Source organism: Jaculus jaculus, chromosome X (assembly GCF_020740685.1).
Source record: "Jaculus jaculus isolate mJacJac1 chromosome X, mJacJac1.mat.Y.cur, whole genome shotgun sequence".
Lineage (NCBI taxonomy): Eukaryota > Metazoa > Chordata > Mammalia > Rodentia > Dipodidae > Jaculus > Jaculus jaculus.
This window is the reverse complement of record NC_059125.1, coordinates 33,912,719-33,984,807: the sequence shown is the minus strand read 5'-3', so window position 1 is coordinate 33,984,807 and position 72,089 is coordinate 33,912,719. Positions and strand designations below refer to the sequence as shown.

Sequence of the window (72,089 nt, the reverse complement as noted above, 5' to 3'; positions counted from 1 at the left end):
AAATTATGTCAATTTTCCTAAATATATGGAGGTAGGTTTTATGGCCCAGTATGTGACCTACTTTAGGCAAGGTTCCATGCGCTGCTGAGAAGAATGTGTATTCTGTAGATTTTGGGTAGAATGTTCTGTATATATCAGTTAGGTCTAATTGATGAATGGTCTTGTTGAGCTCTCTTACTTCCCTGGTGATTTTCTGTTTTAATGATATTGCAGATAGTCAAGTATTGAAATCCAAGTTGGGATGGTGTTGGTGTTTATTTCTGTTATATTGTCAAGTAGATTTTGTTTTATGAATTGTTGTGCACCTGTGTTTGGTACATAAAGATTGATGGTTGTGATGTCCTCTTTTTGGATCATTCCCTTTAAAAGTAAGAAGTGGCCTTCTTTGTCTTTTTTGATTACTTTTGGTTTGAAGTCTGTTTTACCCAATATTAGTACAGCAACACCTGCTTATTTCCGTTTGCTTAGAATATCATTTTTCCACCCTTTCACCCTGAGGAGGTGTCTGCATTGAGTGGTGAGGTGGGTTTCTTCAAGACAGAAGATTGAGGGGTCTAATTTTCTGATCCACCCTGTTAGCTTATGTTTCCTGATGGGTGAGTTAAGGCCATTAATGTTTAGGGTAGTAACTGTGAGGTTTGATTTAATACCTGCCATATTATGGTGGTTTTTGTGGTTTGTTGTTTTCTTGGACTTTGTAGGCTTTTGCACCTTTTCTGAGTTTGGTTATTGTGATGTGCTTTTTATAGGCAATTGAGGTTGGTTATTTGACTCTTCTGTTCTTAGAATTCTCTAAAGTACTCTGTGTAGGTTTGACTTTGTGTTCATATACTTGTAGAACTGACTTTTATTATGAAAAGTTTACCTTTCACCATCTATTATGAGGGAACTTTTGCTGGGTAGAATATTTTGGGTTGGAAGCCACAGGTTTTGAGACATAGCAGTATTTCACTCTAGGCCCTTCTGGCTTCAGGGTTTCCATTGAGAAGTCTAAAGTAATTCTGATGGGGTTACCTTTATATTTCATGTGTTGTTTCTCCCCAGCTGCTTTTAGGGCTTTCTCTTTGTTACTGATGTTTAGAGTTTTTTTTTTTTTTGAAATTAATTAATTTATTTTTATCAGTTAGTTTTTTACTCAGTGAATATAGTCAAGTTGGTACCATTGTTAGGCTTATCTGTGTCCTACCCCCTTCGCTGGCCCCTCCTTGCTGAGAGATATGGGTTATGCATTGTGGAGTTAGCCCACAGTTATGGGTAGGAAAGCATCTCTGCATATCATGACTCAACATGTGGTTCTGACATTCTTTCCACCCTCTCTTCTGCAAAATTTCCCTGAGCCATGTTGGGTTCATTTTCGGCCTGCATCAGTGATAAGGTGATGGGGGCCTCAGGGCCTCTGAATATCTGATCTGGTAGGTGTTGACTGTTTTCTGTGTCAATTTCCTTCATACAATTTCCTTCATCCAGCTTACCAAGAAAGCAACACCCTTTCTTGTTTCACCAATTATTCTTAGTTTCAGCTGGGACCCTTTTGAGGTATGATGGGATGGTTCTCTCCTTAGGATCTGTGTCTATCTGAAAAAGAGAAGCAGATTCTCTAATGGAGAGTAAAGTTAGCACCAGACAAATGGGATAACCCTTATTTATTATAGAGAAGTTAATAGGTGTAGGCCCTCTTATAGCCCAAGATTGTTGGTAGTTTGATAATGGAAAGCGGGTTCATGTTTGGATATGGTGCTGACTTGTTTCCCAGCTCCAGGTATGGGTCCCGTTCCACTGAGGGATCAGTTAGCCAAATCAAGAACAGTTTGTTTCCCACCATGGCTGTGTACCACTATTGCACTTGTGTGAGCATCACAACAGGTTATTTGCTGCTAAGTAGGTTAGACCATGAGTGGCTTGGACAGATATTGGTCATTTTCTACCAGTCACCCATGTAGCACCTTCTGGTACTAGATGTGCTGACTGTCTGGGGACTGACTCTCTTCCAGCTTCCAGCCATGCCATGTCATTCCATTTTACATGTCAACCTCATATGGTGTGGTGGTTTGATTCAGGTGTCCCCCATAAACTTAGGTGTTCTGAATGCTAGGTTCCCAGCTGATGGAGATTTGGGAATTAACACCTCCTGGAGGGAGTGTATCGTTGGGGGCAGGCTTATGGGCTTTATGGGCTTTATAGCCAGTTTCCCCATGCCAGTGTTTGGCACACCCTCCTGTTGCTGTGGTCCACCTTCTGTGGGCCAGGGGGTGATGTCCACCCTCTGCTCATGCCATCATTTTCCCCTGCCATCATGGAGCTTCCCCTCGAGCCTGTAAGCCAAAATAAATCTCTTTTTCCCAGAAGCTGCTCTTGGTTGGGTGATTTCTACCAGCAATGCAAACCGGACTGCAACATATGGTGTCTTCAGAAATAGGGTCTTACCACTAACCTTTGGTGGGTCATCAAGTACTCTGACATAAATCTGTCTTTCTTTTAGGAAACCTTGTAGGTCTCTCTTATCAAAAGTTCATTGTGGATGATAGCCACATGCTGGTACTGGGAGTTACAGGTCAGTACCCACTAAGAAAAGGAAGAAAAAGATAACTAATATAAAAGAGTTAGAGGAAGAGAGAGAGAGAGAAAGAGAGACAGAGAGAGAGTAGAAGATTAAGGTCAGTCTTCATCATACCCTCTCCAGTGTCTTGTGGCTCAGGTGTTCCTTCTAAGGGCCTGGTGAAGTTTCAATTATTTGGCCTGCCTTTTAGGATGTAGAATTTTATGATACCATTGCCACTTGAGTCTACATTTGTGTCTCCCATCTGCTCCTTTTCCCACCCCTCCCTCCCCACCCACCCTATTGCCTAGTCCTTGAGATGCTTGCTGGGTATGTAAGGCATCTTGGGCAGATTCAGGTTAGGTGATGTAGATGAGTGAGACTATGTGGTGATTTTCTTTCTGTGATTTGGTGAGTTCACTGAGAATGATCTGTTCCAGGTTCAACCATTTTTCCTCAAATTTCATGGTGTCATTTTTTCTTACTGCTGTGTAGAATTCTATTGTATAGATATACCACATCTTAGTTATCCACTCTTCTAGTGATGGATATCTGGGTTGATTCCAGCTCTTAGCTATTACTAATTAAGCTGCTATAAACATGGTTGATCAAATCTCTCTTGACTGAGGTTTAAAGGTTTTAGGGTACATGCTCAGTAAGGGAGTAACTGGGTCTGTTGGTAACTCTATAGTCAGCTTTTCCAGGAGTCTCCATATTGCTTTCCAAAGTGGTTGTACCATCTTACATTCCCACCAATAGTGGATGAGAGTTCCTAATTCTCCACATCCTTGCCAGAATTTATTTTCATTTGATTTTTTGATGTTTGCTATCCGGGGTAAGGTGGATTCTCATAGTTGTTTTAATTTCCACTTTTCCTGATGACTAGGGATGATGAACATTTTCTTAAGTGTGTGTTTGCCATTTGTATTTCTTCCTTGGTAAACTGCCTGTCCAGCTCTTTGCCCTATTTTGTGAATGGGTTGTTCAACTTTTTATTGTTTAGGATTTTGAGTTCTTTGTAGATTCTAGAGATTAGGCCTTTATCAGTTGGATAATCAGCAAATATTTCCCCCCATTCTGTGGGTAATCTATTGGCTTTGCTTATTGTATGCTTGTCTTTAAAGAAACTCTTCAGCTTCATGTGGTCCCATTGGTTGAGTGACTGCTTAAGATCATGAGCTACTGGGGTTTTGTTCAGGAAGTCTTTTCTGTTCCTATATCATGGAAAGTTCTTCCTATATTTTCTTCCAGTAGTAGCCAAGTTTCTGGTCTTATATTGAGGTCTTTGATCCATTTGGACTTGAGTGTAGTGCATGGTGAAATGTGTGGATCAAGTTTCAATTTCCTGATGTTTAGAGTCTTAATTATAATATGTCTTGGAGAATTTCTCCTTTGGTCCAGTCTTTTTGGAGTTACGTTAGCTCTTGTAACTTGATGAGCCTTTCTTTTGAGAGGGTGGAAATGTTTTCTTTCACAATTTTGTTGAATAAGTTCCCCATGACTTTGGTCTGCATTTCTTCCCCTTCTGGTTGTCTCATGATCCAAATGTTGGGCTGTTTAAGGGTATCCCACAGTTCCCTCATGTACTGTTCACAATGATTTTTGAACTTATTCATGTTTTTGGTCTCACAAACTGTTTCTTCTGTTTTGTCTTCCAGGTCTGAGTTTCTATCCTCCACATGATTGACTCTCTTTCTTTAGAGCTTCTATTGAGTTTTGGGCTTGTTCAATTTGGTTTGTATTTTCTATTGCCTTTTTATGTATAGTATCAATCCATCTGTTGATTCTTAGAATTTATCATTGCATTTATTTATTTCTTCATTGAACTTAGCCAGCTGGGTATTGAGGTCTTTTTTCTTTAGTCTCTCCTTCTGATCATTGAACTGTCTTTGGAACCACTCCTGATTCTTTTCTATTAGGTCTAATATAGAGAGGACTCAATTCATACAATTATTGCACCTTTGTTGATTTTCTGCAAGTTCTTCTAATTGCTTGGCCATGGCTTGTGTCTTCATTTTGGGGTTCTGATTGTGTTGTTTCTTCTATGTTTTGGTGAGAGAATTCCATTGTGGGACTGAGAAACTTTGTAGGATTTACTTCCATTTGATTTTTCATGTTATTCCTTTTGCACTGTGGTCTTCCAATCACAGTGTAGGAATCTTATTTAATTTAGGAGGAAGCAGTAGTTTATCCTTGAAGTGTCTTCAGTAATTATTCCCTTTTATGTTTGACTTGATTAGGCTTATGGTGCCAATGGTTCCTGTCTGCTCAGACAGGAGTCTGTGAGGCTCTGCTGGGGGCCTGAAGATCTGGTGTATGGACTTGATTGTTGGTGGTTTGGGGTATGGTACTGCATGATCAGGTGGCCCAACCAGATGGGGATGTAGGGGGAATGGAACAAAGCAGTCTGGTGTTGCAGTGGGGCAGTGGAGGATGGGATTGGTATTCCTGTGATGCAAGGGGTTAGGGGATGGGACAGTGGGGTTTGTGGCTGGGAAGGCAACTGAGATGGTGGCTTGAGGGGTTTGGGCTACCTGAGAGCTGGGGGTCAGCAGATTCCCTACTTTGCTTCTCTGCACCCTCCCACTGAATGTCTTCTAGGATCTCTAGACCCTAAATACCCCACTGATTTTGCCTTTCCTACCCAGTGAAGTGAAGCATGGCTAGGTATATGCCATCTTGGCCAGAAGTCAGGATTAGCAGAATTTAAAAAGCAAGAGAAAATCCACAGAGACTAGACCCCAAGTTATGATGGGGTCCACTGGGGACATGCATCCTCATCTAAGAGATTATAAGGGCATCACTGAACCTCAGTTGTGTGAAGAAGCATCAGTAGGCAAGAGGAAGAGATGACCATCAAATGGCATCTGTAGCAGAAATTTATAAGCCATGCCACAACCCTTTTTACCTATCATCTGAATAGAGTGATTTTTTTTTAAGCTTCTGCTTCTGTTAGGTGATGTTATGTGACTGAGTCTTTGTTACTGAAGTGTATAGGGATGGGAGAAGGCATAAGTGCCACTTCCTGGCTAGTTCCTTCAAAAACCCCCATGAAACTGAAACTCTTTCACTCTTTTCCTCTATTTCATTCTTTCTTGCCATCCATTGACCAAATTTGGGATCAGGGTTATCTTGAAAGCTGCATGTTGAAGATTTCAGTGCTTCCTTCAGCCTGGAGTTCTGAATGACTATGAGAACAGAATTCCCTGTACCAACTTCACTTCATATAAATGAGAAATAAGCCACTTTGTTATACCAGCAATATTATGGCAAAGACCAGGGTAAATGGAGGAGGGCTCTTTAAGTGGTAACTAGATCATGGAGGCAGAGCTTAGTACCCTTGTAAAAGAGACTCCAGAGAGCTGTCCTGATTCTTCTTTTACATGAGGATGCAAGAAGAAAATGTGGGGCTGGAGAGATGGCTTAGCGGTTAAGTGCTTGCCTGTGAAGCCTAAGGACCCCCGTTTGAGGCTCTGTTCCCCAGGTCCCACGTTAGCCAGATGCACAAGGGGGCGCATGCATCTGGAGTTCGTTTGCAGAGGCTGGAGGCCCTGGCGCGCCCATTCTCTCTCTCCCTCTATCTATCTTTCTCTCTGTGTCTGTCGCTCTCAAATAAATTAAAAAAAATACAAAAAAAGAGAAGAAAATGTGACCTATGGAGCAGAAATTGGGTACTCATCAGACACTGAATTGATCATTGTCTTGATTGTTGACTTCCCAGTCTCCATAACCATGAGAAGCAAATTTATATATTGCTTAATAAGCTATGACATTTTGTGATAGTAGTACAAATGACAACCAGAAACATTTTTGCATTGCTGTTAAAATTATTATTCACATCTACTTGAAGATCTATTTAGATGGTTCTTTACAGTTTCACTATGGTGATACAGTTCTAAAGACTCATGATTCCCCAGAAGAAAGGATTTAATATGTAAGGCTAGGCTCAAAGCTTTAAAATTTATGGCATGGGAAGATTTCCTGTGAATACAGAATTGTGCCAGAAAGAAACTTCTGTGAAAATACTGAATTTCTCTTGATTGCAAAGATATAGAATGGCAACCACCTAATTTTATTTTAAATGGTTATCCCCAACAGAATGTTTAGAAAGTTTATATTTTAAAAGAAGGGTAAAAACTCAACATAATTGGAACCATATGATCCTGTCTTGTTCCCTCTGAAATGCTTCTGATATTCAGCACTGATGTTTTGTATAGAATTACCAGAGACTTTTTGATATACAGTATGTTTCTCCATTTCATGACATCAACTGGACACTGGGTTCTGCTGCTCTGACTTACCAAATTCATACTCATTTGTGTATCCTACTTCAGAGTGCCAGTATATCAAAGGCAGCACATATAAATAAGAAGCTCTCTGAAACATCTGAAGCCCATTTGGGACTTCTTCAGTCCACCTATATTGATCTTTACCTCCTCATCACTTTTGTTGGTTTCTTGGCCACATTTATATATGATTTTCTGATCTCACTTTCTTCCTAGTTCTCTTGGGTCAGCCACTTGAAATTGTACTTGCCTGGCTTTGGACATGATACAAAAGCAAAGTTTGATTGCCAAAGTGTCTGCTTGTCAAAAACTAGAACATGAGGTGGTATGGGTGGTGCAATGGGATTTTTATATGCAATCATAGCAAGACATGTTGCAGCAATGCTGGCTAAAATGCATATGGTCACTTGGTGTCACCTCAGGTACATTTCAGTGTAAAAGGGCACTAGTAATTTACAGAGATGTGAAAGCCTTGATTTCAGCCACTAGCTTGATTCAATAGCTTTCACTAGCCTTTTACCAATGGTATTAAAGAGGAGCAAAGCCACTACTAAAAGAAGTTTGCTGTTTTATGGTTTTGATTAAGCACATTACTATGCCAGATGGTATTGGTCCCCTTCCCACATCTCTTTAGCATTACTGCTACTTTATAACTTCAAGGAATATTCAGTTTAAAGGGGTAAAGAGTTACTGCCTCCATAAGGAGCCTTCAAAAACAGTAATTGGGGAGTTAGTGCATATGCAGCTTCCTCTAATACTCAGGCAGACAACTCAGTTTCCCTACACTTTCTTTGTAGAACTGAGCTCCATGTACCCCTGGAGGTAACTTTCTTGCTGTGATGGTTAATCTTCATTTACCAACTTGATTGGATTTATAATCACCATGGAAACACACATCTGAATATATCTATGAGGGAGTTTCCAGAGAGGGAAGACTCACCATGAATCAGCACCACCCCAAGTTTTGGTGTTCCAGAGACAATAAGAAGGGAAAAATGAGAAATCATTCTTTCTACCAGCATTCATCTGCCTCTGCTTCCTGACTGTTGATGCAATATGGTCATGTGGCTCACATTACTGCATCCAAAAATTCCTGCTATGACATGATGTATCTTCTCAAACTGTGAGCCAAAGTAAATTTCTCCTTAAGTTGCTATTGACAAGTGTTTTGTCACAGCAATAAGAAAAATTTAGCATGGATCAACACACAATTAATTGGCTTTCTTACCATCTCCGTCTGATTTCCCCCCAGCCCAAGTACTTCTGTTTCCTGGGATCAATTTTCAAATAAACCACTTGCATCCAAATCCTTGTCTCAGAGTCTGCTTACAAAAGTGCATTGGCTAAATCCTGGCATGATGATGCATGCTTAGAATCTGAGCACTTGGGAGGCAGAAACAAGAGGACCAGGAATTTGAAGCCAGCTTCTACTTCATAGTGAGTTTAAGGTCAGCTTAGGCTACAGTAGACTCTATTTCAAATGCCAGCAATACATGCTATATAGACTAAAATGAAGTAAAATACACTCTGTTGATAGTAAAATGAAGTGTGCAAATGATGCATAAAAAGTTAGCAAAAGAAGGAGCAAGCAATGACAGAAGTCTTTATATTCCTCAGAACAAGCAATAGTTTTCTCACAGTGATTATTATTCTAGTCTTGTGTTTTCTAATGTTGCAGAGAGTAATCACATGTGGCCGTAAAGCATTTAAATTATGGTGAGAGCAACAGGGAAATTTTTAATTAAATTTAAATTTAAATAGCAATATAGGCAGTGGCTACTGGATCACACAGTAAAGATTATAAAAAAAATGCTTCTATCATTGGGGAAAGTTCTATTGAATATCACTGGTATAGAGCAGAGGTGGAAATTTTTTCTATAAAGAGCCAAATAGTAAATATTTGAGACTTTATGAGTTATATAATCTTAGTTTTCAAATACTCAGTGTTCTGTGAAAACAGCCATAAACAAAATGTAAGTGAATAAGCCTGATGGTGTCTCTAAAATTCATTTTTGGACAATGAGCTTGAATGTCATGTAATTTTCACTTGTCACAAATATATTATTGTTATTTTATTTTTTCCAGTTATTTGAAAACATGCAACCATTGGACTGTACAAATCAGATGACAGGCAATTGTTTGCTGAGCCCTGTTCTATTCAAACATCATTGGTAAATGTTACTAAGAGGTCTGTCATTGAGGTATCTCATTAATCCTGTACAGATCGTGACACTATGAACAAAGCAGCAACTGAACTGTTTATTATAAGCCAACTTTCATTTAGAGTGAATTACTCTCAACTTAAGCTGACAAGGTTAATTTTTTCTATTTGTTTATAAGATTTCTTTCATGGTGGTGGTAGAAAAATCATTGGAACTGTTTTTGAAAAGAAATTATTATAGTCTAAGATATTCTTTTTTATTCTCTCTCCCTCTCTCTGTATACATATTTGACAACTTCTATACTTATAGACAAAAATCCATGGTATTTCCCTCCTCTCCTCTCCCCCACTTTTCCTTTATAACTCTGCTCTCCATCATATCCCCTCTCTCTCTCCATTAATCTCTCTTTTAATTTGATGTCATCATCTTTTTATCCTATTATGAGGGTCTTGTGTGGGTATTTCTAGGCACTGCGAGGCCTTGGGTATCGAGGCCAAATTCTGTCTGGACAGTTGCATGTAAGGAATGATACCCTTCTTTTGGCTCTTACATTCTTTCAGCCACCTCTTCTTCCACAATGGACCCTGAGCTTTGGAGGGGTTCTTATATCCATATTCTGGTCCATTTAGCACCTCACAACAGGATTCTCACCCAGAGATACTGAGGATATGCACTAACTTTTTGAACCCTGCTTGTTTGACTTGCCTGGTACATTTCTTTTCTCTTCCCTTGCCACGAAGATCAATACATAGGCCTGGCAGAAATGCACACAGCACTTTCAAATGGATCCCAGCATGATAAAGGATTGGCTTTCAATAGCAGTGTTCTCAGAACACAAGACCATCAAAATAGCTAATTTAATCTTGAGCCACCAATCCATGTGACACAGACAAGACTTCCTTTTTATGATGTTTCAGAGACAGCACAAAGCAAAATGGGGAGGCAATGGGAATGAGACCAGGAGATCTTCCAGCTGGAAAATCCAGCAAAATGGATCAGTAGAGAGAATCAGCCATAGAAAGCAAAAAGATGAAAACCGAGGTACCTGGAAAGGATCAATAAAGTAGTAGGGGACAGTCATTTATGGAAAAGACTGGGCTATTCACTCAGTCAGTTCTCAAGAATTCCCAAATGAAATGACAGGCACTGACATTTTGTGAGCTCTGCTAACAAAGCCCAGAGACCCAGCTAGTGCTCCTTAGGCTAGCTGTTGCAGCAGTCAAAGGTCTTGAGGTAGTGGAGATGCAGAGGTATTCTTTTCTCTTCTTTTCTTTTCTTTTCTTTTTTTTGCATTATTAAAACAAACGATGCATGGAGTTTCAGGGAAAAAAAAAATTCAAGGCAATATCCTCTTCAGCTGGGATTTAAAATAGCCATGAAAACTCTTTGTAATCAATAATATAGATCTTATTATGAAGTCTGCTTTAAAGGGGTAGGAGCTATGTTAACTTTACAACTTCCTTGGAGGAAGAACAGAAATAGAGAGAAAGAGAGAGAGAGGGAGAGAGAGAGAGATTGATTGATTGATTGATTCACCATGTTTATGCCTTTGTGGTGCTCAAATTTTAAGCATATGAAGTAGAAGAAGCAGCACATAACCCCTGTCCTTTACCATTTATTGTGTGCTTGTTATATTCTGGAAACATTATACTTTTTTCATTTAGAGATGGGGAAAACAAGGCTTAATGGGATGGACTTGGTGAAATATGTTCATGATAGGATGGTGAATTTGAGTTGTGATCCAAATCTTATAGCTGATTCCAAAGCAAATGGCTTATTAGTTCTTCCACATAGGACAAGAGACTGTTGAGGGCTATAGTGCACAAAAGGCTTAACTTGAGAGTGGTTCTCTTCTAATTTACCCCAAATGTCTCAAGAATCCACAAACAATTAAAATTGCTTTCTTTTAAACACTTAACAAAGTCAGATTCCCAGAATGAATACTGCTTCTACCTATTTTACCCCACCAATGTACAACATTCCCTATGGCCAGACTGTATGCATTTTACCCACCCTTCTTTTTAAAATTTTATTTCATTTATTTATATTCAAGCAGAGCTATACAGACACAGAGAGAAAGGGCCTGCCAGGGCCTCTAGCCATTGCAAACAAAATCCAGATGCACTACCCTGTGCATCTTGCTTTATTTGGGTACTGAGGAATCAAACCCAGGTTGGTAGGTTTTCCAGGCAAGAGCCTAAACTGCTGAGCCATCTCTCCAGCCCCACACCCTTCTTATAAATCCTATATTTTACTAAGTAGATGTGTGTGGTGGTGCACACCTTTAATCCCAGCACTTGGGAGGCAGTGTTAGGAGGATCACTTTGAGTTCAAGCCCACTCTGAGGCTACATAATGAATTGCAGGTCAGCTTGGGCTAGAGTGAGACCCTACCTCAAAGAAAAACAACAAACAAAAAAGAAATTTACGTGGGTACATCATATGTTAGTACCATCATTTTCCTCCTCCCTGCACCCATTCCACCGAGGGTCCTCCTCAGTGGGATCCTTGGTATTCCCCTTAGGTTTGTGGGTTATGAGATGTGAGAGTCAGTCATTGTAAGGGGGGGGGATATCTCTTGACATTCCCTTCCACTCTGTAGCTCTTACATTATTTCTACCTCCTCTTCCATAAAATTCCTCTAGTCATGATTGGTGTGTTTAAGTCTACTTTAGTGTGCTCTCAGCAGGTTCTGGATTTCTGCTATGGTGCATTTTGAGTATTCTCAGTGTCTGTCTCTGTGACCCTGGTGCTGGTTGACTATTGAAGCAGCACTCTTGCTCATCTTTTCAATTCCCCTGTGGTTTCACCTGGGAGTGGTTTATCTCCTCATTTTAGCTGACTTCTGAAAAAGAAAAACAGATTCTCCAAAGGAGACTGAGGTCAGCATAGGTACAATAGGATAAGCATTATTAGTTAAGAGAGATTTAGATGGGTGTAGCCTCTCTTTTGGCTAAAGAGTAAAGGGAGCTTCTTTTTGGAGTCCATGATTTTGGTCTCCATCAGATTCTGACTCAGTTCCAAGTTCCAGCTAAGTGTTCCTTTCCACTGAGCAGAACTCTTAGCCAATCAGAGAGCCATTACTTACCCACCTAGGCTGAGCGGCACTATTCACAGGGAGGTCCACTTTGTCATGTTGGTTGCTTTTGTGTCCCCTGGTTGTTGGCCATTTTCCCTCAGCAGCTCATGTAGTGCTTTCCAGCACTATACAGGCAGACCACCTGGGGACTGGCTTCCTTTCAGATTTGATCCAGATCTCTTGATTGGCATCATATGATTCTCAACAGTAGGGTCATACCTTTTACCTCAGGTGGTTAATAAAGTGCTTTAATAGCAGCCTGTCTTGTTTTGGGGACCGTGTAGGTCTCTCTGATCAACAGCTCAGTGAGGATTGTAATTGATTTCTCCTTAAAAGCCTGAGTCAAATGTTTTAGGGTCAGGCTTCATAAAACTCTCTCCAGGCCCCTTCTTACCCAGCAATCCATGCATGCTGCTCTTGAGGGTTTTCATAATTTAGTCTGCTATCCAGGAAAAAGATTTCTATGGAATAAATTCATTTTGGTGTGTGTTTTCCCCACCCTACCATCCCCCTTCACCAAAAAACTTCCATCCCTATTATCTGACCCTGGGGGTTGTCTGTCAGGTTTACTTGAGCTGTTCCAGGTTAAGAACCACAGATGCGCCGGGCGTGGTGGCGCAAGCCTTTAATCCCAGCACTTGGGAGGCAGAGGTAGGAGGATCGCCGTGAGTTCGAGGCCACCCTGAGACTCCATAGTGAATTCCAGGTCAGCCTGGGCTAGAGTGAGAGCCTACCTCGAAAAACCGAAAAAAAAAAAAAAAAGAACCACAGATAAGGGAGAACATGTGGAATTTACCTTTCTTTGTTTGTTCACTTAGTATGATCTGTTCAAAGTCCATTGGTTTCCTACAAATTTCATTTTATCATGTTTCCTTACTGCTGAGAAGAATTCTCTTGTGTATATGTACAACTTCTTCATTATCCAATCATCAAACGATGGTTATCTAGGTTGATTCCAGTTTTTATCTATTGTGAATTGAACATGATTGAACAAATATCTCTGTAGTGAACAGTGGAGCCTTTAGGGTTGATGTACAATAGAGAAAGAGCTGGATCAGTTGGTAGCTCTATTTTCATCTTTTTTAGGAGTCACCATATTCATTTCCATAGTGGTTGTACACATTTGTACTCCTACAAAGAGTAAATTAGGGTTCCTCTTTCCCTGCATCTTTGCCAATATTTACTGTTGGTTGATTTTTATAACTCTTTTTTTTTTTTTTTTTGGTTTTTAGAGGTGGGGTCTCACTCTAACCAAAGCTGATCTAGAATTCATTCTGTATTCTCAGAGTGGCCTTGAACTCATGGTGATCCTCCTACCTCTGCCTCCCAAGTGCTGGGATTAAAGGCATGCACCACCATGCCTGGCTAAGGAATTTTATAACTTTTAAAAAATATTTTTATTTTTATTTATTTATTTGAAAGAGGGAAAGAGAGAGAGAGAGAGAGCGAGCAAGAGAGCATACCAGGGCTTCCAGCCACTGCAAACAAACTCTAGATGTATGTGCCACCTTGTGCATCTGGCTTATGTGGGTCCTGGGGAATCAAATTGAGGCCCTTTAGCTTTTCAGGCAAGCACCTTAAGTGCTAAGCCATCTCTCCAGCCCTGTGGGTTGATTTTTAATGATTGCCATCCTGACTGGAGTAAAGTGGAATCTCATAGTTGTTTTCATTTGCATTTCCTTGATGATTAGGGTTGTTGAACACTTTCTTAAGTGACTATTAGCCATTTTTATTTCTTCCATTAAGAATTCCCAATTCAGTTCTCTGCCCCATTTTGTGTGGATTGCTTGATTTTATTTTTATGTTTAGTTGTTTGAGTTGTTTGTAGATTTTAGATATTAGGCCTCTGTCAGTGGTATAGCTGGTGAAGATTTTTCCATTCTGTGGGTAGTTGGTTGATTGCTTACAGTATGTTTGTACAAAAGCTTTTAAACTTCATGACACCTCAATGGTTGAGTGATTGTTTAATTTCCTGGACTACTGGAGTATTATTCAGGAGTCTTTACCCACTCCTATATCATGGAGAGTTTCCCCTATTTTTTCTTCCAGGCAATTGGGGTTTCAGGTCTTTAATCCACTTGGGGTTGATTTCTGTGTATGGTGAAAGGAGTGGGTCTAGTTTCATTTTTTCTACATGTGATTATTCAATTTGACCAGCACCATTTATTGAAGATGATGTCCTTTTTCCAGTAAAAGTTGTTGGCTCCTTTGTGAAAGATCAAGTAGCTGTGGTTACTTGAATTAAGAGCTGGGTCTTCTGTTCTGTTCCATTGGTCTATATGTTTGTTTGGGGGCCAGTGCCATGCTGGTTTTGTTACTATGGCTTTGTAGTATAGCTTTACATTGGGTATGGTGATACCTCCAGAGGTGTTTTTGTTTTTGCTAAGGTTTTTCTTGGACATATGAGGACTTCTGTCATTCCATATAAATTTTGAGATAATTTTTTCTGTCTCCATAAGAATAATTCTGGGATTTTTATTGGTACTGTGCTGAATCTGTATATTTCTTTTGTTAGGATTGCCATTTTTACAGTAATAATTCTACCTAACCTGGAACATGGAAGGTCTTTCCATCTTCTCATGTCATCCTCAATTTCTTTCTTTAATGGTTTTATGTTTTCAGTATGTAGGTCTTTAATTCTTTGGTTAGTGGTATTCCATAGTATTTGACTTTTTTGTGTGGATATTGAAAATGGGACAGCCTAACTGATTTCTCTCTGTGTATATTTGTATTTTGCATATAAGATGACTAATGAATTTTGTATGTTGATTTTGTATAGTGCCACTTTGCCTAAGGAGTATATTACCTTTAGGAGTTTTGTGTTAGAGTCTTTCATGTCACTGATGTATAGGATTATGCAGTCTCCAAATATTGCCAATTTGACTTCTTCCTTTCCATTTGTATACTGTTTATATCTTTCTCTCACCTTATTGCTTGGGCTAGGATTTCCAGTACTATGCTGAAGCACAGTGGTGAGAGTGGGCACTCCTGTCTTGTTCCTAATCTTAGTGGGATACCTTGAATATTGCCCCATTAAGTATGATTTGGGCTTAGATGATTTGTGTATAGCCTTTATAATGTTGAAATATAAACCTTCCATGCCTATAATCTCCAGTGTTCTGATCAAGAAGTGATGTACTTTTTTGAAGGCCTCTCTGCATCTATTGAGATGATTATGTGGTTCTTGTGTTTATGTTTACTTATGAGGTGCATTACATTAATCAATTTGCATATGGTGAACCATCCCTCCCTCCCTTGGATGAATCCTGTTTGGTCAGTTTAGATAATGCTTTGTTTTGTAATTTTTATGAGAGAGAGAGCAAGAGTGAAAGGCAAAGATAGAGAGAGAATTGGTATGTCAGGGCCTCCAGCCATTGCAGTCAAATACTAGACATTGTGTAACATGGGGGTCTGGCTTATGTGGGACCTTGAGAGTCAAACATGGGTTCTCAAGCCTCATAGGCAAGTGCCTTAACTGTTAAGCCATCTCTTCAGCCCAGATAATGCTTTTAATGCATTATTAAATTCAGTTTATGAGGATTTTGTTCAGGATATTTGCATCCAACCTCATCGCAGATATAGGTCTAAAGATTTCATTTCTTGTATCACAGTCTAGTTTTGGTATTAGGGTGATTCTAATATCATAGAAGGAGCTGAGGAGGGTTCTCTGTGCTCTGATTATGAGAAATAGCTTGAGATAAAAAGGTTTCAGTTCTTCAATGAAGGTTTGGGAGAGAGAGAGAGAGAAAGAGAGAAAATGGCCATGCACAGGCCTCTAACCACTGCATGTGAACTACAAATGCATGCACCACCTTGTGCATCTGACTTACATGGGTCCTGGGGAATTGAACTGGATTCTTTGGCTTTGTAGGCAAGCATCTTAACCACTATGTTATCTCCTCAGTCCTGACATTTCCAATGTTGATGGATGTAATGGGGTTGTTTGGGAGATCTATCTGCTCTGGACTGAGTTTTGCTAGGTAGTGTATATATAAATTGGTCCATTTCCTCCAGGTTATCCAATTTTGTGGAGTAGAGGTTTTAGAAACATGTCCTGATTATTCTTCCAATTTCATTGATGTTTGTTGTGACATCCCCCTTTTCATTTCTAATTTTGTTATCTTGAGACTTTTCCTTTTTGTTTAATCAAGTTGGACAGGGGTTTATGAATTTTGTTTATTTTTTCCAAAGAACCAGCTCTTCATTTCATCATGTTTCTTAGCTTCCAATTCATGAATTTATTCTCTGATCTTAATTATTTCATTCCATCTATACATATTAGGGTTGGATTGTTGTTGTTTTTCTAACAACTTTAGGTGCATGGTTAGGTTATTAATTTGAAACCTCTCTGTCTTTGTTGTGAGGGCATTTACTGCTGTAAATTTTCCCCTTCATTGTGTCCCATAAATTCTGGTAGGTTGTATTTTCATTAAGTTCAAGAAAATTTCCAATTTCCTTTTCGATTTCTTCTATGATCCATTCATTGATTAGTAGCATGCTGTTCAGTCTCCCAGAGATTGTGCAGTTTATGTTGTTAATTTCTAGCTTTAAAGCACTGTGGGCTGCTGAGAAGAATGCATATTCCATAGAATTGGGGTGGAATGTTCTGTCGATGTCTGTTAGGTCTAATTTCTATGGTGGTGTTAAGCTCTATTATTTCCTTGTTGATTTTCTGCTTGGATGATCTGTCTAATGATGATAGTTGGGAATTGAGGTGCCCTACTATGATGGTGTTGATATTTATTTCTGATTTGTCAAGTAGGTTTTGTTTTAGAAAATGTGGTGCACCTATGTTTGGTGCATTAGATTTATGATTGTGATGTCTTCTTGTTCAATCATTCCCTTGTGGCCTAAGTTGTCCTTTTTAATTGCTTTCAATTTATTGATAATTTCTATTTTCTTCATTTGAAAGCTATCATTAGCTCATTTTTTCATTTTTCATTATTGACAGCTTCCATAATTATAAACCATAAACCATGATAATTACCTCCCCCTTAATTTCCCCTTTACAACGCCACTCTCCATCATATACCTTCCCCCTCTCAGTCTCTTTTATCATAAACATTTCTGGTCTTGTATAGATAGTGCCAGGCACTGAAAGGTCATGTATATCTAAGATTTGTGTGTCTGGAAGAGTGTATTGTAAGGAGCCCTACACTTCCTTTGGCTCTTACATTGTCTTCCATACCTCTTCTACAATGGATCCTGAGCTTTAAAAGATGTGATAAAGATATTTCAGTGCTGAGCACTCCTTTGTCACTTCTTCTCAGCATTACAGTGCCTTTGGATCAGCCCGGAGGTCGCTGCCATCTGAAAAGAGAAGCTTCTCTAACCAAAAGTGAGAGTAGCATTAATATATGGGCATGAACATTAAGAAAAGTACTTACCAGACAGTTTGGTGAGCATGATATATACTTTTAGCCAGACATCAGCAGGTATTATATCCTTAGGGCTCATGACTTCCCCCCTCATAGGTTTTCAGTATCAGGCATGTATTTTCTCCTATGGAGTGGGTGTCCAGTCCAATTAGATAGTGGTTGATTTCCTCCATAACAGACATGCACTTATTGCATGCAACTATTGCACCTGTTGGCTCATTTGGCCTGGCTGACCCAACTTAAGGCTTTCAGTGTCCAGTGCTGTGTATCTCCACTGTATCTCTCCTATGGAGATGCATGCAGCATAATTATTTTCCAGGTTTCTGTCAGATTGTCTACAGGGAGTATGTTTTCAGCTCAACTCCAGAAAGATTTCTCAGTGAAATCCAAGCATGTGGACTCTTCAGAAATAGGGTTTTTCCATCGATTTCTGGTGGGAAACTAAGAACCTTGGCAATGACCTGTAATGTTTTGGTGCATTAAGGACTTCTCTGGCCAACAACTTACTGGAAGGTATCCTATCCCTGGCACTGAAATTTTTTCTAGTAACAATCTATGGCTTCTGGATGAGCCATTGTCCAAAAAAGCAGGTTCCCATATGATTTATTCATAGCCTCTTCAAGTTTAATTAAATGTCCCCCCATATTTACTTTACTCAGTCACTTCCCCTGACCTCACTTAGGCCTTCCCACCCTGAGTAATCTGTTCTTCTACACACACACACACACACACACACACACACACACACACACAAACACACACGCAATACCATTCCCTTAATTCCTCCCATTTCTTCCCTCCATATCGCCCCCTTCTAGTTTACTAGCCCCTGCTACCAAATTTTATTCCAACTTAAATACTAGTCCAAATATTTGTAGCTAGACTCCACATACCAGAGTGAACATGCAGCACTTGGCTTTCTGGGCCTGGGTTACCTCACTAAGTATAATCCTTTCCAAGTCCATCCATTTCCCTGGAAATTTCATTTTTCTTTACTGTTGAATAGAATTCCATTGTATAAATGTGCCACATATTCATTATCCACTTATCAGTTGAAGGACATCTTGACTGATTCCATTTCCTAGCTATTGTGAATAGAGCAGCAATGAACATGGATGTGCAAGTATCTCTAAGGTAGTGTGATGAGTCCTTAGGACATATACTATTGGAGTCAGGTTCACATGATGGCAGAAAATACCCAAATATGAGAAGCTTGTGGGAAGAAAAGGTTTATTTTGGCTTACAGACTTGAGGGGAAGCCCCATGATGGAAAGGGAAAATGATGACATGAGCAGAGGATGGACATCCTCTCCTGGCCAACATCAGATAAACAAGAACAATAGTAGTGTGTGCCAAACACTGGCAAGAGGAAGCTGGCTATGATACCCATAAGCCTGCCACCAACAATACACTGCCTCCAAGAGGCTTTAGTTACCAAATTTCCATCAGCTGGGGTCCTAGCATTCAGGACACCTAAGTTTATTGGGTGAAACCTGAATCAAACCACCATATTCCATCCCTGGCCTCCATACACTGATAAGCATATGTGATATAAAATGCAATGTATTCATTCAACTTTAAAAGTTCCCATAGTTTATAATCAATCCCAATGATGTTCAAGGATCCCATAGTTCAAGATCTTATAAATCAAGAAAAAAACACAAATACAAAAAAACACCCCCCAAACCATATGACACAAAAGAAAAATTCACACTGCAAAAGATGGCATAGGGTATAGCAAAGAAATGTTCAACTAATACAAGAGTTAAACAGGGCAACATCAAACTCTGTAGCTCTAAGTCCAACAACTCTAATCTATGGCATGTGTCTAAGTCTGATAATTCTAACAAGTCACAAGTCTTTGGAGTTCCAATTCCTCCCCTCCAGTTAGGCTACTAACATTCCCAGAAATCTTTATCTGGTGCCAGCAGCCTCTCCTTGGCAGCCATCTCATAGTCCCGGCATCTTCACTGGGTCTTCAATACAATCCATGGTTTATCCTCATGTCTCCACTGGGTCTCCATGGAGGCAATCAACAAACCTACATCATGGCCATTTCCAAAATACAAATCCATGTTGCAAATTCAAAGTCCTTCTCTTTCCTGTATTTGTTATACTCCATAGTATGAGGTAGGCTCCCAATTCATTAATCCAGAACAGGACATTCCTTCAGCATTTAGGCCCCTTCAAAAGACTCCGAATTCTTCTTATTGTCCCAGTGCAGATCAGATAGCCCAATCCTAATGGCTGTAATCCCTCAAACAATTGCAGTCAAATGGGCAGAAGTTTCAGCCCACAGATTCGATATTTTTCCCTCTGCTCACACCAGTCCATTTCTACACAATCAACCCTGCACAAGTTCTCAGGACACAGGCATAATATCAGGTCTCTTACACAAACTGCTTCTAACCCAGTCCAGGCAAAGCTCTTTCTCACCCTCATAATCTAAACCTCATAGTCCATAGTTCTTACTGCATTCAGGTTATTCAACTCTGACCAGAATCATTCAAGCTGTACTTACAACACTGCAAGACATCTCATAGGCCAAGGTTTCAAATCCTTCCATATTCCTTTCAAAAAATCAGTTACAAGGGGGCTGGAGTGATTGCTTAGCAGTTAAGGCATTTGCCTGCCAAGCCAAAGGACCCATTTTTCAATTCCCCAGGACCCACATAAGCCAGATGCATAAGGGGGCACACATGTCTGGAGTTCATTTGCAGTGGCTGGAGGCCCTGACATACCCATTCTCTCTCTCTCTCTCTCTCTCTCTCTCTTTCTCCCTCTCTCTGTCAAATAAATGCATAAATAAGGGCTGGAGAGATGGCTTAGCGGTTAAGCGCTTGCCTGTGAAGCCTAAGGACCCTGGTTCGAGGCTCGGTTCCCCAGGTCCCACGTTAGCCAGATGCACAAGAGGGTGCACGTGTCTGGAGTTCGTTTGCAGAGGCTGGAAGCCCTGGTGCGCCCATTCTCTCTCTCTCCCTCTATCTGTCTTTCTGTGGCTGTTGCTCTCAAATAAATAAATAAATAAATGCATAAATAAAATCAGCTACAAAAAGCCAAAAGCCACACAGTCAGGTTTCTAGCAGCAATAATCCCACTTCTCAGTACCAAGCATTACTGTTGCAGTCAGGTTCTAATTGCAGGCAGAAAACACCTGACCAAGAACAGCTTGTAGGAAGAACAGGTTTATTTTGGCTTACAGAATTGAGGGAAGGCCCATGAAGGCAGGGGAAAGTGATGACATTAGTATAGGGTGGACATCACCTCCTCACCAAAATCAGATGGACAACAGCAATAGGAGAGTGTCCTGCCTAAAAGCCCATAAGCCCACCCCCACAATACACTGCCTCTAGGAGGCTTCAATTACAAAAATGCCATCAGCTGAGGACCTAGCATTTAGAACACCTAAGTTTATGCAGGACACCTCAATCATATCACCATATGCACTTAGGAGTTGTATAGCTGGGTCATGTGGTAAATCAATTATTAGCTCTCTCAGGAATCACCACACTGATTGTCACAATGACTGTACCAGATTTCATTCCCACCAACAGTGTAGAAAGTTCCTCTTTTCTGAATCCTTGCCAGCATTTGTTGTCATTTAGTTACATGATAATAGCCATTCTGACAGGAGTGAGATGGTATCTCAATGTGGTTTTTATTTGTATTTTCCTGATGGCAAAGGATATATAGATCATTTTTTAAATTTATTTTTATTAGATATGGAAATATTTAGCATGTAAACAATATATATTGGTACCATATTTCCCTCATCCTTGCCCTTTTTCTGAAGAGGCCTTCCTCATTGGGGATGCAGGTAAACCACATGGAGATTGTGGGTCATGCATTGTGGGGGCATCAGTCAGTTATGGGAGAGAGGCAATGTCTCCGTGCATAATGTCCCAACTTGTGGCTCTAACAATTTTTCTGGCCCCTCTTCTGCAAAATTCCCTGACCCACTGGGTGCATTTTAAGTCTACTTCAGTGATGGGCTCTTAGGAGCCTCTGGAACTCTGCTTTGATAGGTGTTGAGTGTCCTCTGTGTCTATCTCCTTGTCCTTTGTGCTTATATCAAATTCACTAAGAAAGCAGTATTCTTGCTCATTTCCCCAATTCCTCTGTGATTCCAGCTGGAGCCAGGGTGAAGTGCAATGAGTCAAGTCCTGCTCCCATCTGAAAAAGAGAAGCTGATTTTCCAACAGAGAGTGAAGTCAGCTCAAGTTAAATGGGATAACCATTATTAATTTAGAGAGAATTTAAAAGTTCTAGACCCTCTTACAGCCCAAGATTAATGGGAGCTTGACATTGGAAAGCAGAATCATTATCTGTATATGATTCTGACTTGTTTCCTACTTGCAGATATGGTTTCCTTTTCACTGAGTGGATCTGTTAGCCAATCCAAGTAGGTTACCCACCATGGCTGGGTGAGCCTCTATTGCACCTGTGTGACTATCACATCAGGTTGTTTTTTCTTCTGAGTGGCTTAGATTTTGTGTATCACCTTCCAGCACTAGATGGGCTAAGTGTCTGGGGACTGGCTCTCTTCAAGAATCTGACAGTGTATGGTGACTTCAGCATTAGGGTCTTACATTAACCTCTGGTGAGTGAGTAATCAAGCGCTCTGACAGAAGTCTATCTTGTTGTTTTCAAAGACCTTGTAGGTCTGTCTGATCAACAGCTCATTGGGGATGTTAACTACATCCTGGCACAGGGAATTACAGACCAGTGCCAAAGGAAAAGAAAAAGAAAAAATAAAAAGGCATAAAAAAGGAGAAACAGGAGAAATTCAAAGTTAGGCTTCATCTCACCCTCTCCAAGGCCCTTTGATTCAGGTACTCCCCCTAAGGTCCTGTTGAGGGTTCAACCTTTCAGTCTAACTTCTAGGATATAGGTTTCTATGGTACCAGCTCAATTTGGGTTCTATAGGATGAGACATCCTTGGTGGAGATCTCTCAGGTTTCTGACATGTGTTGGCTTTTTTGCCTTGTGGTCTACCCATTTTAGGGAGACTCTTTATTTTATTGAGGAAGAAACAAGTTTTTGTCCTTTGGCCCATGCACCCTTTGACTCAGGTGAACAGGGACATACCCAGTGGCCAGTCAGAATGCCAGAGCAAAAGGCCTGATTCCATAGGCCATACAGGGACCAGGCCTCCCCAACCAAGGCACACTTGGACCAGACCTACCAGGACCACGGAACTGTGAGGAGTCAGGGAACAAGAATCTTTCATACTCACTCCACTCTGCACCTGCCCACAAACTGTCTATGCAAGGAACTGGGTTATAAAACATTTTTAAGATATTTATAGGCCATATGTATTTATTCTTTTGCGAACTTTCTATTTAGTTACATAGCCCATTTTTAATTGGGTTTTTTGATTTCTTATCATTTAGTTTAGGATTTGAGCTCTTTGTATATCCTAGATAGTAATCCTCTGTCAGATGTATAGCTGGCAAGGCTTTCCTCCCATTTTGTAGGTTGTCTCTTTGTTCTATTCACAGTGTCATTTGCTGTACAAAAGCATTGTAATTTCATGAGGTCCCAGTGGTTGACTAGTGTTATTTCTTGAGCAACTGGGGTTATATTCAGAAAGTTGTTGCCTATGCCAATATGTTGAAGAATTTCCCCTGCTTTGTCCTGTAGCAGTTTCAGAGTTTCAGGTGTGATATTAAGGTCTTTGTTCCATTTTGACTTAATTCTTGTGAATGGAGAGAGATAAGGATCTATTTTTATCATTCTACAGATACAAAACAATTTTCCCAAGACCATTTGTTGAAGAGGCTGTCTTTTCTCCAATGAGTATTTTTGTTGAAGATCAGGTGGCTGTAGCTGCCTTGACGTTCATCTGGGTCCTGTATTATATTCCAATGATCTTTATGTCTGTTTTTGTGCCCATACCATGCTACTTTTTGTTACTATGGCTCTGTAGTATAGGTTAAAATCAGGTATGGTAATACTACCAGCCCTATTTTTCTTGTGCAAAATTCTTTTGCATATTTATGTAATTTTTTCTTTCAGATGAATTTTAGGATAGTTTTTTTTTTTCTATTTCTGTGAAGAGTGCCAGTGGACTTTTGATGGGGATTGCATTAAATGTGTAGATTGCTTTTGCTAAGATTGCCATTTTCAAAATATTGGATCTTCCAATCCAAGAACATGGGATGTCTTTCCATTTCCTAATGTCTTCTGCAATTCCTCGCTTGAGTGTTTTAAAATTTTCATTGTAGAGATCCTTCATATCTTTGGTTAGTCTTATTCTAAGGTACCTTATTTTATTTTATTTTTGAGGCAATTGTGAATGCAAGTTATTCCCTGATTTCATGCTGAGCATGTTGCATGTTGTTGTTAGCATATAGTAAGGCTACTGATTTTTGTGTTTATTTTGTATCAGGCTATATTGCTGAAAGAATTGTGCAGCTCTAACAGTTTGCTGGTAGAGTCTTTACGGTCCTTTATGGATAGAATTATCTTCGGCAAGTAATGATCATTTGTTCTCTTCCTTTCCAATTTGTATTTTTTAAATGTCTGTCTTTTGTCTCATTGTGATAGCCAGGACTTCCAGTACTATTTTAAATAAAAGTGGGGACAATGGACCCTATTGTTTTGTTCCCGATTTTAGTGGAAACATTACAAGTTTTTCCCCATTTAGTATTGTGTTGGCTGTAGGTTTGTCATAAATAGCCTTTATTATGTTGATATATGTTCCTTCTATTCCGTTTCTGTAGAACTTTTATCATGAAGGGATGTTGGATTTTGTCAAATGCCTTTTCGGCATCCATTGAGATGATTATGTCATTTTTGTCATTTCATTTATATAGTGTATTACATTCCTTATTTGTGTGCTTTTCTTTCTTTCATACATGGAGGATCCTTTCAAGTATTTTCTATAGAGCTGGTTTAGTGTTCATATATTCCTTTGGCCTTATTTTTTAATGGAACATCCTTATTTCTTCATCAATTTGGATGGATAGCTTCATAGGATAAAGTAATCTTGGCAGACAGTTGTTACCTCTCAGAACTCGCAATACATCATTCCAAGCCCTTCTGGCTTTTAAAGTTTGTGTTGAGTAATCTGCTGTGATCCTGATGGGCTCGCCTTTGTATGTGATTTTATTTTTCTCTTTAACTGCTTTCAATATATTTTCTTTGGATTGTGTGTTCTGTAGTTTAATTATAATATAATGATAAGAGGTTCTTTTTTGATTTTGTCTGTTTGGTATTCTTAAGGCTTCCTGTATCTGTATTGACATCTCTTTCCCTATTTGAGGGAAGTTTCCTTCTATGATTTTGTTGAAGATACTTGCTATGTATTTGGAATGAAATTCTTCTATGTCCTGAATATTTATGTTTGATCTCTTTATACTATCCCAAACGTCTGGAACTTCCCACCCATGCCTTCCTATTAGTTTCTCTTTCCCTTTGTTGGACTGTATTAGATCTGCCACCTGGACTTCTAATTTGGTTATTCTGTCCCCTCCTTGATCCATGCTTCTGGTGAGACTTTCTACAGAGTTTTGTATTTGACTTACTCTATTCTTCATTTCTAATATTTCATATTGGTATTTTTTTCATTATTTCTATTTAGTTTCTCATTTCTTTTATTAATGCCCTTATTTCAATAAGTTGTTTCCTGTGTTCACCTTCAGGAGTTTGTTTTATTCATTGATTCCTTTGATTATAGATATTATCCATTTTTTTGGAAATCATTGCCAGGCATTTTATCTGAAACAGTCTCATTTCCAATGGATTTATAATTTTTGGTGGGTTTGTATTGTCCTCATTTTTTATGTTTCTTGTATTATAATGTAGAGATTTTTACATCTTGAGTTAATTTTCATTTTATTGTTTATTTTTACTTATTTATTTGAGAACGACAGACAGAGAGGAAGAAGGAGAGAAAGAGAGAGAGAGGGAGAATGGGCATGCCAGGGCTTCCAGCCACTGCAAACAAACTCCAGATGCATGCACCCCCTTGTGCATCTGGCTAACGTGGGTCCTGGGGAATCAAGCCTCCAACCAGGGTGCTTAGGCTTCACAGGCTTGAAAGCTAAGCCATCTCTCCAGCCCCCATCTTGAGTTAATTTGATGCTTGGGTTTTCTATTTATCTGAAGTGTTTTTAACTGTGTAAATCTGACTTTATATATCTTAAGGGTATGGGTTTAAGGTACCAAGTGTAGCTCTTATACTCCAAGAAAACAGCAGAAGTGGCCTGAAATGTTGAGATTGCCTGCTATTCAAGTATTCTCATAGACTAAGTGTAACAATACACTGGCAAATTCTAAAATTCAGCTGAGCAATATACACACTCAATCCAAACAAACACAGAATATTTATGTAAGAGTGGGGATTAAAAGCAGGTAATTTATTAAAGTCAAAGTCTTTAAGGGTGTGTGTTGTCCCACACCATTAATTGTGTCAACTGGGAGGTTGAGTTTTCTGGTCTGAGATGGTTTCTAGATCAGCCTAGGGCCAAGTCTGACCCTGCCTCCAATAATGACAGAAGAAAAAGAACAAGGCCCTATGAATACAGAAACATCAAAGGCACCAACAGTCAACACCAAAGTAAATCTTATTTGAGAATGATAAAGCCACCCAAGAATATGTATCATATAACCTTCCCTGACATGGAAATAGAGAATAGCACTTCCAGTGCAGGGTTATATGCCTACTTTTGTATAAGTAAGGCCCTGTTACCTTTTGGGGTGGCTTCCTATCTCACCAATGCTGAGTGCCTATCTCAATCCCTCTCTGCCGCACTGTCAACCTAGTGTTCTATTCAGTTGTGCTGGATGTTTTGTGGCTGGGGGTGAATGAGTTCTCTGGAGGTTCATGAAACTGATGATTGGGAGATATTAGGCTGTGCAAGATGCCCAGAGTTATACTGGAGCTGCTCAGCTGGTCCTTTTTGTGTTCTCCTTTAGCAGCTGCTCATCTGTTCCCTGACATCCTCTCCTGCATGTCTATTGACTTTGTGAGGAGGCTGATGTGAGTAGAAAATCCCTCCGCATGGTTTCTGCTCCTGAAGCTCTGTGCTGGTCAGGTGTGTGGGTGTGCAGACCAGAACTGCTGGAAATTTGGTGTTTTCCTTCTTTCTGGAAGATCTTAGTCTCTCCTTCTTCTCTGCTGTGGTTGATAATAACTTGGTAGAACAGTGTATTTTGTTGTTTTTCTGCTTATTTCCCTCCCTAGGCTGTTTTGGCATGGCTACTATGGCGCCATCTTACCTGTAAACCATTTCCTCCATTAGCACATTTATTGGTTAAATGATTTGGGGTTTTTTTGTGTTTATTTTTTGTAGTTCTTTATAATTCTATATATTGATTCCCTGATTGATATTTATTTAGCAAAGATATTTTGTCATATTCTGTATGCTGTGTGTTCACACTGGTCATTGTTTCCTTTATTGTATGGAAGCTTTTTAATTTCATGCATTTTTCTTTATTGATTTCCTGAGCTACTAGAGTCCTTTTCAGAAAATCTTTGTCCATTCCTTGATCCTGAAGTGTTTTCCTCTAGCAGTTGCAAAGTTTAAGATCTTACTTTAAGGTCTTTGATCTATTTTGATTGTTTTTCCAGGGTGAGAGATAGAGATCTAGCTTTATTCTTCTACATGTAGGAATCTAGTTTTCCCATCATCATTTGTTAAGGAGGTTATCTTCAAATGTATGTTTTTTACACTTTTTGTCAAAAAATTAGGTGACTGTATCTATGTGAGTTTACTAATGGGCCCTTTATTCCATGTCATTGCTCTACACATCTGTTCATGTGACATTACTATTCTAGTTTTTTTACTATGACTTGGTAATATAATTTAAGATCAGGTATTATAATTCCTCCAGCATTGTTTTTGTCTGCTAATAATTATTTGGATATTTGGTCCCTTTGTATTTAATATGAATTTCAGTATTTTTTTTCTAGTTCTGTGAAAAATGTCATTGTGATTTTGGTGAGGATTAAACTGAATCTGTATATTATTTTTGTTAACATGGCCATTTCACAGTATTACTTTTGCCAATCTGTATGGGAGTACTATACATTTTCTAGTGCCTTTTTCAGCTTCTTTCTTTAGTACTTTAAAGTTTTCGTTGTAAGTGTCTTTAACCTGATTGGTTAGGTTGATTTTTACCTATTCAATTAATTTATTTTTTGAAGCTATTATTAGTAAGATTGTTTCCTTAATTCTTGGAAATTTTATTACTGTAGATAAATACCACTGTTCTTTCAAGATTGCTTTTTTCAAGTATTTTTAAATATTTTTATTTATTCATTTATATTTTAATACTTTATTTTTAAAGAGTAACTCTTTCTTTTTACTTAAATGTATTTTTTTCTTTTTATTTATTTGCAAGTAATATTAGAGACAGCATGTGTGAGAGAGACACAGAGAGAGAGAGAGATAGAGAGAGAATTAGTGCACCAGGGCCTCTTTTTGCTGTACACAAACTCCATGAACCCCACCATTATTTTACATTTTGTGCATCTGGCTTTACATTGGTAGTGGGGCATCAAATACAGTCCAGCACTGTTTATAAGCAAGCACTTTAACCACTGAGAAATCTCTCCTGCCCAATATTTTATTTTATGAATGTTTATTTTTATTTATTTGCACTTGTGCATGTGTGTGTGGTAGTGCTAGTGTCTCTTGTCACTGCAAATGAATGCCTATTTGATTTTATGTGGGATGCTAGGGAACTGAACTCAAGCCAGCAGGCTTTACAAAGTCCTTTAACAATTAAGCCATCACCCTAGCCCTGCTACAGAGTTTTGTATGCTGATTTAGGTTATCACCAATAACTATAAAACTAGAAGTGGAAAAGCTACAATAAAATAAACTATAAGGTTAAAAATAATTTATGTTAAGTATGGAAATAGTGAAGAATGAGATAAAGGAAGGAGGAAGGGGGCTGGAGAGATGGCTTAGTGGTTAAGAGCTTGCCTGTGAAGCCAAAGGACTCTGGGTCGAGGATTAATTCCCCAGGACCACTTTAGCCAGATGCACAAGGGGACGCACACGTCTGGAGTGGCTGAAGGCCCTGGAGGTCCCATTCTCTCTCTCTCTGTATCTGCCTCTTTCTCTCTCTGTGTCTGTTGCTCTCAAATAAATAAATAAAAATGAACAAAAAATAAAAAAGGAAGGAGGGAGGGATAGGGGATTAGTAGAGCAGAAGCAATATGAAATATACAAAAAGATAATGTAAAAAGGGACTGGAGAAGAATTTTATGGAAGAGAAAAGAGCAAGTTATTAGAAAAAATAAAAAAGAAAAAGTTTGGACTTCCGGCCAAGATGGCGACCGCCTAGCTGTGCTGCAAATACCGGGGAAAGAAAGGCAATAAATTAAAGGTTATCAGGGTCTTCTTGCCAGTGGGAGGGCACAAAGTGGGGAAAAACAGGGAATCGCAGATCCCCTCTCAGGTGGGTAGTCTAACCCCCATACAGCTGCTGCACCCTGCACCCCAAGCAGCTGTTCTCTAATTGCATACCCGCCAGCCCACTGCGCTGTGCTCTGATTGCACAACCACGGGGCTCTCCACTGCTGTGCTCTGTTTGCATACCCGTGTGGATCTCCACACCCGTGGGGACCTATGCCTTTGTGCTCTGATCACGTGCCCCAGCCCACCAAGCTGTGCTCAGTTCACACACCCACAGTGACCACTGGGGCTGGGATCAGGTGGCTGCCAGACCCCCAGCTGCTGTGCACTGATCGTGTGCCCTCTGGCCAGCCTCCGCTGTGCCCCGATCCCGTGCACGCATCAGCTGCCACTGAACTACAATTGCACGTGCAGCAGGCCCAGTCCCACATCAAGGGCCACACAAGCCCACACTGAGTCACTAGCACCACCTCAGGTGCCATCCCCTACCAGTCTGTCTCTGCCCATCACCCACACCCCTGTGGTGGGAGAGCACTGACTGTTTGCAGATCCCAGTGTTCCCAGCCAGAGTTTGGGCAGCTTCAGGGCTTTCTACCTCAGTCCCCTTCCAAGCTCGAAGGCAGGCAGCTTTGGTGCATTACTGGGTGAGAATTCAGGCAACTTTGTCGCCCCTGTCAGGCAGTAGATAGGCAGCTTTGGCAAGTGAGAGCAAAAACCCAGGCTGCTTGGCAACTGTCCCAGGCTGCCTTGGATTCTCACTGAGCTAGACCCCAGGCTGGTCCACCCACCTACCTGCCCATACACTGTCATGGGTAGACTACAGCACAAACGAAATAACATGAAAAATAAAATGCAAGAAAATCCAGATAGTTCACCCAGTCCAACAAGGATTACATATAACCAAAACATAGAAGAGTTTTTAGGATCAGAACATCAAGTGGAAGCTATGAGCAATGCAACCCTGACCAACCTACTGGTAGAACTTTCAGGAAAGCAACAAAGGACTGATAATCGTGTGGATGCTAACATCACTAAGCTAGACCAATATGATAAGACATTGGAAGGAATTCAAAGAGAGCTAAGAGAGTTGAGGGAGAGAGAAAAAAAGAGGACCTTAAAAATCAGCTGGCCACACTAAATGAAAACATAAAGAAATGCAAGGATGAATTCCAAGAATCATCAAGAAAATCAGAAAATGAGGTGAAAAGGGAGCTGGGCAGAGTGATGGAAGTGATACATAGGAAAGTAGTAGAAAATGCAAACTTAATTGAACAAGTCCAAAACTCTCTAGAGGGTTTCAAGAATAGAGTCAGCGAAGTGGAGGATAGAAACTCTGATCTGGAAGACAGGATGGAAGAAACAGTTCGAGAGTTCAAAAATGTCAGTAAGTTCAAAAGTTCCTGTGAACAGAACATAAGGGAATTGTAGGATACACTTAAACGTCCTAATATTAGAATCATTGGAATACCGGAAGGAGAATAATTTCAGACCAAAGGCATGGAGAATTCATTTAACAAAATAATTGAAGAAAACTTCCCCAGTCTCTTGAAAGAAAAGCCCATCAAGATACATGAAGCTAACAGAACTCCAAACAGAATGGACCAAAGAAGAAACTCCCCAAGACATATTATCATTAAGACTCTAAACATTGACACCAAAGAGAAAATCCTAAAAGCAGCTAGGGAAAAACAGCACACCACTTTCAAAGGAAACCCCATAAGAATTATTTCAGACTTCTCAATGGAAACCCTGAAATCTAGAAGGGCATGGAATGAAACTCTCCAAACTCTAAGAAACTATGGCTTCCAACACAAACTACTCTACCCGGCAAAAGTCTCACTCATAATAGATGGTGAAAGGAAAACTTTCCATGACAAAACTCAGCTTTACAATTATATGAACACAAAACCAAATCTACAGAAAGTATTCCAGGAAATTCTCCACAGAGAGGAAACAAATAACCAAACACAAATGCCTACAAGAAGCAGATCACAACAACCAATCCCAGAGTAGACACAAAACATTTTAAATTCCATTAAAACACCAACACACCTCTACCACCACAACATGGCAGGGATCAAATCAAATCTCACAGTCATTCCCCTAAATATTAATGGCCTTATTCACCCATCCAGAGACACAAGCGAACAAGGTGGATCAAAAAATAGACCTCTCAATCTGCTGCCTTCAAGAAACCCACCTTACCACTAAAGACAGAAACCTCCTTAGGGTGAAAGGGTGGAAAACAATATTCTAAGCAAATGGGAATAAGAAACAAGAAGGTGTAGCTATATAAATATTGGATAAAATATACTTCAAACCAAAAATATTCAAAAAAGACAAAGAAGGCTACTTCCTACTTATCAAGGGAAAAATCCATCAAGAGGATACTACAATCATAAATCTGTATGCACCAAACACAGGGGCACCACAGTTAATAAAACAAAACCTACTTGACAATAAAACAGAAATAACCACCAACACCATCATAGCTGGGGACTTCAACACACCATTATCAGTAATAGACAGATCATCCAAACAGAAGCTCAACAGGGAAGTAAGAGAGCTCAACAAAACCATAGAACACTTAGACCTAACGGACATCTACAGAACTTTCCATGCCAAATACACAGACTACACATTCTTCTCAGCAGCCCATGGAACATTCTCTAAAATAGACCATATACTGGGTCACAAAGATTGCCTCCACATATTTAGGAAAATTGACATTCCCTGTATGATATCAGATCACAATGCTATATTGCTAGAAATCAACAACAAAAGACCCACCAAGAATCCCAGTGGCACCTGGAAACTGAACAGCACACTCTTAAACAATAAATGGATAGTGGATGAATAAAAATTGAAATTGCAAAATTCCTGGAATTGAATGACAATGAGAACACATCATACAAAAACTTATGGGACACAATGAAGGCAGTCCTCAGGGCAAAATTCATAGCACTCAATGCCTTCATAAAAAAGACAGAAAGATCCCAAATTAATAGCCTAACCATCCACCTAAAGGAACTGGTAATACAAGAAAAGTCCAACCCAAAGAGCTCCAGAAGGAAAGAAATAATTAAAATCAGAGCAGAAATTAATGAATTGGAAACCAAGGAAACAATTAAGACAATTGACAAAACAAAGAGCTGGTTCTTTGAAAAAAGAAACAAGATTGACAAACCTCTGGCCAATTTGACCAAGCAAAACCAGGAGAGGCTCCAAATTAACAAAATTCAAAATGAAAAAGGAGAGATCACAACAGACATAAGTGAAATTGGGAGAATCATCAGGACTTATTTCAAAAACCTCTACTCCACAAAACTGGAAAATGTGGAGGAGATGGATAAATTCCTGGACGCACACATATCATCTAACAAAGCTAAATGCAGAGCAGATTAATCACCTCAATGAACCCATCACACTCATGGAGATTGAAAAAGTAATAAAAAACCTCCCTAAAAAGAAAAGTCCAGGGCCAGAAGGATTCCCAGCCGAATTTTATCAAACATTCATGGAAGAACTCAAACCAATCTTCCTAAAACTGCCACACAATTGAAGAACAGGGGAAGCTACCCCACTCCTTCTATGAAGCTAGTATCACCCTAATCCCAAAACGAGGCAGAGATGCCACAAGAAAAGAAAACTACCGGCCTATTTCCCTAATTAACATAGATGCAAAGATCCTGAACAAAATACTTGCAAACCGAATCCAACAACACATTAAAAGCATTATTCACCTTGACCAAGTGGGATTTATCCCAGGAACACAAGGGTGTCAATGTAATACACCACATAAACAAGCTTAAACATAAAAACCACATGATCATTTCGATAGATGCAGAAAAGGCCTTTGACAAGATGCAAAATCAGTTCATGATCAAATCATTGGAGAGAATAGGCATGGCCAGTTCATATCTTAACATAATAAAGGCAATATACAAAGCTCCAAAGGCCCAAATAATACTTAATGGAGAGAGACTGGAGGAATTCCCATTAAGATCAGGAACAAGACAAGGATGTCCTCTCTCACCTCTGCTTTTCAATATAGTTCTGGAAGTCCTAGCTCAAGCAATAAGATAGGAGAAGGAAATAAAAGGGATACGATTTGTAAAAGAAGAAGTTAAGTTAGCTCTATTCACTGATGACATGATTGTATATGTAAGAGACCCGAGAGACTCCATCCCAAAACTCCTTAAGGTGATTAACTCCTATAGCAAAGTAGCAGGATACAAAAATAAATGCACAAAAATTGGTAGCATTTCTGTATGCAAATGACAAAGATACAGTAAAAGAAATAAGGGACATAGTCCCATTTTCAATAGCAAAAAAAAAAAAAAAAAAAACAACCTTGGAATAACATTAACCAAGGAAGAAAAGATCTATACAACGAAAATTTAATAACTCTCCAAAAAGAAATTGAGGAGGACTTGAGAAGATGGAAAGACCTCCCATGCTCCTGGATAGGCAGAATTAACATTGTGAAGATGACAATCCTACCAAAGGCAATATACAGATTTAATGCAATTCCAATTAAAATCCCTACAGTGTTCTTCACAGAGATAGAAAAAATGATCTCAAATTTCATATGGAAAGGCAGAAGGCCTCGTATATACAAACATACCCTCAGCAAAAGAAATACCTCTGGAGGCATCACCATACCTGATCTAACGCTATCCTACAAAGCCATAGTAATAGAAACAGCATGGTACTGGCATAAAAACAGGAGTATAGACCAATCGAATAGACTTGAGCCCCCAGATTTTGGGACAAGCAACTATAGCTACTTGATATTTGACAAAGGCCCAACAATATAGGCTGGAAAAAAGATAGCATCTTCAACAAATGGTGCTGGACAAACTGGATAACCACAGGCAGGAAACTAAAACTTGAACCACACATTTCACCCTGCACTACACTCAAATCCAAATGGATCAAAGACCTCAACATAAGACCAGAAACTCGAGTACTACTGGAAGAAAATTTAGGAAGTACTTTCCATGATATAGGAATGGAAAAGACTTCCTGAACAAAACCCCAGTGGCTCAAGTTCTTAAACAGTTACTCAACCAATGGGATCATATGAAACTGAAGAGTTTCTTTACAGACAAGCATATAATTAGCAAAGCCAATAGAATACCCATAGAATGGGAGAAAATATTTGTGGGTTATCCAACTGATAGAGGCTGTTGCAGTCCGGTTCGCATTGCTGGTAGAAATCACCCAACCAAGAGTAGCTTCTGGGAAAAAGAGGTTTATTTTGGCTTGCAGGCTCGAGGGGAAGCTTCACGATGGCAGGGGAAAACGATGGCATGAGCAGAAGGTGGACATCACCCCCTGGCCAACATAAGCTGGACCACAGCAACAGGAGGGTGTGCCAAACACTGGCATGGGGAAACTGGCTATAAAGCCCTTAAGCCCGCCCCCAACAATATACTCCCTCCAGGAGGCATTAATTCCCAAATATCCATCAGCTGGGGAGCTAGCATTCACAACACCTAGGTTTATGGGGGACACCTGAATCAAACCACCACAGAGGCCTAATCTCTAGAATCTATAAAGAACTAAAATTTCTAAGCAATAAGAAGACAAACATTCCACTCACAAAATGGGGCACAGTGTTGAACACGCAGTTCACAAAGGAAAATATACAAATGGCAAACACACACTTAAGAAAATGTTCATCATCCCTAATCATCAGAGAAATGATAATTAAAACAACTATGAGATTCCACCTTACCCCAATAAAGACAGCCAACATAAAAAAAATCAAATGAAAAAAAATGCTGGTGAGGATGTACAGAAGCAGGAACACTCATTCACTGTTGGTGGGAATGTACAACCACTTTGGAAAGCAATATGGAGACTCCTGAAAAAGCTGACTATAGAAATACCAACAGACCCATCTACCCTAAAACCTTCAAACCAAAGGCCAGAGAGATTTGCTCAACCATGTTTGTAGTGGCTCAATTCGTAATAGCTAAAAGCTGGAATCAACCCAGATGTCCATCATTAGAAGAATGGATAACTAAGATGTGGTATATCTACACAATGGAATTCTATACAGCAGTAAGAAAAAATGACACAAAGAAATTTGAGGAAAAATGGTTGAACCTGGAACAGATCATTCTCAGTGAACTTACCCAATCACAGAAAAAAAAAAAAAAATCGACACATAGTCTCACTCATCTACAACACCTAACCTGAATCTACCCAAGATACCTTACATACCCAGCAAGCACCTCATGGACTAGACAATAGGATGGATGGTGAGGGAAGGGAGGGCATGGAAGGGGTGGAAAACAGTAATCTGGACCCAAAGGGCAATGGTACCATAAAATTCTACTTCCTAAAAGACAGACCAAATGGCTGAACCTTCACTAGACCCTTACAGGAAACACCTGAACCACAAGACACTGGAGAGGGTAGGATCAGACTAACCTAAATCTTCTACATCTTCCCTCCCTCCCTCTCCCACTCTCCCCTCTATCTCTGTCCTCTCTAACTCTTGTATATTAGTTATGTTTTCCCTCAATTTCTTAGTGGACACTGACCTGTAACCCCCACTACCAGTTTGGGGCTACCATCCACAATGAGCTTTTGATCAGAGAAACCTACAAGGTTTCCCAAAACAATGACAGACTTTTGTCAGAGTACTTGATGACCCACCAAAGGTCAGTGGTACGACCCTATTGCTGAAGACTCCATACGCAGCTGACACCTAAAATGGAATGGCATGGATGGAATCCAGGAGAGAGTCAGTCCCCAGACAGTCAGCGTGTCTAGTGCCAGAAGGTGCTACATGGGCGACTGGAGGAAATGACCAATATCTGTCCAAGCAACTCATGGTCTAACCTAATTAGCAACAAATAACCTGATGTGATGTCCACACAAGTGCAATAGTGGCACACAGGCATAGTGGGGAACCAACTGCTCTTCATTTGGCTAGCTGATCCCCTTAGTGGTAGGAGACCCATAGCTGGAGCTGGGAAACAAGTCAGAACCATACACAAACATAAGCCCACTCTCCAATATCAAGCTACCATCAATCATGGGGTATAAGAGGGCCTACACCTATTAAACTCTCTATCAAAAAAGTAAGTGTTATCTCAATTTTACGGTTGCTAACTTACTCTCCGTTGGAGAATCTGCTTCTCTTTTTCAGATAGATGCAGATCCCAAGGAGAGAGCTGCCCCAACATACCTCAAAAGGGGCCTGACTGAAACTAAAGAAAATTGGCGAAACAAGCAAGGCTGCTATTTTCCTGATGAACCGGATACCAGCACAAAGGGGAAGGAGACCAACACAGAGAGAAATCAACTCCTACCACAGAGCCAGAGCCTCAGAGGCCCCCAACACCTCAGCACTGAAGCAGACCAAAAATGAACCCAACATGGCTCAGGGAAATTTTGAGGAGGAGGGGGCAGAAAGAATGTCAGAGTCACATGTTGGGTCATGATTTGCAGAGACATTTATCGTACCAGTAACTGTGGACTAACTCCACAATGCGCGACCCATTTACATCAACAAGGAGGGTCCATTGGGAGGGGGTAGATCATGGATGAACCTAAACAATGGTACCAAACTGCCTGTATTTGCTGAAAATAAAACTAATAAATTAAATTTTAAAAAAAGAAAAAGTTTTCTCAATAATAAAAAATTTTCCAAACAAAATTATATAAATGCAAGAGTGAGAAGAAAAATAAAGGTATGAGTGGCTTAAAAATTAGTTAAAGTCAAAGCATTACTAAGTGTAGCAAGGGGAAAAGATTGGGGAGTATTGGGAAAAAGAAAAAAATAAACAAAAAGAAAACAATGCCCGATAATGGAAGGATGTGTAAGTAAAATTAGAAGAATGCATTAAGTGGAGTAACATAGAAATCAAATAGTTGTAAAATTTCAATAAAGTAAAAATCATGTTAAAGGTGGAGTAAAGGAAAAAGAAACTACAAAGGTTAGGAAAAAGGAGAAAAAATATTGAGGTGTTGGAAAAGTTTCTTTCTTGGCCCTCAAATATTGAGTGTGCCAGCTGAACTTGTGGACTCGTATCTTTCCTATCATGTATATGATTGCTGAGTCTGTATTGGACAAGTGTTTGATGTAAGCCATATCTTTCTTCTTCATGGTAGTTTTACTTCTTCGCAAGAGGCCTGTGCTGGCCATACTTAGTTTTTTGCAGTCTGTAGGCTAGGGAACTCCTCTTCCCCTCCTGAGACTCCTCAGATCATATAACCCCTGGGGCAACTATTGCTTTAGCTGGGGACTGTCTCCCTATTGTGTTGGGAGTGTGGAAAGCAACATTATCACTGAATTCAGAATGGTGTTTGATTTCAAAACCTCATGGGTATTAATCATCCTGCTGAAGGGCTGTCACTGTGGGTATCCTGTACACCCCTGGAACTACAGAGTTCTTAGGCTCTTCAACAGTGAATGACAGATAGTTGCTTTCAGATCTTGATCCACCTGCTGGTATCAAGCTCAAAACTATCAGACTTCATGGCAATTCTCAGTTGATGAAATCTCTTTTAGGCCTTCAAGGGCTGGACTGCTTTTCTGTGTACACTTCTCAGCCTCAGTGGATCCTCCTGCCAACGGCACTATTCAGCACAACCGTTCTGCTCTCTACAAATGCCTATGTGGACCTTCTTTCACCCAGGGCTGTGGAAGATGAAATTGAGTTTCCGGGACCTGTGGATAGATGTTCCATGATATCAGAACTCTTCCTCTCAAGATGCTTCCTGGCACCTGCATGATAAAATGTCATTTTTCCCCACTGCAGACACATTCACCAGAGAAATTAGCATCTAACAAAAAGCAGCAAGTGTGGCCTTTTCCTGAGGGTTTTTATCTTTATCTGGTTTACCTTTTGGCAGTGGCTTCTGAGTCCCCTTTCCCACACCAGGGAACTGAACATCTGGAGATGTATTTGGCTTACTTCTCTGTGCTGCTTATTTTTCCCTGCATTTTTCCAATATCCTTTCACTTCTTTTGTGGATTTCGGAAGCTCTGCCTTATCTATCCTATTTTCTTCTTTACTGGTTCACACAGAGGCAGACTCTAGATTCTGCCACCCTCCCTGGAAGTCAATATACAGAGTTTTTGTTATGGGAGGGTATAGAGAGTACTACAAGCAATCCCCCATAGACAGCATGATGAGTATTTTATTTTCTTGTCTTTTTTGGAAAAAGAGATACTTCCTGATTGGGGTCCTATAAAAACATTCCTCATTTAGAAAGAAACAGGGATGGAATAATGCATCTAGTGAGCTACCTTCAATGTCACTCTTTTCTGTTGTCTTTCCCTGAAATTTCAGTTCATGAGTGAGTTCATTTAGTCACATCATGCCACAGGTAGGTGACACACAGAGGACCAACTTTATGCCACTGGGTATTCCATGTTATATAAATTTCATATGAGACTGCTGAGGAGAAAGCTCAGTCAGTAAATAATGAGGACATGAGTTTGATCCCCAGTATTTACATAAAAATGTGGGGCATCATGGCTTGCACTAGAATCTCAGCACTGGAGAAACAGAGAGGAAGGGATCCTTGGGCTCATTCACTAGCCAGACAGTGCAGCCTAATTATATAAGCTCAGTCAAATGAGAGAACCTCAAAAAATATGGACTGCATTCTTGAGGAACAACATTGTTGTCCATTGACCTTCAGGCATATGCACAAATGCACTCCTCCACACATGTAAATAAATAAATTTAATTTTTACAAAAAACAGGTCTACTTTTGTCTGGAATTTCTTCTTTTTTGCATCTTTCCATAAAATATTTTATTAACTAATTTTGTTATTATTATATAAAAGCAGTTTTCAGAGGAGACTTGCTTGTGTGTTTATTATGCTCCTCTTTAATGGACAGCCTTTTAGTTCCAGACGATACTTCAAGGATATAAATATTCCCAGAGGGTCACACCAGAGAGTCACTCAGGAAACTATTGTGGTCTAATTTTTCAGATTTCTTCTACACATTCTTTTTTTTTTAATATTTTTTTAAATTTTTAATTTGAGAGCGACAGACACAGAGAGAGAGACAGATAGAGGGAGAGAGAGAGAATGGGCGCGCCAGGGCTTCCAGCCTCTGCAAACGAACTCCAGACGCATGTGCCCCCTTGTGCATCTGGCTAACGTGGGACCTGGGGAACCGAGCCTTGAACCGGGGTCCTTAGGCTTCACAGGCAAGCGCTTAACCGCTAAGCCATCTCTCCAGCCCCTTCTACACATTCTATACTCATTTTAATGTGACAATTCCCCTGTAGTCTAAAATAAGATATGCTATTTTTCTAGAACTGAGGGACACTAAAATAAGTTTGACTTAGATAGTTCCACCTGAAAAAAAATGCATGAAGATATCCAAGGATATAGAAAGAAACAAGAAAAATAGATTCTACTAGTTATAAGGAGGTCTATCTTTATTTTTTTAATTTGCTTATTTTGTAAATTGACAAAATATAAGCAATTAATTATAAATATATTAAAATTGTACCTATTTATCATATGTGGCATGAAGTTTTGAGATATGTGTACATTATAGAATCACATTCTTTTTAATGACTTGTTGTGGCGTGCATGCATGTTCATATGTATGTGGATGCATGTATGTGTGCAGGTGTGTCTGTTCTTGTGGAAGCAAGAAGTCAGTGTTGGAAGTTGTTGGAGTCAGGTTCACATTGCTAGCAGAAATCACCCAACAAAGAGCAGCTTGTGGGAATAAAGGTTTATTTTGATTTACAGATTCAAGGGGAAGCTCCATCATGGCAGGGGAAAGTGATGGCATGAGTAGAGGACGGACATCATCTCCTGGCCAACATCAGGTGGACAATAGTTACAGGAGAGTGTGCCAAACACTGGCAAGGGGAAAATGGCTATAATGCCCGTAAGCCCACCCCCAATAATACACTGCCTCCAAGAGGCATTAATTCCCAAATCTCCATCAGCTAGCATTCAGAACACCTAAATTTATTGGGGACACCTGAATCAAACCAACACATTCCACATCTGCCCCCCATAAACTGATAACCATTGATAATGTAAAATGTAATGCATTCACTCCAACTTTAAAAGTCCCTATAGCTATTTATCAATCCTAATGATGTTCAAACATCCCCATAATCTAAGGTCTTTTAACTTTGCCATAATACCAAAAAGTCTCCCCAAAACCCATAATGGCACAGAATAAACACTCACACTACAAAATATGGCATTGGGCATAACAAAGAAATATTAAACCAATACAAGATTTAAACACAGCAAACATCAAACTCTGTAGCTCCAAGTCAAGCAACTCTAGTCATTGACAAGTCTCCAAGTCTGATAATTCTAACCAGCAACAAGTCTCTGGAGTTCCAATTCCATCCCTCCAGCTAGGCTACTCACAGTCCTGGAAAACTTCATAATGGGGCCCTCAGCTTTCCATACCAGCTGTCTTATGGTCCTGGCATCTCCACTGGGTCTCCACTGCAACCTACAGTCCATCCTCTTGGCTCCATTTGGTCTCCTTGCAGGCATCTAGCAAACCTGCTTCACACTGCCCATGGCCATTTCCAAAACACATGACTATGTTGCAAATTCAATGACTCCCTTTCCTGCATTTTTTATACTCCATAATACCATATGGGATACCAATTTGTTAAGCCGGGGGGGGGGGGCGGAGGGATAAAGCAGACTTTGAAGAATAGGACACTCCTTCAGCATTCAGGCTCCCTCAAAAGACTGGATTCTGGGCTGGAGAGATGGCTTAGCAGTTAAGCACTTGCCTGTGAAGCCTAAGGACCCCGGTTCGAGGCTTGATTCCCCAGGACCCACGTTAGCCAGATGCACAAGGGGCGCATGTGTCAGGAGTTCGTTTGCAGTGGTTGGAAGCCCTGGCATGCTCACTCTCTCTTTATCTCTCTGCCTCTTTCTATCTCTGTCTGTTGCTCTCAAATAAATAAATAAAAATTAAAAAAATAAAATAAAAGACTGGATTCTTTCAGTTGTCCCATGCAGGTCAGATGACCCATCCTCAATGGTTGTAATCTCTCCTATAATTGCATCTTAAAAGACAGCAGTTTCAGCCCAAAGATTTCCTTTCTCTGTGACATGTCCTTCTGCTCACACCAGTCCATTTCTATTCAATGCAACCCTGCACATAGTCTCAGGACACAGGCATAACAGCAAGCTATTTACACAAACTGCTTCTAGTCCAGTCCAAGCAAAGCTCTTTCTTGCCCTCATAAGCCAAATCTCACAGTCCATAGTTCTTACTACATTTAGGTCTTTCAATCTGACCAGAATAGTCCATCAAACTGTAGTTATAGCACTGCAAGGCATCTCTTAGAGCAAGGTTTCAAGTCCTTCCACATTCCTCTTGAAAATCAGATCCAAAAGGCCAAAGCCACAATTGTCAGGTGTCTAGCAGCAAATGACATCACTCCTCAGCACCAACTTTACTGATGAAGTCAGGTTTGCACTGTTGGCAGAAATCACCCAACCAAGAGCAGCTTGTGGGAAAAAAAGTTTATTTTGGTTTATAGACTCGAGAGGAAGCGCCATGGTGACAGACGAAAACAATGGCATGAACAGAGTGGGGACATCACTCTCTGGTCAACATAAGGTGGAAAATAGCAACAGGAGAGTGTGCCAAACACTGGCAAGGGGACACTGGTTATAATACCCATAAGCCTACCCACAATAATACACTGCCTCCAGGAGGCATTAATTCTCAAATTTTCATCAACTGGCAACCTAGCATTCAGAACACCTAAGTTTATGCAGAACACCTGAATCATATCACCATAAAAGTCTTCCTCAGTTACTCTCCACCTTATTTTTTTTTTTTTTTTGAGTCAGGGTGTCTTGCTGAACTTGGAGGTCACCAATTCAGTTAGACTAGTTACTCAGTAAGCCCCTAGCATTTGAAGCGGGGTATGATAATTTAAACTCAGGCCCTCATGTTTGTATAACAAGATGCTTTACTGACTGAACTGTATTACAGTTCCACATTCTTTCTTTATATGTGATTTCATGTCTTTGATTGCAATAATTTTTTTTCTAAATTTTGTTTTTGGTTAGCATACATATAAATGGGTTTCATTTTGACATTTCCATACTTATATATCACTATGCTTTGTTCTTATTCATCATCCACTATACTACTCCATTCTCCTCCTTATGACAATCCCCTTCTTCCCCCTGCCCCAGATAGTTCCACTGTATGCTAACATTACTATTTTTTTGTGATGAGAAGATTTAATATCTACTCAGCTATTTAAAAAGCACTATATATTAACTATAGTCACCAAATGGTACATATCCTTACCCCACACACCTCAGTGTTAAGTACCATTCTACCCTTTGCTATTACAACTTTTCAAGATTGTGATTATCAGTAAGAACATGCTGTACTTGTCTCTTTGCATCTGGCTTATTTCATTTAATATAATGTCCTCTAGGTTCTTCCATGTTGTTGAAGATGACAGAATTTCTTTCTTTTAATAGTCTTAATAGTTTTTCATTTCTTTTTCCATTGATTGATGTACATATGGGGTGACATGGTAAACATGGCTATCTTGTATGGTGCTACAATGAACATGGGGGTAAGTTTCTCTCTTCAGCATATCAATTTTCTTTCCTTTGGATATATACTCTGGTGGATCATATGGTAGTTAATAATTAATTCTTGTTTTTTTTGATGTTTTGAATTTTTTTTGAGGTAGGGTCTCGCTCTAGCCCAGGCTGACCTGGAATTCACTATGGAGTCTCAGGGTGGCCTCGAACTCACGGCGATCCTCCTTACCTCTGCCTCCCAAGTGCTGGGATTAAAGGCGTGCACCACCGCGCCTGGCAATAATTAATTCTTGTTTCGTGGGTGTATGTATGATGTCTTCCTCTCCCTCCCTCCCTCCCTCCCCGCTCTCTCTTTCTGTGTGTGTGTGTGTGTGTGTGTGTGTGTGTGTGTGTGTGTATGTGTGTGTGTGTGGTATGCATGCATGCATGTGCCATAGTGTGCATGTCGAGGTCAAAGGACAACCTTGGTTGTTAGTACTTATCTTCCACCTTGTTTGAGGTATATTCTCTTGTTTATGACTATGTTTTCTGGGCTAGTTGGCCCACCCAATTCTGGGAAATCTCCTGCTCCTGCCTCCCTGCACTATACATACCCTTGCTTATGCCATTGCATCTAGCTTTGTGAGTTTTGGGGATCTGAACTTAGGTATTCATGCTTGCATAGCAAGCACTTGTATCCACTAGGCCATCAGTCTAGCCCTATTTTCAATTGTTTGAGGTTGAACTTGAACACAGTGTAATAACACACATATATACAAATACCCAAATAAAACTCATTATTTGGTATTCTAACCTACAAAAGCAACTAATTTTTAAAGAAATTATGGGGTTTTATTTTAATGAAATACATTGCAGTCCTGAACAATCATAGGTTCTTATTAGTAAGACCATATATTATTTTGAGAACAAAAATATTTCCAGCCCATACACAAGAGTTAGCTAAAGCAAAGGAATTCACCCTTTCCTTAGGTTATATTTTCATGTAGTGCGAAGTCAGTTTATTAATCAGACATTACAGAATGACAACAGCATGCAAGGTCTAGTCTCTTGATGTTCTAATGCCATGCATTAGAGATAAAGGAAACTTTTAGCTGAACAGGATAAATGTGCTGACTCATAAATGGGCTTAGCCACTCTAAAGTCTGGAAATCACCAGAAATGACATATTCTTTGATTTTATCCATTATTTATTTATTTATTTGAGAGCGACAGACACAGAGAGAAAGACAGATAGAGGGGGAGAGAGAGAATGGGCTCGCCAGGACTTCCAGCCTCTGCAAACGAACTCCAGACGTGTGCGCCCCCTTGTGCATCTGGCTAACGTGGGACCTGGGGAACCGAGCCTCGAACTGGGGTTCTTAGGCTTCACAGGCAAGCGCTTAACTGCTGAGCCATCTCTCCAGCCCAATTCTTTGATTTTAAACAAAGCTTTCTAACAAATTTCAGGACATAATATAATATGAAACCAACATTCTCCATAAGCTATGCAATTTTTGAGAATGATATTAAATGAATTGATGGAGGAAAACTTGCTAGGCAAATGAAAATAAAACATGTTGAGCTCTTGAAATACCATCAATATTGTCTAGCCTCAGTAACACAGTCTACGTTCTAATATGCATGAAAACCATACATAAGTACTTAACCTTATCTCACTATTTTGATTTGGCACTAGTTACTTTCTTATTGCTGTTTACAAATAACTGACGAGAAGCAACTTAAGAAAAGTTTTGTTTGGCTTATGTTTCAAGGGGATATAGTCCATTATGGTATGAAGTCATGGCAAGTCAGCTCATCACTTTTCAACCAGAGGAAGGAATCTAGAATGTAAAGAAAGTGGGGACAGGCTATAAAAACACAGGATATGCCTCTAGTGACCCACTTCCTCAAGCAAGGCTCTGCCTCCTAAAGTTTCTACAAACTCCCTTAACAGTGCCACCAGGTGGGGATAAAGTGTTCAAACACATGTGTCTGGGTGTGGAGTGGGGCAGACATTTCTATATTCAAACTACAACTGAACTCTTTATAATTCTGCATTTCTATTAAAGATATTCTTCTACATCACAGCATAGGTCATGTTTTGCCTCTGCATTACAAGAAATGAATGTCCTTTGATGGTATGTTTTGCTAAATTATTATGACCTATTCCTACTTTTTTATAATTAAGTAGAAATTTTATATGGACACATCATATGTTGGTACCATGTACCTTCACTTCCTTCCTCTCTGCCAGTATTCCAGTGAGGGTCCTCCTTAGTGGGATTACTGATATTTGTCATAGAGTTGGGGGTTATGAGTTGTGAGCACAGCTGTCAGCTATTGTGGGGGTGGTGGCAATGTCTCTTGACAGTCTCTTCCACCCTGTAGCTTTTACATTCTTTCTGCCCCCCTCTTCCAAAAAATTCCCTGAGCCTTGGTGGGTGTGCTTTAAGTCTACTTTAGTGTTGAGCACTCAGCAGCTTCTGGATTTCTGTTTTTGTGTGTTTTGAGTATCTTCAGTGTCTTGTCTCCATCACCCTGGCACAAGTTGTCAGACTTGCTATGAGAGCAGCACTCTTGATCTCTCACCAGTTCCTCTGTGGTTTTGAAAGGCCCAAGAATTCAGAAGCTCAGAAATACTATCACGCTCCAAGGGGAGCTTAAGCGGGCTCCCTGCATACCTCAAACTCCAGGCTTTACTCTCTGTTGGAAGCAAGTAAAGAATCCCTCTTCTCATTATATCAGAGCCCACTCCTAATATAAAACTAGGTAAAAGGGCATGAGATAGCCCTCAAGGATGGGAAATGAGTAATGAAGTGAACCACTTATTTGGTTTCTGTAAATAGCCTGCACTATAAGCCTTACACTATAAGCCTTAATAGCCCACACTGTTAGCCTTAGTAGCTCGCACCATAAGCTGTAGCAGCCTGCCTCAGACCACCAAGGTCATAGGAGGCTGATACCATACTCTGCTACCCCCACCTAAGGAATTACACAAGTGCTGACCTCCAAAGTCATAGGAGACTGGAACCACACTCTGCTACTCCCACCCAAGGACCTGCGCAAATGCTGACCACCAAGGTCATAAACTAATTGGCTTAGAAACTATGGGGTGGCACCAACTGACTGGCTAACACCCTGCGGGGCTCCTAATATTAGAAAATGATTGGTCTAAGGCACAGGCTTTGTTAAAAACCCTACAAAAACTGTCCTGTTCCTACATTCGGGGCTCTGCAGTCCTCTACCCCTGTGAGGTGTACGACTGTGGGCCCCAGCGTGCTTGGAATAAAATCCTCTTGCAGTTTGCATCAAGACCGCTTCTCGTGAGTGAGTGATTTGGGGTGTCGCCTTATCTGGGCAGAGCGTGGGGACCCCCTGCGGGGGTTTTTTCCTACAGTTTCACATGGGCCCTGATTCATGTGAGAGGGGTGGTTCTTCTCCTGCCAGGGAGTCAGTTCTTGTCATTTTCATAGATTTCAGTTGTCCTCAGTTCTCACTGCTTTCTGATTTCACTCCCAGAGCTCCAGCATGGTTATGAGTCCACCATCTTGACTGGAAGTCCCCAGATTCATACTTTTGAATAGTACTGACAAAGTTCCCCATGGCTAAAGAATTGTGTCTCTGGGCTATGAACTCCTTATCTTCTGTGGCAATGAGTCATTTGTGGTCTGCATCTATTTTACTGTATTTAATGGTTGGATCAAATTTTATGAACTTTATTGGTTGCTTTGAATTCATCTGGGTCAGACTCTGGCAATTAATCCAGCAAAGAATGATTAAAGAAATTATAATCAAGAAAATGAGTAAAACAGAAATTAAGGGGAAATAAGATCTCTCTTCAAGTATATAAAGACTCAAAAGGATATAGATTTATTCTGTATTGACTTAAGTCAGAAATAAGGCCCATATAAATACACACTACCTAGGAGAGAATTCAATTCAGAGCAAGAAAGAGCTGTTCCAACAATGGAATGAGCAGTCTCAGAAGAGTCAGTTGGCTGCATGAAAGAGCCATGTAGAGGTGTGTGGAACAGTCATCAGGGATTTTGTGTTAAATGAAAGAACATAATTAGATATCTGTGAACATCTCTATTAGCCCTGCATCAATTTTAAGACCCTGTAGTCTGCTTCATTCAGTCTTTGCTGGTCTGTTGTAGGGAAAGTTGGAGATCAAAATAGAAAAACATACATGAGTGGCAGAGAGCTATGAGGACCTGAGCTCAGTCCCTACAGACCATATAAAAATGCTGGGTTTCATGGTACACAATTGCAACCCTAGGGCTGGGGAGGTAGAGACAGATGGTTCCCTGGGCTCTCTGGCCCACCAGTCTAGTTTTCTTGGTAAGCTCCAGGCCAATGATACTTTCTTTTCTCTTTGAGGCAGGATCTCATTCTAGCTCACAATGACCTAGAACTCACTCTGTAGCTCAGGCCGGCCTTGAACTTACAGGAATCCTCCTATCTCAGCCTCTCAATTACTGGGATTAAAGGCATGAGCCACTATGCCTGGCTCCAGGCCAGTGAGAGATGCTGCCTCAAAAAAAGCCCAGGGAGGGGGACAGTGTTTATAAGAAACAACTGAGGTTGTCCTCTGAACTCCACACAGAAATGCACATACAAACACATACGTAAATACACAAAACAATCTCCCATTCTTTGCAGTACATTTTGGGTTTTGAGGTTGTTACAAGGTGTTAAGGTGTTATGTATCTAAGCAGCCAGAGTACAACCTTGAATGCTATTCACCATTTTTTAAAACAAAGTCTCTTATTGGCCTAGAACTCACCAAATAAGCTTGACTAGCTGGCCAGTGAGCTCTAGGGATTCTCTTTTCTCCACCTCCTCAGTGCACCACCTTGCTTGGAAATTTTACTTGGGTACCAGGGTTTGAACTCAGGCACTCATGCTTGTGAGGCAAGCACTTTATGGATTGATCTATATCCCCAGCCTGGGCCCTCAGTTTTACTCATATTTATTATACATACATTTGTTACATGTGAGTATATGAAATCAGCACAATACAAAAGGCAGAAGTAACCTTGTCTCCTGCCGCCAAAGAAGTGAAGGAGAGTAAAAATCCTTTAGTGGTCTGAGAAGATCAATATTAGACTCTCAAGCAGGAAATTGTGGTGCTGTCATACAGAAAGCTACTCAGACATAGTCCACATCAGACTTGGAGCCAGACATCCTGGCAAAGGCTAACATAATGGATCATAAGCAGCAAATGGCTCCTGAAATGCAGCCTAAATTCTCCCACAATATCCCCAACTCAGAAGCCCCTGTGCAAAGGAAGCTCAAGATAAAAGAGTTTGAAATACCTCCAAATATGTTTTCAATCTCCTAATTTGGATGAATTATATCCCAGGAACCAAAATATCTCACAAAGGAGATGATGACCGAATTATTGCTCATTTCTTTCAAAAGGAATTGGCAAGAGATGGCAGTGACCACTGGGATGACTCAAAAGGTAACATAGTGCTGAGAAGTGACAGAGGAGTGCTCAGCTCTGAAACATCTCTATCACACCCTCCAAGGCTCATGGTTCATTGCATAACTGTCCAGACAGAAATTGGCCTCAATATCTATGGCCTTGCAGTGCCTAGAAATATGTTCACAAAACCCTTATAATAGGAGAGAAAGAAAATGAGAGACTAATGGAGAGAGGGAGGGGATATGTTGGAAAGCAGGGTTGTGAAGGGGAAAATGGGGGAGGAGAGGGAAATATGGTTTATTGTCTGTAAGTATAGAAGTTGTCAATAATTTTTTTTAAGTCATAAAAATGAGATAGCAAAGTTGTAACCTATTTTCCAGAGGAGAAAGCATACAGCTTTCACATAGTATGGCTGGATAAACTCATTTTCCAGAAACATTCTAGAACACATTAAGAGAATAATTTATGCATACTTAAAAGATGATGTAGGGGCTAAGCATGCCCCCGCGCGGTCGGCCATTGGCTGTGTGGAGGCGGGAGACTTGACTCTCCCTGCGGTGCTGCCGGGCAGGCACCGGGCTTTCCGCAACTCCCCCTTGGTTAGTACTGCTGAAGATGAGAAGATCTGCAGCACCAAGTCAGTTGCAGTGGAATTCCTTCAAAAGATCAAAATTCATACCTCTAGGAAGAAGTAATCCAAATCTGAATGAAGAGATTTCAAGAAAAAAAATCCAGATATAAAATTATTTCAGAGTACTACAAGTAATGCCTTTCATCAGTTCCCAAATGACCCTGGTGTGTGTAATTCAAATGTTTTGCCTCCCAAGGAAAGCAGTAAGGAAGTTAACCATGGGGATGAGTCCAGTGGTCAGTTTAGTTCTCAAGCACTTGCAATGACAGCACTAAATCCCCTGCAGATAGTACAAACTTGGATGAGGTTGAACAAGCTGGTAGCAGTTCCCTGCCAGTAATGCTGGATCACCATCCCATGGCTATTGAAGTGGAGGTGAAGCAAGAAGAAGATATTAATCCACCTCTTCCACTGGTTTTAAATCCTCAACACAGTGATACTGTAGAGACACGAGAAGAGCATGAATTAGTACATGTTATGGAAAGATCCTTGTCGCCCTCACCTTCTTCTGTTGTTATGAGAATGACATCATCTCCATCTTCTGTGCCAAGGAGAGATGGTTTTTTTTGCCATGAGAGGTCACTGCTAGGGTATGACCCTCAGATCCTGCAAATGTTAAGAGATGAGCATCAGATAATTTTAGAAAATCAAAAAAAAATTTGGATTATATGTTCAAGAGAAGAGGGATGGATTGAAAAGAAGGCAGCAGCTAGAGGAAGAGCTACTAAGAGCAAAAATTGAAGTGGAGAAGCTTAAAGCAATTCATTTACGGCATGATTTACTAGAGTATAGTAGCTGCTAAGATTTTTTTCAGTTTTTCAACTTGACCTTTTTAATTTTGTCAAAATTACTTTCATCTGGGAATATCTAGAAAACGAACACTTCTTATAAAAATATTAACTCTGATTTGAAAAAAAAAACTTTTGACATGTTTTATTTTTCTTTATAATCCCATCCATTTTATACATGTTTTTCTAATTTTCTTTTCACATATTAAAACTTAAGGATTGGGGCTGGAGAGATGGCTTAGCGGTTAAGCGCTTGCCTGTGAAGCCTAAGGACCCCAGTTCGAGGCTCGGTTCTCCAGGTCCCACGTTAGCCAGATGCACAAGGAGGCTCACACGTCTGGAGTTCGTTTGCAGAGGCTGGAAGCCCTGGCACGCCCATTCTCTCTCTCTCCCTCTATCTGTCTTTCTCTCTGTGTCTGTCGCTCTCAAATAAATAAACAAAAAATTAAAAAAAAAACTTAAGGATTGGCATGGTATAAACAAAGAGATGATGTAGGCATGCCTAGGCTAAGTAGGCATTCATGAAGAGGCAATGAAGTAAGACTAAGTTAATTTTTACTTGAATTATGTTATTGGATTTTATGATAAACTATGGGATAAACTGCAGAGATGGCTCACCAGTTAGACACTGATTGGCAACCCTACCTGCCTGGTTCATTTCTCCAGTATCTACATCAAGCCAGATGCACAAAGTGGCACATATGTCTGAAGCTCATTTGCAGTGGCAAGAGGTCCTTTAATGCCCATACTCACTCATTCTTTATCTCTCCCTCACGAATAAATAAAAGAAATTCTTTGGCTGGAGAGATTGCTTAGTGGTTAAGACACTTGCCTGAGAAGCCTAAGGCCCTATGTTAAACTCTCCCAAACTCACATAAACCTGATGCACATGCATCTGGAGTTTGTTTTCAGTGTGCCCATTCTCTCTCTTTGTCTCACTTTCTCAAATAAATGAATAAACTATTTTAAAAATAAAAAGAAATTCTTACAAAACACTTTATTTACATAAATGCATATTGTAGTTACCTTCTCATTGCTGGCACAAAGCACCTGGCCAAAAGCAGCTGCCAGGAGAAAAGTTTTTATTTTGGCTTATAGTCTTGAGAGGAAGTTTCATGATGGCAGGGGAAAGCATGGCATGAGCAGAGGCTGGGCATCACCTGTGCCACAACAACTGGAAAATAGTAGCAAGAATGAGCTAATTCTGGCAAGGAGGAGCTGGATATAAGACTCCAAAGCCTACCCCCAACAAGACACCTCCTGGGGAAGTCTTAACTTTCTAAACTGCCATCACTTTGGGAACAAACATTCAGAACACACGAGTTTTTTGGGGGGATATCTAATTCATGCTACCATATTTTTTATAACCATCTACATTTGGGTGCAGTGGTACACACCTATAATCTCAGGACTCAGGAATCTGAGATAAGAGGATCTCTCTGAGTTTGAGACCAGCCTGCTCTATAGTGTGTTCCAGGTCAGCCTGGGCTTGAGTGAGACCATTCCTCAAACAAACAAAACAATATGAAACACCCCCTAAGAGATTTTGTGATAAACTAGGGAACATCAAGGGCTGGAGAGATTGCTTAGTGGTTAAGCACTTGCCTGTGAAACCTAAGGACTCCAGTTTGAGGCTCAATTCCCCAGGACCCATGTAAGCCAGATGTACAAGTTGCCACATGCATGGAGTTTGTTTGCAGTGGTTGGAGGCCCTGGTGCGCCCATTCTCTCTCTCTGTCACTCTCAAATAAATAAATAAAATTAACAAAAAATAAAGAAATCTAGGGAACATCATAGGACATATGCAGTATTATGCTTCAAGAGGTGTAATATGCATTCCTTGAACTGCATCCATGTAAATTGTATAATCTGCTGAGTTTTGGAAAAATGTGTACACCCATGTAATCATCACCATATTCAGAATAAAGAATATTATGATCTTGGATGATTTTTGGACCTTTTACACTCAAACTTCTCCAACTCTTATTCCCAGGCAAACACCATTATACTTTTTATCACTATTAATTTCAGTTTTATTGAATTTCATGTAAGTATAGTTGTACTATGTTGACTTTTTATGGCTGGATTTTATGACCTACTGTGTATTTAAAATTCATCCATGCTCTTGGATATCACTCTTGTGAGTCATATGCCATTATATGGCTATCACACATTTTGTTTATTTGTTTACCTGTTGATAGACATTTAAGGAGCATTATGAATAAAGCTACTATGAATATTCTGTATAATCTTTGTGTGGGTGCATGTTTGAATTTTTTAGTAGGCAATGATCTGAATGCAACCACTATCTCTATGCAAATATGAACAAGATAGAGATATATGCCAATTCTAATTATTATATGTATTCATAATTATACATGAAATCATATATACCACATAAAAAATAACTTTGTTGGTGACCATATTTAGATGGTGCTAATCAATCAATCAACACTAATATTCCAAGAAGTTTTTGGTGCCACATAACAGGTCTGTATCTTCAGTGTTTCTTTTATCTATATTAACACTAACACTTGTTATCTTTTGTATTTTGCATTATGTTTTTGTATTGTATTTTAAGAATAGCCATTCCAGGGAGCTGGGGAGATTGCTTACTCAGTAAAGTGCTTGGTGTACAAGCATGAGGATCTGAGTTCATATTCTTAGCATCCATGTAGAAGCTGGGTATAGCAGCACATCCTGTAATCCCAGTGCAGTGGAGGCAGAGACAGGTGGATCCTTAGGGCTTCCTTATGAGCCAGTTTAGCTGAATATGTGAGCTCCATGTTCAATAAGAGACCCCAAATCAAAAATTAAATTGGACAGTGATTGAAAAAGATACCTGACATTGACTTTTTTGCTTCCGAATTCATGTACATGCACCCATCCACACACAAGCGCACACACACAACACACACACACACACACACACACACACAGACACAAATAATAGCCATTCAAACAGATTTGTAGTCTATTTAATTTATTGTGCATTTTGCAATTGAGTTATTTTTCATTCTTTATTTTTGTTTTTGTTGTTCTCTATGTTGAACATTAATTACTTATCAGATGTAGGACTTGAACCCATTTACTCTCATTTTGCAAATTGTCTTTTCTCTCTGAAAATTATTTCCTTTGTGCTTTAGTGTCATGTTAATAAAATATTGGCTACACCAATGTCATTACACTCTGTTCAGATGTTACAATAAAATATCTAATTTGTTTTGAGTTGATTATTGAATATAGTGAAAGATAGGGATATAGTTTCATCTTTTGCATGTAGATATCCAGTTTTCTGAGTATAATTTATTGCAGACACATCTTTTAACACCCTTATTTAAAAATCAGTTGGGCTGGGTGTGGTGGCGCACATCTTTAATCCCAGCACTTGGGAGGCAGAGGTGGGAGGATCATCGAGAGTTCGAGGACACCCTGAGACTCCATAGTGAATTCCAGGTCAGCCTGGACCAGAGTGAGACCCTACCTCGGAAAAACAACAACAACAACAACAACAAAAATCAGTTGGCTTCTTAACACTTTTTTTTTTTTTTTGAGGTATGGTTTCACTCTAGCCCAAGCTAACCTGGAATTCAATATGTAGCCTCAGGGTGGCCTTGAACTCATGGCGAGCCTTCTACCTCTGCCTCCTGAGTGCTGGGATTAAAGGTGTGCACCACCACACCTGGCCTAACATTTTGGTATTCTTATAACATATAAAGCTAGTATAAAATAGCACATTCTAGGAAGCTAGAAGGACTAGTTAACCAATAGTAGATTCAAGGCTCAGAAAAAATCTTCAAATAACTAATATATTTACACAAAGTTAAATCTAAAAGGGATGCATGACAGGTATTGGGTGTAAGCATCAAAATAACCAAGTTAAGAATTAAACAAAAGTATAGCCTAGGGACATAATATGTTTTTAAAAAGGCATACTATTTTCATTATTAATTGACAGTCATATAACTCAAGAAATTGATACAAAGAAACCAAGCAGATTTGTGTTAAGTTAATAAAGATAGTATCTGAATGAAAAACATCTTCTTGTTGCAGATACCTTTTTATTGTTGCTGGACAAAAAAAAAAAAAACTGACAAGAAACAACTTATTGGAGGAAAGACTTTATTTCAGCTTAGTGTTTCAAAGGAAAGTTTCATCATGGCATAGAAATCAGGGCAGAATAGAGACATCACACATCTTGTCACTTCAGCCAGGAGGTTGTAGCAATAGTGGACTAGGTAGTGAACACCCAGTAGGGCTAGTCCAATAAACTTCAATTTCCACCCTCCAATGACACACTACTCTAGCAAGGCTCTGCATCCCAAAGGCTTCATTAGCTGTGGTTTGAGGTTTAATCATAAACACATGAGGCAATGGGAACCATCTCATTCAAAGTACCACACTTTCCTATTCTTTTTTTGTCATAAAATATGTAGAATATTTAGTGGAATTTAAAAATAACATAAACTTAAGTACATACAGAGGAAAGAGGCCAAGAGTGTGGTTATTCAGTATTGTGTTGTATGAAGAGTTAAAATAACTGAAGGTCCTACAAATACTTTGGTAAAAATAACTTATGGTAGTGGAGATTTTAGTTATCTTAAGAATGTGAATAACTATTTTACATAAGAGGAATTAGACTGATTGTAGGCTTTAAGAGTCTATAATCCAGGTGGGGTAAAGCTCCTAGAACAGATAAGAAATAGCACTCCAGCTATTAGATTCGTTCAAATATAAATGTTCTTGCCTTGGGAGGTTTTAAATTACTGAACACTGGAGGTGTGTAAGTGTGGGTAAAATGATCTAGAATGTAACCTTGTTTGTATAATGACCATGATGGTACTAGTATAAGAGGATAATGTAAGTCAACATATCTCTATTAAAATTGGGGGTGGATTTCATTCAGCTTATTGGTTGACATTTCTGTTTCAACTAGCTAAAGAATTTCTCAAAAACAAATACTACATATGCTTCATGTTTTTATTTATAATATCAACCATAATATTTGACTCATGAAGGCATTTAATAATTTTTTGATAACTCAGTGAATGAATGGCTGGAGGTAACATCTAAGAGTATAGTACATTAGAAATATATGACACAATGTCAGTGAAAGGTTATACCATTGGTTATAAGCATTAATATTTTTTCCTAAGTTGCTTGCTCATTCAGGATATATATTCATACTCACAACAAAATTTATACTTAGCATATGAACTTATTGGTGAGTGCTTTGTGCATGCATGGATATGTGCAAGATCATGTGTGTCTGTGTATGATTGTGTGTATGCAGGTGCATGTATATGCATATGTATGTGAAAGCTTGAGGGGACATTGAGTACAATTCTTCTTAGGCGCCATCCATCTTTCTGCATGATTATGTGTTTGTAATATAGGCTTATGCATGTTTTTACCTTATGAGGGTGCACATGCACATGTATGAGTGCATGTGGAGTCTAGAAGGAAGAAGTAAGGCCAGAAGAATGATAAAGGTGTCTTCCTCATTGCTCTCAACCTTATTATTTGAGACAGGGTCTCTCATCACACCTGGAGCTCATTAATTTGGCTAGTCTATCTAGTCCACAAACCCCAGGGATCCTATCTCCATATCTACAGTGTTGGGATTACAAACACACACCACTGTGCCCATCTTTTACATGGATTCTGGAAATTGAACTCAGGTTCTCATGTTTCCAGAAAATTACTTTATTGACTGGGGTATCTCCTCATCCCTAGTAAGTTCTTTTCTAAAAAGAAATACCAGAAAAAAAGGACAAAAGCCTTTCCTCTTCATTTTTATTGCCAAACATGTTTTTTGAAGTTACCACTATTAAAATAATACTAAAACCTTACTAAATGCTCAAAAGACCAAAGTTATGGTGTAATCTCAGTATTAATATAATGTAATGAAATAAGACAAATTTAATCAGCTTATTGAAAGAATAACTCACCATTTAACAGTTGTCCAAAATATGTAAAGTAATGTAATATTTGCAAATATATTAATACAATGCATATTTGCATAAAAATAAAGAAAATCAAATGTTACTCTAATAGGCCCTAGAATGAGTGATATCTGATTTTAAAGCATTTTATAAAAGGAAAGAAAAAAATTAACTCATATTAATAACAATATCTTAGAGGAGAATAGTGATGTCTCAATAGTGATATATAAAAAGAAGTATTACTTAACATTGTTTTAAAAGTTCTGAAGATGAAGACTGACCTTAATCTTCTACAGCCTCTCTCTATCCCCCCCGCTCCTTTCTAGCTCTTTTATATTAGTTAACTTTTTTTTCCTTTTCTTAGTGAGCACTGACCTGTACCTCCCAGTATCAGCATGTGGCTATCATCCACAATGAGCTTTTTTTTTTTTTAATTTTTATTAATATTTTCCATGATTATAAAATATATCCCATGGTAATTCCCTCCCTCCCCACCCCCACACTTTCCCGTTTGAAATTCCATTCTCAATCATATTACCTCCCCATTACAATCATTGTAATTACATATATACAATATCAACCTATTAAGTATCCTCCTCCCTTCCTTTCTCCACCCTTTATGTCTCCTTTTCAACTTACTGGCCTCTGCTACTAAGTATTTTCATTCTCACACAGAAGCCCAGTCATCTGTAGCTAGGATCCCCATATGAGGGAGAACATGTGGCGCTTGGCTTTCTGGGCCTGGGTTACCTGACTTAGTATAATACTTTCCAGGTCCATCCATTTTTCTGCAAATTTCATAACTTCATTTTTCTTTACCGCTGAGTAGAACTCCATTGTATAAATGTACCACATCTTCATTATCCACTCATCTGTTGAGGGACATCTAGGCTGGTTCCATTTCCCAGCTATTATAAATTGAACAGCAATAAACATGGTTGAGCATGTGCTTCTCTGGAAATGAGATGAGTCCTTTGGATATATGCCTAGGAGTGCTATAGCTGGGTCATATGGTAGATCAATCTCTAGCTGCTTTAGGAACCTCCACAATGTTTTCCACAATGGCTGGACCAGATTGCATTCCCACCAGCAGTGCAGAAGGGTTCCTTTTTTTCCACATCCCCGCCAACATTTATGATCATTTGTTTTCATGATGGTGGCCAATCTGACAGGAGTGAGATGGAATCTCAATGTAGTTTTAATCTGCATTTCCCTGATGACTAGTGACGTAGAACATTTTTTTAGGTGCTTATATGCCATTCGTATTTCTTCCTTTGAGAACTCTCTATTTAGCTCCTTAGCCCATTTTTTGATTGGCTTGTTTGATTCCTTATTAGTTAACTTTTTGAGTTCTTTGTATATCCTAGATATTAATCCTCTATCAAATATATAGCTGGCGAAGATTTTTTCCCATTCTGTAGGTTGCCTCTTTGCTTTTTTCACTGTGTCCTTTGCGATGCAAAATCTTTGTAATTTCATTAGGTCCCAGTGGTTAATCTGTGGTTTTATTGCCTGAGCAATTGGGGTTGTATTCAGAAAGTCTTTGCCAAGACCAATATGTTGAAGGGTTTCCCCTACTTTTTCCTCTAGCAGTTTCAAAGTTTCCGGTCTGATATTAAGGTCTTTAATCCATTTGGACTTAATTGTTGTGCATGGCGAGAGAGAAGAATCTATTTTCATCCTTCTGCAGATATTTATCCAGTTTTCAAAACACCATTTGCTGAAGAGGCTGTCTCTTCTCCAATGAGTATTTTTGGCATTTTTATCAAATATCAGGTGGCTATAGCTACTTGGGCTTACATCTGGGTCCTCTATTCTGTTCCACTGATCTACATGTCTGTTTTTGTGCCAGTACCATGCTGTTTTTGTTACTATGGCTCTGTAGTATAGGTTAAAATCAGGTATGGTGATACCACCAGCCTCTTTTTTGTTGCTCAGTATTATTTTAGATATTCGAGGTTTTTTATGATTCCAAATGAATTTTTGGATTGTTTTTTCTATTTCCATGAAGAAAGCCTTTGGAATTTTGATAGGGATTGCATTAAATGTTTAGATTGCTTTAGGTAAGATTGCCATTTTCACGATATTGATTCTTCCAAGCCAGGAACAAGGGATGTTTCTCCACTTTCTAGTGTCTTCTGCAATTTCTCGCTTGAGTGTCTTAAAGTTCTCATTGTATAGATTCTTTACTTCCTTAGTTAGGTTTATTCCAAGGTATTTTATTTTTTTTGATGCAATTGTGAATGGGAGTGATTCTCTGATTTCATCCTCTGTGTGTTTGTTGTTAGCATATACGAAGGATACTGATTTCTGTGTATTTATTTTGTATCCTGCTACATTGCTGTAGGTTTTGATCAGCTCTAACAGCTTGCTAGTAGAGTCTTTAGGGTCCTTTATGTATAGAATCATGTCATCTGCAAATAATGATAACTTGATTTCTTCCTTTCCAATTTGTATCCCTTTTATGTGTGTCTCTTGCCTTATTGCTATGGCTAAGACTTCCAAAACTATATTAAATAGAAGTGGAGACAGTGGACACCCTTGTCTTGTTCCTGATTTTAGTGGAAAAGCTTCCAGTTTTTCCCCATTTAGTAATATGTTGGCTGTAGGCTTGTCATAAATAGCCTTTATTATATTGAGATATGTTCCTTCTATTCCCAGTCTCTGTAGGACTTTTATCATGAAGGGATGTTGGATTTTGTCAAATGCTTTCTCTGCATCTAATGAGATGATCATGTGATTTTTGTCCTTCAACCCATTTATGTAATGTATTACATTTATAGATTTGCGTATGTTGAACCATCCCTGCATCTCTGGGATAAAGCCTACTTGGTCAGGGTGAATGATCTTTTTGATATACTCTTGTATTCTGTTTGCCAATATTTTGTTGAGAATTTTTGCATCTATGTTCATGAGGGAGATTGGTCTGTAATTTTCTTTTTTTGTTCTATCTTTGCCTGGTTTTGGTATCAGGGTGATGCTGGCCTCATAGAAGGAGTTTGGTAGGATTCCTTCTTTTTCTATTTCCTGGAAAAGCTTAAGAAGCAATGGTGTTAGCTCTTCCTTAAAAGTCTGGTAAAATTCAGCAGTGAATCCATCCGGGCCTGGGCTTTTTTTAGTTGGGAGATTATTGATAACTGCTCGGATCTCCATGTTTGTTATAGGTCTATTTAAGTGATTAATCTCATTTTGATTTAATTTAGGTAGGTCATATAGATCAAGGAAATCATCCATTTCTTTCAGATTTTCATACTTTGTGGAGTATATGCTTTTATAGTATGTCCCTATAATTTTTTGAATTTCTCTGGAATCTGTTGTGATGTTACCTTGTTCATCTCTGATTTTATTAATTTGTGTCTCTTCTCTCTTTCTTTTGGTCAGATTTGCTAAGGGTTTATCAATCTTGTTTATCCTTTCAAAGAACCAACTCTTTCTTTCATTAATTCTTTGGATTGTTCTTTTTGTTCCTATTTCATTAACTTCTGCCCTAATCTTTATTATTTCTTCCCGTCTACTACTTTTTGGTTTGCCTTGTTCTTCTTTTTCCAAGGCTTTAAGGCGAAGCATTAGGTCGTTTACTTGCAACCTTTCTAATTTCTTAATATAAGCACTTAAGGCTATAAATTTACCTTTTAGAACTGCCTTCATTGTGTCCCAGAGATTTTGGTATGTTGTGTTCTCATTATCATTTGACTCTATAAATTTTTTTATTTCCTTTTTGATTTCTTCATTGACCCACTCATCATTTAGTAGTGTATTGTTTAGTTTCCATGATTTTGTGTATGCTCTATAGCCTTTCTTGCTACTGATTTGTAATTTAATTCCATTGTGGTCAGATAGAATGCAAGGAATTATTTCAATTTTCCTGAATTTGTTAAGATTTGCTTTGTGTCCTAATATATGGTCTATTTTAGAGAATGTTCCATGTGCTGCTGAAAAGAATGTATATTCTGCAGCCTTTGGATGAAATGTCCTGTATATATCGGTTAGGTCCATTCCTTCTATGACCTCATTTAGTCCAGATGCCTCTCTGTTTATTCTTTCCCTGGATGACCTGTCAATTGATGAGAGTGGGGTGTTAAAGTCACCCACCACCACCGTGTTTGGTGTTATCTGTGACCTTAGTTCTAATAGTGTTTGTTTGACGAATTTGGGAGCCCCCATGTTAGGTGCATATATGTTTAGGATTGTAATGTCCTCCTGTTGTAGTGTGCCCTTAATCAATATAAAGTGACCTTCCTTATCTTTTTTGACTAACTTCGGACTAAAGTCCACCCTGTCTGATATTAGGATAGCAACCCCTGCTTGTTTTCTAGGCCCATTTGCTTGAAACACCGTCTTCCAACCTTTCACCCTAAGATAATGTCTATCCTTTGTAGAAAGGTGAGTTTCTTGAAGACAACAAATTGTAGGATCCTGCTTTTTAACCCAGTCTGCAAATCTATGTCTTTTCGTTGGGGCATTGAGACCGTTGATATTAAGAGATATTATTGAAAGGTGTGTATTTATGTTTGCCAATTGTGTGTGTGTGTGTGTGTTACTTGTTCTACCTGTGCTCTCTTCTGTTAACTGGTATTTGAGTATGGCTGGTTTTTTCTAGGTTCCTTATATGTGTGCTTTTCCTTTTGTTCAGCATGGAGGATTCTATCAAGTATTTTCTGTAGAGCTGGTTTTGTCTTCAGATATTCCTTTAACCTGCTTTTGTCATGGAATGTCTTTATTTCTCCATCTATTTGGATGGATAACTTTGCAGGATAAAGTAACCTTGGTTGACAGTTGTTATCTTTCAGAACTTGGAATATATCACTCCAGGCCCTTCTGGCTTTAAAAGTTTGTGTTGAATAATCTGCTGTAATCCTGATGGGCTTGCTTTTGTAGGTAACTTGATTTTTCTCTCTAACTGCTTTCAATATTTTTTCTTTGGTTTGTGTGTTTGGAAGTTTGAGTATAATGTGGCGAGGAGAGTTTCTTTCTGGGTTTTGTCTGGCTGGGGTTCTAAAGGCTTCCTGTATCTGTATTGGCACCTCTTTCCCAATTTGGGGAAAATTTTCCTCTATGATTTTGTTGAAGATGCCTACTATGCCTCTGGAGTGGAATTCTTCTCCTTCTACTATGCCCTGAATTCTTATATTGGATCTTTTCATAGTGTCCCGAATATCTTGAAATTCCCACTCATACTTTTCTATAAGTTTGTCTTTCTCTTTGTTGGACTGCATTAGGTCTGCCACCTGATCTTCTAGCTTAGATATTCTGTCCTCTCCCTCATCCATCCTACTGGTGAGATTTTCTACAGAGTTTTTTATTTCATTAACTGTGTTCTTCATTGCTAGTAATTCTGACTGGTTTTTCTTTATTATTTCTATTTCTCTATTTATGTCTTGTATTGCCTTCTTTATTTCATTAAATTGGTGTCCTGCCTCTTCTTTGATTCCTTTGATTTCCTCTTTGATTTCCTCTTTGATTTCTTCTTTGATTGTTTTCATGTGTTCTTTGACCTCTTTGAACATATTTATAATTATTCTTTTGAACTCTTTCTCAGGCATTTCCTCTAACTCTTTCTCACTGGAGGACATTTATGATGCATTAATACTTTTAGGTGGATTTATATCGTCTTGCTTTTTAGTGTTTCTTGTGTTATAATGTATATATTTTTGCATCTTGGATTAAGTTAATGCTTGGATTTTCTAGCTAGCTGTGTATTCTTAGCTGTATCAATTGATTTGATGTAATATATTTTCAGGGTAGGACCTTAAGGTATTAGGTGTGGCTCTTAAGACTCTCAGAGTATCTACAAAGATGTTCTTAGGGGTTGAGTTTCCCTGCTATAGGAGTATTCAAGCAGGCTGAGTGGAATAATATACTGGTAGATTCTAAAATTTAACTAAACACTGTACCCATTCCATCAAAAACAGCCCCGAGTATGTATGCAAGAGTAGTTATTATAATGACCAGATCCTCTATCAACAAAGAGGTTTAGATTTCTGGTCTGTTGTGGTATCCAAGTCAGCTTGTGACCAAGTGAGACCCTTCCCTGGTGCAATCCCAGTTACCTTGGGTGATTGTGGTCTCAGTCAAGTTGCTGCCTGGGTCGTCGGGCTGCTGTTCTGATTTCTGGAGCTGGGCACTTGCTTTTCCTACGGGGCAAACTGAGCCGCTGCTGCCGCCTCTGCAGCTGTTGTAGCTGCCACCCCCGGAGCCACCACCGCTGCTGAAGCTGCCGTTGCCGTGTCCACCGCTGCTGCTCACCCCGAAGCCGCTGCTGCGGGATCTGCCACCGCTGCCGCTCCTGGGTCCGCTGCTGCTGGGGCCACTGGTACCGGTGCTGGAGCCGCTGAAGTTGCTGCCGAATTCTGCTCCTGCTTGGGTCCCGCCGTCAGCCCAAGTTGGCGTGGCCGGGTCCCGGGCCGCTGTTGTGTTCGCTGGAGCTGGGTTCAGGCGGCGGGGGAGGGGAGGGAGCCGCGGCTCCTCTGGTTGTATCGCTTCTCCACGTGTGCTTTTACCTCACGGTCTGCTCCTCCCTCCGTTGCTCGCTGCCGCTCTCCCCTCACGTTTCCCGAGTTGCGGAGAGCGCGGTGTGAGGGGAAAATCCCGCACCTGGCTTGTCCTGTGGCTCGAGCCTAGAGTCCGGCGGTTTTCTGCCGCTCCGCGGTTGCGGCGGGTAGCCGAGCCGCCCTGTAGCCGCTGTTCCCGCCTGTGCAGGCTCTGGATGCTCTATAACTCTTCCACTTCTCCGCTGCCGCCTCAACTTCCTATACACCTCACTTTTTAGTAAAAGTGTGTATTTTGCTGAGTTTTTTTTGGTCTTCCCCCCCCCCAGGCTGCTTTGGCGTGGTACCTACGCCGCCATCTTAACCGGAAGTCCCCACAATGAGCTTTTGACCAGAGAGACCTACAGGGTTTCCTAAAAGAAAGACAGATTTCTGTCAGAGTACTTGATGACCCACCAAAGGTTAGTGGTAATACCCTACTGTTGAAGACACCTTATGTGGTTGACATATAAAATGGAATGGCATGGTTGGAAGCTGGAAGAGAGTCAGTCCCCAGACAGTCAGCACGTCTAGTGCCAGATGCTACATGGGTGATTGGAGGAAAATGACAAATATCTGTCCAAGCAACTCATAGTCTCACCTACTTAGCAGCAAATAACCTGTTGTGATGCTCACAGAAGTGCAATAGTGGCACACGGCCATGGTGGGAAACCAACTGCTCTTGATTTGGTTAACTGATTTCCCTCAGTGGTATAGGACCCATAGCTGGAGCTGGGAAGTCAGAACCATATCCAAACATAATCCCACTCTCCACTATCAAGCAACCACCAATTGTGGGCTACAAGAGGGCCTACACCTATTAAATTCTCTATAAAAAAGAAAGGGTTATCTCATTTGTCTGGTGCTAACTCCCTCTCCATTGGAGAATGTACTTCTTTTTTTCAGATAGATGTAGATCCTAAGAAGAGTGCCACCCCAACATACCTCAAAAGGTCCCTAGCTGAAACTAAGAACAATTGGTGAAACAAGCAAGGGTGCTGTTTTCTTGGTGAACCAGGTACCAGCACAAGGGTGAAGGAGATCAACACAAAGAAAAGTCAACTCCTACCAAATCAGAGAGCCAGAGCCCCAGAGGCCCCCAACACCTCATCACTGAAGCAGACCAAAAAAGAACCCAACATGGCTCAGGGAAATTTTGCAGAAGTGGGGGCGGAAAGAATGTCAGAGCCACATGTTGGGCCATGATAGGCAGACATTTATCCTACCCATAACTGTGGGCTAACTCCAGAATGCATGACCCATATACTTCAATATGGAGGGGCTGAGGTAGGTAATGGATGAGCCTAATAATGGTGCCAAATTGACTGTATTAGCTAAGTACAAAGGTAATTAATAAAAAAGTTCTGAAAAAAAAAAAACAAACACAAAAGAGTTTGAATTGAAATAGATATAAAAGGTAGGAACACAAATTAACCAACTAAATCCTGGTAATTTCAGCATATTGGCTGGATTTTAGAAAACAAATTTATAAACATAAGGAGTTTTTTCAAAAATTTTACTTAATTTTATATTTATTTATTTTTATTTATTTGAGAGAGAGAAACAAAGAGAATGGGTGTACCAGGGCCTCCAGTCACTGCAAACAAATTCCAGATGCATGCGCCGCTTTGTGCATCTGGCTTACATAGGTCCTGGGGAATTGAACCTGGGTCCTTCGTCTTTGCAGGCAAGTGCCTTAACTGCTAAGCCATCCCTCCAGCCCAGCAGCTTTTTTGGTAACAGAAATAGCCGATCAAAAGATTTTATGTAATAAAGTAATCAATTTGAAATAGAAAAAAGAACATAAGTATTAGCATAATCTAAATTTCACAAGAATAATACTTGTCATTAATTTGTAAAAATGCTAAGAACTACCATGAGAATCAATAAGATAATTGGAAAATGGTATGAACCGATTACAAAAAGGAAGAATAAATCATTAGCAAATAGGTGAATGACTTTTACCTGTTATTTTGGAAATCACGATAACAAAAGTTTGAGCAAACTAGTAAAATTTTGTCTTATAGATTTCTCTTATAGATTCTAGAAAGATAAAAATCATTGCCCATAAATTATGGTAGAAGACAACATTGCATCCTCCTTTGTGACAGTATTCTGTAAGGAAGATACATCAAAAACCTAATAATGTTATGCCCTTTAAGGAAGTGATTCTTCTTCTGGAAACAAACCAAAATATAGATAATGACTGAAGTATAAAGATATTGACTTCAATATCTGTTCTAAGAGTAAAGAAAGAAGCAATACAAATGTTGAATAATAACTGAAGAGTTGCCCAAACTTTGGAACACCCATATATCAGGAGTGCTATTTAACCTCTGAAATGTGTTTACAAAGATCTTCAATTGCAAGAATTGCTTAGAATGTAAAAATCAAGATGAAAAATTATTCACACCTGCATGCAAACAGTATGTTCTTAAACATTTCAAAATATGTAAAAATAACTAGGTAAAAGGAAATGCAGATAGTGCCAATTCCTCATGATCGAATTATGGAGAATGTGATTGTAATATTTATATTTCCTCTCTTCCATATAAGGACCACATATTGTTGTTTTTATCAGAAAAATATTTCATGATAACGATTATTCTTTTTTTTTTTTTTTTTTTTGGTTTTTCAAGGTAGAGTCTCACTCTAGCCCAGGCTGACCTGGAATTCACTATGGAATCTCAGGGTGGCCTCGAACTCATGGCAATCCTCCTACCTCTGCCTCCCGAGTGCTGGGATTAAAGGCATGCGCCACCACGCCCGGCTTTTGATAATGATTATTCTTAAAGTGAAGGACAAAAAGAAACTATATAAAGGAAAAATGATAAGAACTTGTTGTGGTCAGATTCATGTTGCTGACAGAAATCACCTGACCAAGAGCAGCTTTGGGGGAAAGAAAAGGTTTATTTTGGCTTACAGACTCGAAGGGAAGCTCCAGGATGGCAGGGGGAAACGATGGCATGAGCAGAGGGTGGATATCACCCCCTGGCCAACATAAGTTGGAATAGAAACAGGAAAGCATGCCAACTACTAGCAAAGGGAAGCTGGCTATAACACCCATAAGCCTGCCCCCAAGAATACACTACCTCCAGGAGGAACTAATTCCCAAATTTTCATCAGATGGGAACCTAGTGTCACAACACCTTAGTTTATGGTAGATACTTAAATCTAACCACAAACCATAATATATCAAGGTTTCTTATGACCTCCTGATAGGTTCATCTTGAACCTGGTGAAGACACCCAGTTGGCAAATGCAAATCCCAGAATAGAATATGGAGGAGCAATCTGAGTTGTAAGTGCAGAAACATCAATATACCCATGTTAGTTAAAGTTACCATTGGCAGACCCTTGGACAATTAAGCCCCTCTGGTTCTGTTTTCTCCTTAATACAATTGGGATGATAATAGGAGCTGGGGGCTATTGTAAGCATTAAATGAGATAATACAGGCTGACCTACTACATAAACATTAGCTACTGTTAATCGTATTAACACTGATTAGAGTGACCCAGAGATAATGGTTAACAAGAAGAGGGATAGGCAGAGCTTGGGGATCTGCCCACATTCATCAGTTCTTAATATTTTGCTTTGATTCTCTTTACATGTGGCAGGCTAAAAATTTCAGACAATTAATATAGATCCTCCATAATTCCTGGATCAGACCTTCACCAATGACTGATAAGATTGGTGGATAAATACCTTAACTCTCAAGCTACACAAAAAAGATAATTATAGGGGCTGGAGAGATGGCTTAGCAGTTAAGGCATTTGCCTGCAAAGCCAAAGGACCACAGTTCAATACCCCAGAACCCATGTAAGCCAGATGCACAAGGGGGCACATGTGTCTGGAGTTCGTTTGCAGTGGCTGGAGGCCATGGCATGCCAATTCTCTCTCTCCCCCTCTCTCTGCCTCTTTCTTTCTACCTCTCTCAAATAAATAAATAAATAAATAAAAATAAAGTGTTTTTTTTTTTTTTTTTAAGAAAAAGGATAAGTATATTCCAGTTGCCCAAGTGTTTACTGGCCTGATATGTAACATGTTTTCTTGGCTGCTTTATTTTCCCTGTCTTACTTCCTCAATTTCTTATTGCATTATGTCCCCAGCAAATATTTTTTTTGTTAAAAACTGTTTATTTCTACCTTTCCTGAGTCTTCAGACATCGCTCAGGACCATTCAGGGGACGTCTCCACCCACTCGGTGGCCTGAGCGGTGGGAGATGCAGACCAGTCCTCAGTGGCCGGCTGAGCACTCCAGTTTTCTGTTGGGAACTGCTGGATAGGCACAGAGGGCACCTGTACACCTTCAGACCGGTTTGCCACCTCAGGCTGGGCAGCAGTGAACTCAGGAGCCGGCACGGTCCATTCTCCCTGGAACTCCTCCTTGGTCACGGCCTTCTCGGCAGCAGCCTGCTCCTCTTTCTCAATCTCTTCAGGTTCTCTGTAGTACAGGTCGGGCATGACCTCCCAGGGATGCTCCCGGGAGATGGTGCCATGCATGCGAGACTTCCCGGGCCAGCATCCACCACATGAGACCCACGGAAGGAGCACCCTTGTTGTTACAGGGGATGGCAATGTCCACATAGTGCAGAGGAGAGTCTGTGTTACACAGAGCAATGGTAGGCAGGTTGACTTAGGACACCTCTGTGAGAGGCTGGTGGTCTGCCCCGGGGTCAGTCGCCACCAGAAGACGAGGCTCCGGGAAGGCTGCCTGGATCTGGTTCGTGAAGTTCCCAGGGGTGAAGCGGCTGGCGATGGGCGTGGCTCCGGTGGCAGCAGCAAACTTCAGCAGGTGCGCTGGCCCGTGTTCCTGGAGGGTATCACACTGACGTCAGCAGGGTTCTCAATGGCAACGATGGCGCGAGCTGCCAGCAGCAACTTTTCCCAGGTCCTCTTCAGGTTGATGATGTAGATGCCGTCACTCTTCCTCTTGTAGATGTACTGCTCCATCTGGAAGTCAAGGTTGGTGCCACCTAGATGGGTTCCTGCTGCAAGGAATTTGAGGACATCCTCCTCCTTCATTTGCAGGACATCGAGGGTTCTGGACATTGTGTTAGCTTCCCCTTTAAGTTACGTCGGGAATGGAGACAACACCGTATGGACCCCTAAGAGGGTAACGTGGAAAAGCCCCAGCAAATAATTTGAATGCAAATTCCTGTCTCAGGCTTTGCTTATGAGTGAGCCAAATTAAGGGAGCCCAGTATGAAATCTTATCCTAGAACTACAGCCTAACGATGGTTGGTAAAGAGAAAACAGCACGACTAGAGAATGGACAGATAGAGGTAGATAGCATAAAACTGTTCTAAAACCCAATGTAAAGTAGAATTTCCAGAGCAAGGTAGCAGGAAATAGCACCAAATGCTACTGGAGATGAGATACAAAAAGAACTGGAAATTGTTCATCTGAGTTGGCATCAATGAGGAGCTAGGTGACCCCTGCCAGCAGAATTTTGGTATAGTGGTGGTCGAAACCAGATGGCAGTGGGTTGAGGAAATGAATGGGAGGAGAAAAAGTAGAGGCAGCCAGTACTCATTTGGAAAGTCTGACTATGAAAGGAGAGAGGGGGAGAGGCAGAGAAGGAAAGAGACAGAAAGGGAAAAAGAAAGGGAAGGAGGGAAAGAGAGAGAACACTATAGGTACACAAGAAAGTTTTAATTCCATTTTTAAGATGGAGAGATTTGGGTATACTCTAGTTTGATGATGATACAATAAGTTGAAATATAGTTAAAATCATTTTCAACATCATGCTGTAATCAGTACAGTATTCCAAGAATTGCCCAATATTTTAGCTTTATCAACAGTTTTATTGATCATCTACTGTCTTCATAGTATTGCTTAGTATTGAGGAAACAAAGAAGTAAGTACATGATAATTCCAGATCTCAGAAAGATGCTCTAATGCTGGACCTGGTGGTGTAGGCTTGCAATCTCAGCTACCTGGGAGGCTGAGGCAGAAGGATCATAAATTCAAGCCAGAGCCAGCCTGTGCAGCCTACATAAAATATTTTAAAAGATAGAGATATAGCTCACTGGTAGAGTGTCTACCTAGCATGCATTAAGTTCAATTCCCAGTACAAGTAAAGTGAGGGAAGAAAGGGGTACTTGAACATGGACTGGTGGTTTGGGGTCAATGGGGAAGGATTAGGAATGGAGGATCTAGGCAGTCTGGGGTCAGTGATAGGAGGAAGTTTTCCTTATTTAAATCTAGTATTATGTATGTGCCTTGCTGTTTCAAAGATAAAGCATGCTTTAGAAAAAGTTAAAAATGATAGAACATGATAAGAAATGAGAGATCCAATTAATAGCTACTTTTGTTATAATATGTAAATTTATTGAATGGTAATAATTATTTTACTATGTAAATAAAAATTTAATATTGTATTTCTTAAGTACATACAATAAAATAAATAAAAATTGTGTACTTTACCTACTTTATCAGTTCAAAGGAAGGATGGAATAGGTGGATTTGGAGTGTGGTTAATAGCAGGTTAGAAACATAGAATCCTTTCATCCCCACCTCAAGGAATTAGGGGGATGGAGAAATCATAAGCTCAGGAGATTTGGCAAGATAGAGAGGAGGATCCAAAAGGGGAAATTATGAGATGGGTAAAAGAAGCTAACAAAAAATCTACTGAGAGTTTGAATTCTAAACTAAATGTTAAAACTTGGATTTTCCATGTTCCACCTTCCTGATTGAATGGCCTCCGGGTCCCTACTCCCAGATCCCCTGTTGCAGAGGGTGCACACTCCAAGTGAGTAAGCCAGATTTACCTGTTCCCCACCCACCTCCCAGTTCCCTGGTATCAGTTCCCTTGCTATTGGCTTGAGGCAGACTGGTTCCTGTGTGTGGGCTGTGGAAGCAGGCCTTTTGCTCCATATTCCTGATTGACTGGCCCCTGGGTGCCCAAATCCCTATTCCCTGGAGTCAAAGGGTACATGGACCACTTTAGGATCAGGCCTCTTGCTCCTGGCTCTCCAGCTTCCTGGCTTCTGATTGCCCAATCCCTGATCCTGGTGTGCTGAAGAGTGAGTGCAAGTGGATTAAGTAGTCCATAGCTCCTTGATGTACTTGCAATCTCCACAATCTGTGTATCTGTTGTGATAACCCCATTGTCCACAAATCCAAATCACATTGAAAACAGAATGCTCACTGAAGAACTGACAAGGACAAATACTTATTTCCCCTCAATAAAATAAAATGTTTCCCCAAGATGGGTAGAGCACAATGCAAAAAACCAACAAAAGTCAGAAAACAGAGATCTCCACCAAGGATTCCTGGTCCCACAATATAAGCCTCCAATTAAATCATAGAGAAATCAACAATGTAAAGCAATGTAATGTTGATCAAAAGAATTGCTGAACTGGAAGCAAAACTTCAAAAAACCAACAATCATGTAAATGAAATTGAGCATAAGCATTCTTTAGAGGACTCAGCTTTTGTCACTAGGCTTAAATTAATTGAAGAAAATCATAAAAGCCACAAAAGAGATATAAATGAATTGATGGTGAGTCAACAAATGAAAGATATCAATAATGAATTCCAGGACGCATCAAGAAAATCAAACCTCAAACTGAAATCATACCTCAAAAAAGAGATGGACACAATGCAAAATATCACAACAGAAAACAAAAATCAAGTAGAGCTTTAAAAAAAAATTTTTGGAAGCCCTCACAGAGTCATTCATGTGCAGCACAGAATATCTTAGTTAGAGGACAAGACAGAAAAATTGGTCAAGAGTCAAAAAACTTAGCTTATTTCAAAAAATCACATGAACAGAATATGAAGGAACAGCAGGATACCCTAAAATGACCAAACAACTGGATCGTGGGCATAACATAAGGAGAAGAAATGCATACCAGAGGCATAGAGTACATATACCCAAATTATTGATGAAAAGGCCCATCCAGACACAAGAAGCTAACTGAACACCAGATAGGACCAAAGAAGAAACTCTCCAAGGCACATTATAGTTAAAACTCTTAACAATGAAAACAAAGAGAAAGTGCTAAAAGCAGCAATGTAGAAACAATTCACTACATACAAAGACAATCTCATCAAAATTACCTCAGATCCCTCAGTGGAAGCCCTGAAAGCCAAATTGGCCTTGAATGGAGCACTTCAAAATCTAAAAATATATGGCTTCCAACCCAAGATACTCTACCCAGCAAAAGTGTCCCTTATAATAGATGGTGAAAGGAAAACTTTCCATGAAAATAGTCAACTCTATTATTATATGATCACAAAACCCATCCTACAGAGAATAATTCAGTGAATACTCCACACAGAAGAGTCAAACAACTAGTCTCAAGAGCCTACAAGAAGAATATTACAATAACCACAATTAGAGAAGGCTCAAAAAAGTACAGGTCTATGAGCGAAGCCTAAGTCCAGGTGTGCAGGGCTTGGAGAAGGAGTGGCCTCCTGTAGCCCGGGGGTTCCTTAGCCATTCCTGGCAGCTCAGGTCTGTCTCCTGAAGGCTCCAACCTGTGCCTGGCAGTGCCTGACACCCTTGCACCTCAGCCAAGCCACAGCTGAAACCACAGAGGAATTGGAGAGACAAGCATGAGTGCTGCTTCCATGCTGTTTCTGATAATCAGCACCAGGGTGTAGGAGACAGACCCTGGGGACCCAATGAAGGCACTCCTAAAGGGAAAATTCATAGTGCTAAATGCTGGAGAGAGAGAGAGAGACAGAGAGAGGGAGAGAGGGAGGGAGAGAGGGAGGGAGATCCCAAATTAATAATCTAACGGTCTACCTAAAGGCATTGGAAATATAAGAAGAATACAACCCTAAGAGCTCCAGACAGAAAGAAATAACCAAGATTACAGCATAAATTAGTGAACTAGAAACTGAGAAAACAGTTAGCAAAATTGATGAAATGAAGAACTGGTTCTTTGAAGAAATAAACAAGATTGATAAACCTCTGGCCAATTTGATCAACCCAAAAAACAAAGAAAAAACAAGAAAAGAGAAGTTTCAAGTTCACAAAATCATAAATAAAAAAAAGAGGTCACAATGGACATCAATTAAATTGAAAGAATCATCAGGACATAAATACCAAACCCCTATTCCACAAAATTGGATAATCTGCAAGAAATTGATGAATTTTTGGACACATATAACCTACTAAAATTGATAGTAGAGCAGATTAATCTCCTAAAGTAACCTATCACATCCATTCCATTCAGATTGAAAAAATAATAATCCTCCTCCCCCCAAAAAGGCCAGGACCAGATGGCTTCTTGGCCAAATTCTATCAAACCTTTATTGAAGAACTGAAACCAATTTTTCTCAAACCATGTCACATAATGTGAGAACAGGGAATGCTCTCCAACTGCTTTTATGAAGCTAGCATTACCATAATACCAAAACCATACAGAAATACAAGAAGAAAAAAAAAACTATAGGCCTATATCCCTGGTGAACTTAGATGCAAAGCTCCTGAACAAAATCCTTGCAAATGGAATTCAACAACATATTAAAAGCATTATCCACCTTGATGAATTAGGCTTAATCCCAGGGAGGCAAGGATGGTTCAACATGTGGAAATTAGTCAATGTTATACATGAAATAAATACACTTAAGCACAAAAACCACTTAATAATTTCTATACATTCAGAGATGGCCTTTGACAAAATACAATACCGCTTCATGGTCAAAATGCTGGGGAGATTGGGAATCTCTCCATGGGAAAATGGGGAAAGACTGAAGGAGTTCCCATTGAGACTGGTAACAAGAAGAGGGTGCCCACTCTTACCATTGCTCTTCAATATAATACTAGAAGTCCTAATGCAAGCAATAAGAAGAAAGAAATAAAAGGGATAAAAATTGGAAAGGAAGAAGTCAATTTAGACCTATTTGCAGATGACATGAACATATATACAAGTGACCCAAAATTCTCCATCTTAAAACTTCTAGATGTGATTAATTCTTTCAGTAAAGTGGCAGGATGCAAAATGAACACACAAAAATTAGTAGCCTTTCTATATGCAAAGGACAAATATACAGAGGCTGTCCCATTTTCAACAGCATCAAAAAATTAAATTCCTTGGAATAACACTAACCAAGCATGTGAAAGACCTATAAAACAAAAACAAAATAAAACAACAGCAACAACAAAAATACTGAAGGATAAAACTGGAGATGTTGAGAAGATGGAAAGATCTCCCATGCTCCTGGATAGGCAGAATTAATGTTGTGAAAATGGCAATTCTACCAAAAGCATATTACAGATTAAATGCATTACCAATAAAAATTTCAGCATCAAGGCCGGGCGTGGTGGTGCATGCCTTTAATCCCAGCACTTGGGAGGCAGAGGTAGGAGGATCGCTGTGAGTTCGAGGCCACCCTGAGACTCAATAGTGAATTCCAGGTCAGCCTGAGCCAGAGTGAGACCCTACCTCGAAAAACAAA

The 72,089-nt window shown here is 39.8% G+C and overlaps 2 pseudogenes; one reads left to right on the top strand and one right to left on the bottom strand.

The window, feature by feature from the left end:
* The first annotated feature begins 26,307 nt into the window (after nt 1-26,307).
* On the top strand, nt 26,308-49,216 carry LOC101608375 (annotated as a pseudogene).
* Nucleotides 49,217-65,828: 16,612 nt separating this feature from the next.
* Nucleotides 65,829-66,736, bottom strand: LOC101613123 (annotated as a pseudogene).
* Between the last annotated feature and the right edge of the window lie 5,353 nt (nt 66,737-72,089).